Genomic DNA, 57,277 nt, shown 5'->3' on the forward strand with positions numbered 1-57,277 from the left:
GTAACTGTGGTTTCACACATGCATGAAGATGGCGCTTAAACTGTAAAAAATAGAGATTGCATACTTGAGGGGGGCGTTCATGCAGGAACCAATAGAATGCTCAAAGGGAGTTCTTGCATATTCAAGAATGTCCAGATGCAGGAACAACCCGAATTGCGAGCCGCAATCACAAATTTGAGATTTACAGGAATTTACATTGTTGTTAATTAAGTGATCATTTTCGCATGTGTTACATCCACCACCTGCATTTACAATGTTTGTCCATACACAAGGGGCGCTATTGTGTCATGGAACAGTGCCGTTCTCCCCACCCTAACAACATCCGGGTTGTTACCCTACTTAGTGGTGTTTGCGATGGTAGCGTTTTTTTAGTACTGATAGCAATTATTCATGACGAAATGTTCAATACGATCATTTGATTGAATAAAGGGGAAAATAACGTCAAGGAAGAGGCTTTGTGGAAGGGTGAACGACGTGGATATGCTTATTGTGCAGGTATGTCACACGGGTGAAACCCAAGCTGCTGTATCAGTTGACCGCATCACAGATCAGTAGGACAGATAGAACAATGAGACAGATATTTCACCGGATGTACAAATGTGAAGCAACCGCTTAGCGTTATGGTAGTGAGGGGAAGCACAGTGGCAGGTAGTGGAAGAAGATGGAACGAGATGGATTTTGCCCGACATTCTGCTAATTTTCTCATCGATGAAACATTTGATCTCAATACATTTTTCTGTTCCCAAAACTAGAATTTGTTACGAACAGAGTGGACTGCGTTTTGTAGACTTGACCATTTGCCAAAGTAAAAAATAATTGCGTCGTTAAGCAAGATTGCAAAGGCGAATTAAGTTATTGCACACACGCCCTTCGCAGAGTAGGCGGCCCTTAAAGGAAATATGCAAATAGTATCTCGAACGCGCCAATAAGATTTCGCTAGCCTGTGCATGGCTGGGCCCACCTTGCCTGTTCTGCCCACTATTACTAATTTGTTCCCATTTGAAATGACAGGCTGTGGTGTGGCGTGGCGTGGTTTAGTTATACGGATCTTTGCCTCAGTGGCTGATATTGCTAGCTACGCTGAATAGTTTCACATTCATGATTTATTAGGTAGTTAGATGATTCCTGTCTACCTATTATAACAAACACATAATGTCATTGTTACCCACATTACACAGTAGCTGTCTAACTGTTATCCGCTAGCTCCGTCTACAGCGGGGCTGTTCAATTCCGGTCCCGGAGCCAGGGCCGAAACACTTATGGTTTTTGTTTCTACCTGCCTTTTAGTTGATTGCACTTATGATGAACTAGTCCAATATTAGAAGTAGATGATGAAAACCAGAAGTGTTTCTGCCCTCCAGGACCTTAATTGAACAGGGCTGTTAAAGGTCTACAGTTATCAAAAGTTAGCTACTGTAGCTAGATACTTGAGACAGTGTGTGCACTGCCAGGTTCAATGACGCCAATTAACCAGCTTGTCTTCTCTTCTGTCAGATGTTATTGAGACGCCCCAAGTCTAACCACAATGAGTAGCAACAGCCATCCTTTGCGTCCACTGGCCTCCGTGTCAGAGATTGACCACATCCATCTACTCTCCGAGCAGCTGGGTGCTTTGGTTCCAGGTGAAGAGTACAGTGATGTCACCTTCATTGTGGAGGAGAAACGATTTCCGGCCCATAGGGTCATCTTGGCAGCACGCTGTCACTACTTCAGGTACAGCTGTTTTGGGTGGTTGTAAAATCTTTTTGGTATCTCAGATTGTTCTGGCAATTCTCACATAGGGACTGCATTTGGGAGGAAGGATTGTTTGACATGCTTTTTACATTTGTATCACAAACCATTTTTGAGAAAATCATGATGAAAGTGGCCATTTTACATCCTTTTTAGGATTTCTCCTGTAAGACCTTGTGATCGGTGAACCATATATGATACAGACAACATATTGATGTCAATCTACTCTTTATTGGGTGCTTTAACATATGGAGTATGTCTAGATTAGAGGTCGACCGATTAATCGGCATGGTCGATTAATTAGGGCCGATTTCAAGTTTTCATAACAATCGGTAATCTGCATTTTTGGACGCCGATTACATTGCACTCCACGAGGAGACTGCGTGGCAGGCTGACCACCTGTTACGAGTGCAGCAAGGAACCAAGGTAAGTTGCTAGCTAGCATTAAACTTCTCTTTTAAAAAACAATCTTAACATAATCACTAGTTAACTACACATGGTTGATGATATTACTAGTTTAACTAGCTTGTCCTGCGTTGCAAATAATCAATGCGGTGCCTGTTCATTTATCATCGAATCACAGCCTACTTTGACAAACGGGTGATGATTTACCAAGCACATTTGCGAAAAAGCACTGTCGTTGCACCAATATACCTAACCATAAACATCAATGCCTTTCTTAAAATCAACACACAAGTATATTTTTTTTAAACCTGCATATTTAGTTAATTTAGTTAAATTAATGTTAAAAGGCAATATTATCTAGGGAAATTGTGTTACTTCTCTTGCGTTCTGTGCAAGCAGAGTCAGGGTACATGCAGCAGTTTGGGCCGCCTGGGTCGTTGCGAACTGTGTGAAGACCATTTCTTCCTAACAAAGACCGTAATTAATTTGCCAGAAATTTACATAATTATGACAATGTAACAGCAATATTTATTTGCAATGTAACAGCAATATTTAGACTTATGGATGCCACCCGTTCAATAAAATACGGAACAGTTCTGTATTTCACTGAAAGAATAAATGTTTTGTTTCCGGATTTGAACATATTAATGACCTAAAGCTCGTATTTCTGTGTTTATTATATTATAATTAAGTCTATGATTTGATAGATCAGTCTGACTGAGTGGTGGTAGGCAGCAGCAGACTCGTAAGCATTCATTCAAACAGCACTTTCTTGCGTTTGCCAGCATTTCTTCGCAATGCCTGAAGCACAGCGCTGTTTATGACTTCAAGCCCATCAACTCCCGAGATTAGGCTGGCAATACTGTAGTGCGTATAAGAACATCCAATAGTCAAAGGTATATGAAATACATATGGTATAGAGAGAAATAGTCATATAATAACTACAACCTAAAACTTCCTAACTGGGAATATTGAAGACTCCTGTTAAAAGGAACCACCAGCTTTCATATGTTCTCATGTTCTGAGCAAGGAACTTAATCGTTAGCTTTTTTACATGGCACATATTGCACTTTTACTTCTCCAACACTGTTTTTCCATTATTTAAACCAAATTGAACATGTTTCATTATTTGAGACTACATTTATTTGTATTATATTAAGTAAAAATACGTGTTCATTCCGTATTGTTGTAATTGTCATTATTACAAATATATAAAAATCATCCGATTTAATCGGTATCTCCTTTTTTTGGTCCTCCAATAATCGGTATCAGCGTTGAAAAATCATAATCTGTTGACCTCTACATTCTAAAATACAAATGTTGACATTAATTTATTCAACATTATAAATATCTCAACTACCAATTTTTGATTTAGCTTATTTGTAGACATTTTAGATATTCATATTTTTAATCTTGAATAAATTGTGAACATTTGTATTTCAGAATCTTCGCATACTCCATATGAGCACACTAAAAGGAGTAGCTAGGACTAGGTAACAGTTTATGAGATGTGTAATCCTTTTTCCCAGAGCTCTGCTGTATGGCGGGATGAAGGAGTCCCAGCCGCAGGCGGAGGTGACCCTGGAGGAGACGCGAGCCGAGGCCTTCTCCATGCTCCTCAACTACCTTTACACAGGCCGGGCTAGCCTCAGCTCAGCCCGCGAGGAGGTGCTGCTGGACTTCCTGGGTCTGGCCCACCGCTATGGCCTCCAGCCACTAGAGGACTCTACCTCAGAGTTCCTGCGCACCATCCTGCATACACACAATGTGTGTTTGGTGTTTGACGTGGCCAGCCTATACTGTCTGAGTGCGCTCAGTGCAGCGTGCTGCGCCTTCATGGACCGTCGCGCCCCGGAGGTCCTGGCCTCAGACGGCTTCCTCACATTGTCCAAGGTGAGTGAGAGTTGGCAGGGTCTTGTTCATTAGGCAACAAACATGGAAGAACATGGACCAAAACAGGAAGGGAACTACCTGGACTAATAAGAAATGCATTTAAAAAATATTTTAAAAATTGCTAAATGTTTTCAAACGATTTTCATTGTGTGCCCTAATGAACAAGATCCAGATCCAGTAAATATGACTGAATCCAATTTGATAGAAGTAGTATTAACTGAATATCTTTTTATCCTCTCTCTCTCTGTGCAGACTGCTCTGCTGACCGTGTTACGGAGGGACTCATTTGCAGCGAGCGAGAAGGAGATCTTCCAGGCGCTGTGTCATTGGAGCCGGCAGAACGGCGAGGGAAGCGCCACGCAGGATGTGATGGCAGCTGTGCGGCTGCCGCTCATGAGCCTGACGGAGATGCTAAACGTGGTGCGTCCCTCGGGACTGCTCAACCCGGACGACCTGCTGGATGCCATCAAGACCCGCTCAGAGAGTCGTGACATGGATCTCAACTACCGCGGCATGCTCAGTGAGTCTGTCGCTTCCGGTCCTGTTCTAGTAGTCGGCAACTAATAGCTTAAATTGTCAATGGGAGTCTGTGTATTCTGTTTGCGTGTGAATTCTGTATGTGTCTCTTTGTATTCCGTGTGTGTGAGCGATATGTATTTAATATTATGTATTCAATGTGATGCCTTTGTGTCTTACAGTCCCAGAGGAGAACATTGCCACCATGAAGTACGGGGCCCAGGTGGTGAAGGGAGAGCTGAAGTCAGCTCTGCTGGACGGAGACACCCAGAACTACGACCTGGACCACGGCTTCTCCAGACACCCCATAGAGGAGGACGGCCGTGCTGGCCTTCAGATCAAACTGGGCCAGGCCTCTATCATCAACCACATCCGTATCCTGCTCTGGGACCGGGACAGCCGGTGAGTGAGACATCCAGCATGTTTTAAGGTATCAGTTTAAGCAAGGCACGATCTCTAATCTTGATCACATAATGAGTAATTATTTGGGATGCAAGGTGATATGCCAATCAGTGATTCTGCTAAGTCTAACTGCGTTGTAGGCTATCAAACACGCATTAATTCCTCTCTGAAGGTTTTGCTCAACTGATGAGCAATGTTTTTATATACAGTACATGTCAAGTATGGACACACCTACTCATTCTAGGGTTTTTCTTTATTTTCTACATTGTATAATAATAGTGAAGACATCAAACCTATGAAATAACACATATGGAATCGTGTAGTAACCAAAAAAGTGTTAAACAAATCAAAATATATTTGAGATTCTTCAAAGTAGCCATCCTTTGCCTTGATGACAGCTTTGCACACTCTAGGCATTCTGTCAACCAGCTTCATCACCTGGAATGCATTTCAATTAACATGTGTGCCTTAAGTTAATTTGTGCAATGTCTTTCCTCAATGTGTTTTCAATTGTGCTGTGACAGGTAGGGGTGGTATACAGAAGAGCCCTATTTGGTAAAAGACCAAGTCTATATTATGGCAAGAACAGCTCAAATAAGCAAAGAGAAATGAGTCCATTATTACTTTAAGACATGAAGGTCAGTCAATACACAATATTTCAAGAACTTTGAAAGTTTCTTCAAGTGCAATCGCAAAAACCATCAAGCGCTAAGATGGCACCGAAGAGGATGGTTGATGTTTTAAATGCTCCTAACCAACTGCTATTTTAATTTTTTTCATTGTTTTTAACTTACTCTAACTTATTTTGTACATAATGTTGCTGCTACCATCTCTTATGACCAAAAATAACTTCTGGACATCAGAACAGCGACTACTCACCGCGAAATGGAAGAAGCCTTTTCCTTTAACAAGTCCGACGAGAAGGATATACTACTTTCCCGGGAACAGGCCCAAATCCCTGTCATTTGCGTGAAGAAAAGGCAGAGGAAAAGGGGGCACAGATCGGGCTGCCTTCTGAGAATCCATAGGCAAAACATGTAAACTCTCACAACCATCCGTCCTACTGTCCAACGTGCAATCATTGGAAAATAAAATTGATGACCTATGATGAAGATTATCCTACCAACGGGACATTAAAAACTGTAATATCTTATGTTTCGCCGAGTCGTGGCTGAACGATGACATGGATAATATAGAGCTGGCGGGATTTTCCATGCACCTGCAGGAGAGAGAAGCTACGTCTGGTAAGACAAGGGGTGGGGGTTGTCTATTTGTCAATAACAACTGGTGCGCAATGTCTAATATTAAAGGAGTCTCGAGGTATTGCTCGCCTGAGGTAGAGTACCTTATGATAAGCTGTAGACCACACTATCTACCAAGAGTTCTAATCTATATTATTCTTAGCCATCTATTTACCACCACAAACCGATGCTGGCACTAAGACTGCACTCAACCAACTCTATAAGGCCATAAGCAAACAAGAAAATGCTTATCCAGAAGCGGTGATTCTAGTGTCTGGGGACTTTAATGCAGGAAAACTTAAATCGGTTTTACCAAATTTTTACCAGCATGTCACACGTGCAACCAGAGGGGAAAAGAATTCTAGACCACCTTTTCTCCACACACAGAAATGCATACAAAGCTCTCCTCTGCCCTCCATTTGGCAAATCTGACCATAATTCTATCCTCCTGATCCTCCACTAAAGCACTTGCTCAATACGGAAGTGGTCAGATGACACGGATGTTACGCTACAGGACTGTTTTGCTAGCGCAGACTGGAATATGTTCCGGGATTCATCCAATGGAATTGAGGAGTATACCACCTCAGTCATCTGCTTCATCAATAAGTGCATCGACGACATCATCCCCACAGTGACCGTACGTACATACCCCAACCAGAAGCCATGGATTACAGGCAACTTCCGCACTGAGCTAAAGGCTAGAGCTGCCGCTTTCAAGGAGTGTGACACTAATCTGGATGCTTATAAGAAATCCTGCTATGCCCTCAGACGAACCATCAAACAAGCAAAGCATCAATACAGGATTAAGATTGAATCCTACTACAATGGCTCTGACGCTCGTCGAATGTGGCAGGGCTTAAACTATTATGGACTACAAAGGGAAACCTAGACACGAGTTGCCCAGTGACGCAAGCCTACCAGACGAGCTAAATGCCTTTTATGCACGCTTCAAGCAACACTGAAACATGCACGTGAGCACCAGCTGTTCTGGATGACTGTTGTAATGCTCTCGGTAGCCGATGTGAGCAAGACCTTTAAACAGGTCAACATTCACAAAGCTTCCTGCCATTCAGGACCTATATAATTGGCGGTGTCAGAGGAAAGCCCGTAAAATTATCAGTCCAGTCACCCAAGTCATAAACTGTTTTCTCTGCTACCGCACGGCAAGCAATACCGGAGCCATAAGACTCCTGAACAATTAATCAAATGACCACCGGGCTTTTCACCCCCCATTTTGTTTTCACTGCTGCTACTCGCTGTTATCTATGCATAGTCACTTCACCCCTACCTACATGTACAAACTACCTCAACTAACCTGTACCCCCGCACACTGACTTGGTACCAGTACCCCCTGGATATCGCCTCGTTATTTTGTTTGTATTTTTTACTTTAGTTTATTTGGTAAATATTTTCTTAATTCTTCTTGAAGTGCACTGTTGGTTAAGGGCTTGTAAGTAAGCATTTCACGGTAAGGTCTACACTCGTTGCATTCGGCACGTGTCAAAGTTTGATTTTAAACTTTTAGGACTGCCACAGGAAAGGAAGACCCATCGTTCCCTCTGCTGCAGAGGATAAGATCATTAGTTATCAGCCTCAGAAATTGCAGCCCAAATAAATGCTTCACTGTAGGGATGCACGATATGTCGATGAGCATATTGGAATCGGCCGATATGTGCTAAGAATGCCAACATAGACATTGGCCCAATGTCTGTCTAGTTTAACGGCGATGTGCAAAACCGATGTCAAAGCTGACGTGCATACCTATATGATGTAATGACGCGACGGAAAATTCAGCGCTACACAGAACAAAAAAAAAAGTTGAGCAGTCATTTTAAAGAGTAAGCATTTCAGCAAGACGACTCAAAGGTCGGAATCCATTAACGCCAAGATAATATCATTATTTGCCCTTGACAATCAATCTCTGTCGTGGATGATGTTGGCTTTCGCCGACTGGTCGAGCCCCAGTGCACACTTTTTCAGATGTTACCCTACCGGAGTTAGTGTTGTTGAAACGTACGTCTTTGAGCTACTTGCTATGAGTGTCACTGCTATTAGCTTCACGACTGACATTTGGACCAACGATGTCAGCCCCATGATCATGCAGAGTCTGAAAGCACAGTGGGTCAACGAGGATTTCGATGCAGACCTGAAAACGGGGAAACAGACAGTAACAGTGCGCACCGAGGAAGAGGCCATGGACTGACAGCTGAAACTTCACTGCTTGAAATGTATGATGAAATCCTGGTTGAGAATGAAACGACTGAACAAATGAACAACAAAACAGCACAGCAAGTAAGTGAAATAGGTTTTGATGATCTTTTACTGGTAATGGGGACATACGTAAATGCCAACAAAGTAACTTTTTGGTGTGTATGACCTTTTTTATTTATCTAGGCAAGTCGGTTAAGAACAAATTCTTATTTACAATGATGGCCTACCCTGGACGACGCTGGGCCAATTATGTGCCGCCCTATGTGACTCCCAATCACGAACGGAAGTGAATACGCCTGATTCGAACCAGGGACTGTAGTGATTCCTCTTGAACTGAGATGCAGTGCCTTAGACCGCTGCGTGTGTGTGTGTTAACTATTTAACTGTATGGTCGAATTGCTGCAAGAAACCACTACTAAAGGACACCAATAAGAAGAAGAGGTGGACATTAGACAGGTAGAAATCTTTGGTCTGATGAGTCCAAATTTGAGATTTTTGGTTCCAACCACAGAGTAGGTGAACAGATGACCTCTGCATGTATAGTTCCCACCGTGAAGCATGGAGGAGATGTGATGGTGTCGGGGTGTTTTGCTGGTGACACGGTCAATGTTTTATTTAGAATTCAAGGCATGACTACCACAGCATTCTGCAGCGATATGCCATCCCATCTGGATTGCACTTAGTGGGACTATAATTTGTTTTTCGACAGGATGACCCAATGACCCAACACACCTCCAGGCTGTATAAGGGCTATTTGACTAAGGAGAGTGATGAAGCGTTGCCTCATGTGACCTGGCCTACACAATCACCCGACCTCAACCCAATTGAGATGGTTTGGGATGAGTTGGACCGCAGAGTGAAGGAAAAGCAGCCAACAATTGCTCATCATATGTGGGAACTCCTCCAAGACTGTTGGAAAAGCATTCCAGGTGAAGCTGGATGAGAGAAAAGCCAAGTGTGCGCAAAGCTGTCAAGGCAAGCGGTGGCTACTTTGAAGGATCTCAAATATAAAATATCTTTTGATTTGTTGTAACCAAAAAAAGTGTTAAACATGATTCCATATGTGTTATTTCATAGTTTTGATCTCTTCACTATTATTCTACAATGTAGAAAATGGTAAAAATATAGAAAATACCCTTGAATGAGTAGGTGTGTCTGAACTTTTGACTGGTACTGTATACATTGCAGTAATGTTACGATCATGCTGATATTCGAGATACTCATCAGCTATGCTTTGGTAACTGGGTTTTGTATGGTCTATCTGTTTTGGTGTAGGTCTTACTCCTACTATATTGAAGTGTCCATGGATGAGCTGGATTGGGTGCGGGTTGTGGACCATTCCAAGTACCTGTGTCGCTCTTGGCAGAACCTCTTCTTTACACCACGTGTAGCCAGGTAAAGCCTCACCCTTTGCATCTCTACCTGTGGTTTCCTATGGTTGGTACCAATTTTGACTTTTGGTTCTACAACAGTGGGTGTGATTTTTATTTGTTCCCTTGTGTCCCAGGTATGTGCGCATTGTGGGGACGCATAACACTGTCAACAAGGTCTTTCATCTGGTGGCTTTCGAGTGCATGTTCACACACCGCTCCTTCACTCTGGAAAAGGGTATTCTCGGTAAGGCAGGAATATCAATCGTTATACTAGTGTTACATATGATTCTTAAGATGCCAGGTCGGATCAACATAAACATATCTTACTCCTCTCTCCAATCCTCTTCTTTATTCCCAATCCTCTCTCTCTCCTACTGGTTTTTGCCTCTGCTTTTATTCATCCTTCATATCTGCAGTCCCAAATGAGAATGTGGCTACCATCGCTGCCTGTTCCAGTGTCATCGAGGGTGTTAGTCGGAGCAGAAACGCTCTGCTCAACGGGGACACGCACAACTACGACTGGGACTCGGGCTACACCTGTCACCAGCTGGGCTCTGGGGCCATTGTCATTCAACTGGCTCAACCCTACACTATTGGCTCCTTAAGGTAGGGATGTGTGTGTGTTCACTCATGTTGAGTCTTGTAGGTTTTGTATCCGTCTGCACATTTGATTAAAAAGATTATGCTAATGATTTAGTTATTTTCTATTTCTATCTGGACAGACTGCTACTGTGGGATTGTGATGAGCGATCCTACAGTTACTACATTGAGATCTCCACCAATCAGCAGCAGTGGACAAAGGTGGTGGACCGCACCAAGGTGCCATGTCGGTAAGACTCCCAGTCTGTCTTCAAGTCTCCCTTTCCCATACTCTTTTCAGATTATCTTTTTATAATACTGTCCATCTGAATAATACTGTCCATCTGAGATCTTTTAACAGTTTTGTTTTTCTTCAACAGATCGTGGCAGACGCTCAAATTCGACAAGCAGCCTGCCTCTTTTATTCGCATCGTGGGAACTAACAACACTGCAAATGAGGTGAGAGGATTACGCATAAACAGTAATAAAAAAATAATATTTTGTCTGGATTTTTCATTTACAGGGCTCCATACTGCAACCATTTAGTCACATTTTGCAACCCTTTGACTTGGCTGTGTAAGTAAAATGTTGTATTGGTCGCATCCAGAATATATCTGGAATATAGAAATAGATATGTACGGTGCCTTCGGAAAGTATTCAGACCCCTTGACTTTGTCACATTTGGTTAGGTTACAGCCTTATTCTAAAATAGATTTTCCCACAAAGCAACATTTTTTTCTTTTTGCTCATTACAAATAAAAAAACAAGTGTTCAGACCCTTTTCTCAGTACTTTGTTGAAGCACCTTTGGCAGCGATTACAGCCTGGCCGCTACAGCCGCTACAAGCTTGGCACACCCTTATATGGGGAGTTTCTCACATTCTTCTCTGCAGATACACTCAAGCTCTGTCAGGTTGAATGGGGAGCATTGCTGCACAGCTATTTTCAGGTCTCACCAGAGATGTTCGATCAGCTCCGGACTCTGGCCAGGCCACTCAAGGACATTCAGTGACTTGTCCCGAAGCCACTCCTACATTGTCTTGGCTGTGAGCTTAGGGTCATTGTCTTGTTGGAAGGTGAACCTTCGCCCCAGTCTGAGGTCTTGAGAGCTCTGCAGCAGGTTTTCATCAAAGATCTCTCTGTACTTTGCTCCGTTCACCTTTGCCTCGATCCTGACTAGTCTCCCAGTCCCTGCCGCTGAAAAACATCCCCACAGCATGATGCTGCCACCACCATGCTTCACCATAGGGATGATGCAAGATTTCCTTCAGACTTGACATTCAGGCCAAAGAGAATGCTTGGCATTCAGGCCAAAGAGTTCTGTCTTGGTTTCATCAGACCAGAGAATCTTGTTTCTCATAGCCTCTAGGTGCCTTTTGGCAAACTCCAAGCGGGCTGTCATGTGCCTTTTACTGAAGAGTTGCTTCCGTCTGGCCACTCTACCATAAAGGCTTGATTGGTGGAGTGCTGCGGAGATAGTTGTCCTTCTGGAAGGTTCTCACATCTCCACAGAGGAACTCAAGAGCTCTCTGAGTGACCATCGGGTTCTTGGTCGCCTCCCTGACCAAGGCCCTTTTCCTCCGATTGCTCAGTTTGGCATGACAGCCAGCTTTAGGAAGAGTTTCGACGGTTCCAAACTTCTTCCATTTAAGAAAGATTAAGACCACTTTGTTCTTGGGGACCTTCAATGCGGCTGACATTTTTTGCTACCCTTCCCCAGATCTGTGCCTCGACACAATCCTGTTTCGGAGCTCGACGGACAATTCCTTCAACCTCATGGCTTGGTTTTTGCTCTGACATGCACTGTCAACTGTGGGACCTTATATAGACAGGTGTGTGCCTTTCCAAATCACGTCCAATAAAGTTCTAGAAACATCTCAAAGATGATCAATGAAAACAGGATGCACCTGAGCTCAATGTCAAGTCTCATAGCAAAGGGTCTGAATGCTTATCTAAATAAGGTATTTCTGGTTTTTATATTTCAATTTGGAAACATTTCTAAAAACCTGTTTTTGCTTCGTCATTATGGGGTATTGTATGTAGATTGAGTTATTTTCTATTTAAATCCATTTTAGAATAAGCCGGTAACGTAACAAAATGTGGAAAAAGTTAAGGAGTCTGAATACTTTCTGAAGCCACTGTATATGATGGTGTGTATGGACAGTATATGAATAGAAAATGTGTGTACAGCAGTAGTTATATAGGATGAGCCTTGACCAGAATACAATTGAAGTCGGAAGTTTACATACACATAGGTTGGAGTCATTAAAACTCGTTTTTCAACCACTCCACAAATTTCTTGTTAACATACTATAGTTTTGGCAAGTCGGTTAGTAATTTTTCCAACAATTGTTTACAGACTTCAATTGTTTACAGATTTCACTTATAATTCACTGCATCACAATTCCAGTGGGTCAGAAGTTTACATACACTAAGTTGACTGGGAAAATTCTAGAAAATGATGTCATGGCTTTAGAAGCTTCTTATAGGCTAATTGACATAATTTGAGTCAATTGGAGGTGTATCTGTGGATGTATTTCAAGGCCTACCTTCAAACTAAGTGCCTCTGCTTGACATCATGGGAAAATCCAAATAAATCAGCCAAGACCTCAGAAAAAAATTGTAGACAACAAGTCTGGTTCATCCTTGGGAGCAATTTCCAAACGCCTGAAGGTACAACATTCATCTGTACAAACAATAGTACGCAAGTGTAAACACCATGGGACCATGCAGCTGTCATACCGCTCAGAAAGGAGACGCGTTCTGTCTCCTAGAGATGAACGTACTTTGGTGTGAAAAGTGTAAATCAATCCCAGAACAACAGCAAAGGACCTTGTGAAGATGCTGGAGGAAACCGGTACAAAAGTATGTATATACACAGTAAAACGAGTCCTATATCGTCATAACCTGAAAGGCCGCCCAGCAAAGAAGAATCCACTGCTCCAAACCGCCATAAAAAAGCCAGACTATGGTTTGCAACTGAACGTGGGGACAAAGATCGTACTTTTTGGAGAAATGTCCTCTGGTTTGATGAAAGAAAAATAGAACGGTTTGGCCATAATGACCATTATGTTTGGAGTGAAAACGGTGAGGCTTGCAAACCGAAGAACACCATCCCAGCCGTGAAGAACGGGGATGGCAGCATAATGTTGTGGGGGTGCTTTGTTGCAGGAGGGACTGGTGCATTTCACAAAATAGATGGCATTGTGAGGTAGGGAAATATGTGGATATATTGAAGCAACATCTCAAGACATCAGTCAGGAAGTTAATGATTTGTCTCAAATGGGTCTTCCAAATGGACAATGACCCCAAGCATACTTCCAAAGTTCCGATCAAAATGGCTTAAGGACAAGAAGGTCAAGGTATTGGAGTGGCCATCACAAAGCCCTGAACTCATACCTATATCCCTGACCCCAATCCGTTTGTTCCAAGATGGCGTAGCAGTGCAGACGTTGTTTGTCATTCTCCCGTGTACATTTCTTGTTTTTTTTTCTTATATTCTCGATCGCTTTTTCCATTTTTCTTAATTAAATATACCTTCCGGCAACCCGCCTCACCCAATGTGATACAGATCTGCTATTTTTAGACCTTATTTTTAGACCTTAGCCTGAACCTCCATCAGAAGCTAGCCATCAGCAACTAACCAGCTAATTGGCTACTAGCTATTTAGTCATTGTCAATCACTGCTAGCGGCCTTTACCTTTAGCACAGACAACAGCCGCTTTTAGCCTGGATAATACTTGCCAGCCTGCCAGTCTTCACAGCGCGTTATCAACTCTGAGCATATCGGACTGTTTTTCTCCACGACAACACCGGATTCCTGCCATAAGCCCTGAACCATTTACTCCAGATCATCGCAGCTAGCTAGCTGCCACCAAGTGGCCCAGCCCCGATGCCAGGCCCATCTCCCGGCCTGCTCAGTGGCCTGCTCGGCTACACAGCTGATGCCTCCCGGGCTCTTCAATAACACGACTAGAATCCTCTACACCACCAGATTCTTGCAGTAAGCACTGGACCTCTGCATCGGATCATCGCTGCTACCGAGTGGCTATTGTGGCTAACGCCCTTGTCCCAAAGCTAGCACCAGTTAGCCGTGAGCCAGGTGCATCTCCCGGCTAGCGAACTAAATTACTCCAGCTACAATACCTCTTTTTCTAACTGGCCTGGACCCTTTGTCAACACGGAGCCCTGCTGTTCCGTCACGACTGATCTGCCAACGTAATTCCATCCGCTGTGCCCTCAACCGGCCTAGCCCCGGCCTGCTAACTTTTTTGGAATGCCGTGTCTCCTGCTTGCTAGCGTAGTAACGACTACCTAGCGGCTTCCCTGTTTAATCTATTGCTGTTCACTGGACCCTATGATCACTTGGCTACATAGCTGATGTCTGCTGGACTGTTCATTAATCACGGTACTCCATTTTGTTTATCTGTCCGCCCCAGCCTCGACTCAGGCCTTGTGTACAGTTAAATGACCCTCTCTGCCCAATCATCACAATTTTACCTGTTGTCTTACCCGTTTTCTTAGCTAGCTCTTCTCCCAATCAGAACCTGGGATTGTTTTATACCTTGCTTTATGTCTCTCTTTAATGTCAATATGCCTTGTATACTGTTGTTTAGGATAGTTATCATTGTTTTAGTTCACTGCGGAGCCCCTAGTCCCACTCAACATGCCTCAGATACCTATTTTGTCCCACCTCGCACACATGCGATGAACTCACCCAGCATAACTAGTGCGTCCAGAGATGCAACCTCTCTTATCGTCACTCAATGCCTAGGTTTACCTCCACTGTACCCGCACCCTACCATACCCCTGTCTGGACATTATGCCCTGAATTTATCCTACCACGCCCAGAAATCTTCTCCTTTTATTCTCTGTCCCCAAAACACTAGATGATCAGTTTTGATAGCCTTTAGCTGTACCCTCATCCTACTCCTCCTCTGTTTCTTGGGTGATGTGGAGGTTAACCCAGGCCCTGTGTGTCTCCAGGCGCTCTCATTTGTTGACTTCTGTAACCGTAAAAGCCTTGGTTTCATGCATGTTAACATCAGAAGCCTCCTCCCTAAGTTTGTTTTACTCACTGCTTTAGCACACTTCGCCAACCCTGGTGTCCTTGACGTGTCTGAATCCTGAATTAAGAAGGCCACCAAAAATTTCCATCCCCAACTATAACATTTTCCATCGACACAGAACTGCCAAAGGGGGAGGAGTTAGCCTGCAAAGTTCTGTCATACTTTCCAGGTCTATGCCCAAACAGTTTGAGCTTATAATCTTACAAATGAATCTCTCCAGAAATAAGTCTCTCACTGTTGTCGCCTGTTGTAGACTCCCCTCAGCTCCCAGCTGTGCCCTGGACACCATATGTGAATTGATTGCCCCCCATCTATCTTCAGAGTTTGTTCTGTTAGGTGACCTAAACTGGGATATGCTTAACACCCCAGCAGTCCTACAATCTAAGGTAGATGCCCTCAATCTCACACAAATGATCAAGGAACCCACCAGGTACAACTCTAAATCCGTAAACATGGGCACCCTCAGATATTATCCTGACCAACTTGCCCTCCAAATACACCTCTGGTTTTCAATCAGGATCTCAGCGATCACTGCCTCATTGCCTGAATCCGTTATGGGTCCGCGGTCAAACGGCCACCCCTCATCACTGTCAAACGCTTCCTAAAACACTTCTGCGAGCAGGCCTTTCTAATCGACCTGGCCCAAGTATCCTGGAAGGATATTGACCTCATCCCATCAGTAGAGGATGCCTGGTTGTTCTTTTAAAAGTAATTTCCTCACCATCTTAAATAAGCATGCCCCTTTCAAAAAATGTAGAACTAAGAACAGATATAGCCCTTGGTTCACTCCAGACCTGACTGCCCTCGACCAGCACGAAAACATCCTGTGGCGGACTGCACTAGCATCGAATAGTCCCCGCGATATGCAACTTTTCAGGGAAGTCAGGAACCAATACACACAGTCAGTTAGGAAAGCAAAGGCTAGCTTTTTGAAACAGAAATTTGCATCCTGTAGCTCTAACTCCAAAAAGTTTTGGGACTCTGTAAAGTCCATGGCGAATAAGAGCACCTCCTCCCAGCTGCCCTCTGCACTGAGGCTAGGAAACACTGTCGACACCGATAAATATACGATAATTGAGAATTTCAATAACCATTTTTCTACGGCCGGCCATGCTTTCCACCTGGCTGCCCCTACCCCGGCCAACAGCTCTGCACCCCCCACAGCAACCTACCCAAGCCCCCCTCCGCTTCTCCTTGCCCAAATCAAGATAGCGGATGTTCTGAAAGAGCTGCAAATCTGGACCCCTACAAATCTGCTGGGATAGACAATCTGGACTCTTTCTCTCTAAAATTATCCGCTGCCATTGTTGCAACCAACATTACTAGCCTGTTCAACCTCTTTCGTATCGTCTGAGATCCCTAAAGATTGGAAAGCTGCCGCGGTCATCCCCCCTCTTCAAAGGGGGAGACACTCTAGACCCAAACTGTTACAGACCTATATCTATCCTACCCTGTCTTTATAAAGTCTTCGAAAAGCCAAGTTAACAAACAGATCACCGACCTTTTCGAATCCCACCGTACCTTCTCTGCTATGCAATCTGGTTTCCGAGCTAGTCAAGGGTGCACCTCAGCCACGCTCAAGGTCCTAAATGATATCATAACCTCCATAGAGAAGACAGTACTGTGCAGCTGTCTTCATCGACCTGGCCAAGGCTTTTGACTCTGTCAATCACTGCATTCTTATCGGCAGACTCAATAGCCTTTGTTTCTCAAATGACTGCCTCGCCTGGTTCACCAGCTACTTCTCAGACAGAGTTCAGTGTGTCAAATCGAAGGGCCTGTTGTCCAGATCTCTGGCAGTCTCTATGGGGATGCCACAGGGTTCAATTACTGGAATTATTTGCAAAAATCGCTGAAGTTGGAGACTTATTTCCCTCACTAACTTTAAGAAACTGCTATCTGAGCAGCTTACCGATCGCTGCAGCTGTACACAGCCCATCTGTAAATAGCCCACTCAACTACCTCATCCCCATATTATTTTTTATTGTTGCTCTTTTCCACCCCAGTATCTCTACTTGCACTATCACTCCAGTTTTAATGCTAAATTTTAATTATTCCGCCACTATGGCCTATTTATTGCCTTACATCCCTAATCTTTCTACATTTGCACACACTGTATATAGATTTGTCTATTGTTATTGACTGTACGTTTGTCTATCCGATGTGTAACTCTGTTTTTTGTCGCACTGCTTTGCTTCACCTTGGCCAGGTCGCAGTTGTAAATGAGAACTTGTTCTCAACTGGCATAGCTGGTTAAATAAAGGTGAAACAAAATAAAAAACTGCTTGCCATCCAGGACATCTACAGCACCCGGTGTCACAGGAAGGCCAAGAAAATCATCAAGGATCTCAGCCACGGCCTGTTCACCCTACTAATTTCTAGAAGGTGGAGACAGTACAGGTGCATCAAAGCTGGGCCCGAGAGACTGAAAAACAGCTTTTATCGCCATGTTAAAAAGTCACCACCAGCCAGCCTCCGCCCAGTACCCTGCCCTGAACTTAGTCACTGTTACTCGCCAGCTACTACCCGTTACTCTACCCTGTACCAAAGAGACTGCTGCCCTATGTACATTGTCATTGAACACTGGTCAATGAAATTATGTTTACATACGATTTTAGTCAATTCATATGTACAGTTCAAGTCAGAAGTTTACATACACCATAGCCAAATACATTTAAACTCAGTTTTTCACAATTCCTGACATTTAATCCTTGTAAAAATTCCCTGTCTTAGGTCAGTTAGAATCACCACTTTATTTTAAGAATGTGAAATGTCAGAATAATAGTAGAGTATGATTTCAGCTTTTATTTCTTTCATCACATTCCCAGTGGGTCAGAAGTTTACATGCACTCAATTAGTATTTAGTAGCATTGCCTTTAAATTGTTTAACTTGGGTCAAATGTTTTGGGTAGCCTTCCTCAAGCTTCCCAGAATGTGGGTGAATTTTAGCCCATTCCTCCTGACAGAGCTGGTGTAACTGAGTCAGGTTTGTAGGCCTCTGTGCTCGCACACTTTTTTTTTCAGTTCTGCCCACAAATGTTCAATTTATTTAACCTTTATTTAACAAGGTAGGCCACTTGAGAACAAGTTCTCATTTACATCTGTGACCTGGCCAAGATAAAGCAAAGCAGTGCTACACAAACAACAACAACAGAGTTACACATGGAATAAACAAATGTACAATCAATAACACAATAGAAAAAGTCTATATACAGTGTATCTAGATGGCGGGAGGAGGTAAGGTAATAAATAGGCCATAGTAGTGAAGTAATTACAATTTATAGCAAGTTAACCCTGGAGTGATATATGTGCAAATTATGATGTGCAAGTAGAAATACTGGTGTGTAAAAACAATATGGGGATGAGGTAGGTAGATTGGATGGGCTATTTACAGATGGGTGATGTACAGCTGCAGCGATCGGTAAGGAGGTGTTGGCTTTGGGGATGACCAGTGAGCGATACCTGCTGGACCAAAGACTTGATGACCTGGAGCCAGTGGGTCTGGTGATTAATATGTAGCGAGGGCCAGCCGACGAGAGCATACAGATTGCAGTGGTGGGTGGTATATGGGGCTTTGGTGACAAAGCAAAGGGCACTGTGATGGATGCAGTGGCTCTGAAGATCGATGGAGGGCAATCAATTCACATATGGTGTCCAGGGCACAGCTGGGGGCTGAGGGGGGTCTATAACCAGTGGCAACGGTGAGAGACTTATTTCTGGAAAGGTGGATTTTTAAAAGTAGAAGCTCGAACTGTTTGGGCACAGACCTGGATAGTAAAACAGGACTCTGCATGCTATCGCTGCAGTAGATTGCAACTCCGCCCCCTTTGGCAGTTCTGTCTTGATGGAAAAATGTTGGGGATGGAGATTTCTGGATTTTTGGTGGCCTTCTTGAGCCATGATTCAGACAAGGCTAGGACATCAGGGTTGTCAGAGTGTGCTAAATCAAATCCAATTTTATTTGTCACACATGCACATGGTTAGCAGATGTTAATGCGAGCGTAGCGAAATGCTTGTGCTTCTAGTTCCGACAATGCAGTAATAATCCAACAAGTAATCTAACTAACAATTCCAACAACAAAAAACTACTGTCTTATACACAGTGTAAGGGGATAAAGAATATGTACATAAAGATATATGAATGAGTGATGGTACAGAGCAGCTTAGGCAAGATACAGTAGATGGTATCGAGTACAGTATATACATATGAGATGAGTATGTAAACAAAGTGGCATAGTTAAAGTGGCTAGTGATACATGTATTACATAAGGATGCAGTAGATGATATAGAGTAAAGTATATACGTATACATATGAGATGAATGTAGGGTATGTAAACATATTAGGTAGCATTGTTTAAAGTGGCTAGTGATGTATTTTACATCATTTCCCATCAATTCCCATTATTAAAGTGGCTGGAGTTGAGTCAGTATGTTGGCAGCAGCCACTCAATGTTAGTGGTGGCTGTTTAACAGTCTGATGGCCTTGAGATAGAAGCTGTTTTTCAGTCTCTCGGTCCCAGCTTTGATGCACCTGTACTGACCTCGCCTTCTGGATGATAGCGGGGTGAACAGGCAGTGGCTCGGGTGGTTGTTGTCCTTGATGATCTTTATGGCCTTCCTGTAACATCGGGTGGTGTAGGTGTCCTGGAGGGCAGGTAGTTTGCCCTGGTGATGCGTTGTGCAGACCTCACTACCCTCTGGAGAACCTTACGGTTGTGGGCGGAGCAGTTGCCGTACCAGGCGGTGATACAGCCCGCCAGGATGCTCTCGATTGTGCATCTGTAGAAGTTTGTGTGCTTTTGGTGACAAGCCAAATTTCTTCAGCCTCCTGAGGTTGAAGAGGCGCTGCTGCGCCTTCTTCACGATGCTGTCTGTGTGAGTGGACCAATTCAGTTTGTCTGTGATGTGTATGCTGAGGAATTTGAAACTTACTACCCTCTCCACTACTGTTCCATCGATGTGGATAGGGGGGAGTTCCCTCTGCTGTTTCCTGAAGTCCACAATCATCTCCTTAGTTTTGTTGACGTTGAGTGTGAGGTTATTTTCCTGACACCACACTCTGAGGGCCCTCACCTCCTCCCTGTAGGCCGTCTCGTAGTTGTTGGTAATCAAGCCTACCACTGTTGTGTCGTCTGCAAACTTGATGATTGAGTTGGAGGCGTGCGTGGCCACGCAGTCGTGGGTGAACAGGGAGTACAGGAGAGGGCTCAGAACGCACCCTTGTGGGGCCCCAGTGTTGAGGATCAGCGGGATGGAGATGTTGTTGCCTACCCTCACCACCTGGGGGCGGCCCGTCAGGAAGTCCAGTACCCAGTTGCACAGGGCGGGGTCGAGACCCAGGGTCTCGAGCTTGATGACAAGCTTGGAGGGTACTATGGTGTTGAAAGCAGTGAATAAAACAAACTTGGGGAGGAGGCTTCTGATAGTAACATGCATGAAACTAAGACATTTTTACAGTTACAGAAGTCAACAAATGAGAGCGCCTGGGGAATAGGTGTAGAACTGGGGGCTACAGGGCCTGGGTTAAACTCTACATCAGAGGAGGAGTAGGATGAGGGTACGGCTAAAGGCTATAAAAACTGGTTGTCTCGTGCGTTGGGAACAGAGAATGAAAGGAGCAGATTTCTGGGCGTGGTAGAATAGATTCAGGGCATAATGTACAGATGGGTGTGGTAGGATGTAAGTACAGTGGAGGTAAACCTAGGCGTTGAGTGGCAATGAGAAAGGTTGTGTGTCTGGAGGCACAATGTTAAGCCAGGTGAGGTCTCTGCATGCGTGGGGAGGTGGGACAAAAGAGCTTCTCAGGCATGTTGAGCAGGACTGGGGGCTCTACAATGAAATAAAAAAATAACTAACCGAAACAGCAGTAGACAAGGTATATTGACGTTGGAGATCACGGGTGTTGGAGCTAAGACAGCAACGGGTAAATGGCGATGAGAGGGTCGGATGGGTACACACCGGATCTGAGTTTGAGGCTGGGGCTGACGGATAAACAAAATGAGGTACAGTGTTAATGAAAAGACCAGCAGGTATCAGCTGTGTAGCCGAGTGATCATAGGGTTCAATGAGCAGCAATAGGTGAGTCAGGGAGCCGTTCGGTAGTTGCTACTATGCTAGGCGAGCGGGAGACACGGCGTTCAGAAAGCTAGCGGGTTGGGGATAGCAGATGGGTCTTCGGCGACATCGCAACAGAGAAGCCTGTTGAAACCACCTCGGACGATTACATCGGCAGACCAGTCATGATGGATCGGCGGGGCTCCGTGTCGACAATAAAGGGTCCAGGCCAATTGGTAAAAGAGGTATTTGTAGACCAAGAATTAGCTGGTAAACTCTGTCGACTTGCCGGGAGATGGGCCATGCTCAATATTGAGATGAGGCTAGCTCAGGGCTAACTGGTGCTTGCATTTGGACAGAGGCGTTAGCCAACATTAGCCACTCGTTTGCAGCTAGTTAGCTGTGATGATCCGGTGTAATGGTCCAGTGCTTGCGGCAGGAATCTGGTGATGTAGTGGAGAAAACCAGTCTGATATGTTCTGGGTTGATATCATGCTGTTCAGATTGGCAGGTAATTGTCCGAGCTAAAGCTGGCTAGTGTCGCTAGCAGTTGCAAACAATGACGAGTAGCTAGTTTGCTGGTTAGCTTCTGATGGAGGTTCCAGTTATAATGTATAAAAAATAGCAGATCCGTACCACATTGGGTGAGGCTGGTTGCAGGAAAGTATGTTTAGTAGATGGAAATTGAGATTAAAAAATATATGGGGAAAAAAGGAAAACCAGACTAATTACAGACTAATTAACACAGGACGGGACAAGACAAACACAAGTTTGACTGCTACGCATTTTGGATTAACAATGTGCCCCCAGTGTTGTGTTCGGCTGACCTCACAACCCTCTGGAGAGCCCTGAGGTTGCGGACGGTGCAATTTCCATGCCAGTTGGTGATACAACCCAACAGAATGCTCTCAATGGTGCATCTGTAGACGTTTGTGATGGTCTTAGTGGCCAAGCCAAATTTATTCAACCTCCTGAGGTTGAAGAGGCGCTGTTATGCCTTCTTCACCACACTGTATGTTGGACCATTTTAGGTTGTCAGTGATGTGGACTCGGAGGAACAAAGCTTTTCACCCTCTACTACTGCCACGTGGATGGGGATGTGCTCTCTCTCTGCTGTCTCCTGAAGTCAATGATCAGCTCTTTCATTTCTTTTTATGTTGAGGGAGAGGTTATTTGCCTGGCACCAATCTGCCAGGGCCCTCACCACCTCCCTGTAAGCTGTCTCGTCGTTGTTGATAATCAGACCTACCACTTGTCGTCTGCAAAATTGAAGATTGAGTTGGAGACATGCTTGGCCACGTAGTCATGGCTGAACAGGGAGTACAGGAGGGGGATGAGCACGCACCTTTGTGGGGCCCCCGTGTTGAGAATCAGTGTAGTGGAGGTGTTGTTGCCTACCTTCACCAACAGGGGTGAGCCAGTCAGGAGGTCCAGGACCCAGTTGCACAGGGTGGGGTTCAGACCTAGTGCCCTGAGCTTAGTGATGAGCTTGGAGGGTACTGTGGTGTTGAAGACTGAGCTGTCGTTGATGAACTGCATTCTTACATAGGTATTCCTCTTGTCCAGATGGGATAGGGCAGTGTGATGGTGATTGGTTCACCCATGGATCTGTTGGGGTGTATGCAAATTGTTGTGGGTCTAGGGTGTCTGGTAAGGTGGAGGTGATATGATCGTTAACTAGCCTCTCAAAGCACTTCATGATGACAGAAGTGAGTGCTACGGGGGCGATAGTCATTTATTTCAGTTACTTTCACTTTCTTGAGTACAGGAGCAAAGGTGGACATCTTAAAGCATTTCAAAATCCAATTGCGGGGAAAACACAGCTATCCTGTGTAATACTAATATCACTGATTTTTAAAGGGAGGACAGGTGGTTCTCAGCTTTCTGGTGGTATAACAAAAAAATTCTCAACTCTCCATATTGAGCTTAATAGCAACTATTTTACAACCAAGATTTTTGATATGGCTTTGAGATCATGTGTGCGAAATGCGCATTGACCACTGCGATTGCATAGGCCTCATTGGTAGGCTATGCCTGCAAAGTTTTTTAGGACATTACATTTACTGTTAGATTAATACATGGCTACTAGCAGTGGGTATTATATTTAAGCAATAAGGGCTGAGGGTGTTTGGTGTATGGCCAATATACCACAGCTATTTTCTATTATTATAAACTGGTTACCAATGTAATTAGAGCAGTAAAAATAAATATTTTGTCATACCCATGGTATACGGTCTGATATACGACGGCTCAGCATTCAGGGCTCAAACCACCCAATTCATAATTAGAGTTGGTGATCTAGCTAACTAGATCTCCACTTACTCAGGTGGGAAATTAGTCCTAAATAAATGTGCCTATTATATTAGTGCACATAAAGATCTCTAAACATCTGGAGATCTCTGGAGCCCTATTTTAATAGTAAAATATAATGACAATGGTCTAATTGTCAACCCAATATTCATGACTATCACTGGATTTGGTTGTGCATATTTTTAATCACAAAATGTAAGAGGAATGAAAATATTTCTATCTCACTTCTTAATAAAGCTCTTTAATTATTTGATAATTACATATGTTTTTCTATTGCATGACTGTGCGGGGGAACACATGATGCAACCAAATCATGGGCTGGTGCCACCATCTGGAAAAACGTAGTGGCACCAGGGGAAAATGTTGTATATCCGTTCCTCATTCCCTGTTTCTCTCTCTCTCTTTCAGGTGTTCCATTGTGTCCACTTTGAGTGTCCGACCCAGTTGGACACGGAGGTGAAAGAGGGTAGTCTTGGGCAGGCATCACCTTTTGAGTCCAGTTCCACATCCCAGAACCCTAGACCCATGCAGCCATCCTGCACCCACAGCCTTCTCCCCTCCCAGCCCTCCTCATCCTCATCCTCCACTTCCTCACAACCCCACCTCTGAGAGAAAAGGAAAAACCCCAAGAAAACAATTTTGCACAACCTTTATCTATCACACAAGATGCACTGCTAAAATGCTGCTAAGCATACAATTCATTTTGATAACAAAAATAAGCCTCTAACACGTTAACAGAATCTTACATCAATTTCAGGTTTTTAGGGTGCTCATACAGTCCTCCCTGTCTGAAATGATAGACAATGGTGGGAAAAAGGCTATGGATTAAATTGGTCCATACATTTCCTGTGAAGGTATTAGCCCACATTTGCTGCCGGTTTAAGGGTACTCAGTTGGCACTCTTCAAAGCCTAGTCAGGCCAGGTGCTATCCAGCCAGTGGAGACGCAATCAGTACTGCTCATCCAAAGATTAACCAATGCAATACCACTATCAATGATTTTCTACTCATGTTGAAGAAAAATCATAGGTGAACATGGTCATATTCACCTATGCTCAAGGTTTATATCCTGGAAATGAATTTGATTCACCCCCCCATTTGGACTTAAAGACTAATATTGCAGTCTTGGCTGAGCGGGAACTTCAATGTTTGGTAAATTCATCAGCACTTTGTGGAAATCGGAGGGAGAATCTATGAGCAGCTGATATTTGGCACTTTATTGTTCCCCATATTTACTGTAAGAAAGATATTACCTAGGTCTATTAAGCACTGGGGAAATGTGCAGTGCTGGTAATAGCTATTTCTGTCTATAGATTTGTTTTTGTCATTTTATTGTTGTCCTCACCTTTGAGGACAACTTTAATTGCTGCTTGTGCTTACTGCTAAATGTAGATATGATATGTATATTGTCAATTATTTTGTTTGTGGTTTGATTTGTTAAGTTGTGTGTTGGCTCTACGGTTTATTTCTCAGTGCCGTGCTTCCTATTATCTCTCACCTCTTCCCTCTTTCTTTGTTTTTTGGCTCTTAATATTGCTCTCTACTTTTTCATATCTCCTTTGTTATTTTACAAGCTTTCAAGTAGATTTGAGCAATCCTTTAGATACTTTCACATTGCTGCTATTGCATGAGGGCTGAACATTGACTTAAAGTAAAATTAAGTAGAAAGCAGATTATCCTTCTCATATCTATATGTTTTGATTGCAATTTGTTCTATCATCTTAGTACAATATCATTACTGTACTATATCACCATTGCTTGGGATGACTTTTATCTGTTTTTCTATATCACTGCCATTAACATACGTTGGGATATATTTTCAGAAGAGGTCTCTTTTGTAGATGTTGATAGAGATTCAGCAGAAAAGTCTCTCAACCTCTTGGTGTTCAAAACATATTGATTGATTTCTAAAGTCAAGTAGGTTTTGCATTAGTGAGTGCCAAAGGCTTCTTCAGACTGGTGATCTCTGCTTATGGCCAATGTTAGTGGGCCAATACATGTACATTTTATTGCAGGCAGTGGCTGCAGGAAACGGTATTAAATGTTGTCGGACTCATTTTGCAGTACTTATTGTTAGCAACCCTCATCAAACTTGAAAGACCAAATGTTTTTTTTTTAACATTGCTGATTTAATACAGGTTTTAAATGCACCCTTGTCCATCCATCCTCATGATACCCTACCAGCTGGCAATCAAGCTTTTAAACAATACTGTATTAAAGATGTGGAACAAAACATGTACAACTTGTGTGTCATGAAGACCCATGTATGTCAGTATGTATTTGACATGTTTTACACCACTGTAAATTTACCAATTAATACTGTGAAAGATTTAAAACGCTCTATGGGAGTGCGAGACGATAGATTGCAAACCAATTTTATCTCAAGAATGCTTGTCGTTCATGCTTCAAGCACTCCAATTGCACATTTTCGCTGAGCAATATGTTTGATCCATATATTTAGATAGCTAAGTGACTTCGAATAAGATGTGTTGTGCAAATGGCTACTCTGACGTGAAATATATTTTGTGATCCTCCTGCTTCACAGCTGATTCATGTTTTGGTTTGTCCCAAAAAGACCAATGGGTTGGGACGTATTCATTATCGCGTTTTGGTAATAGTAATTTTCAACGATTCAAACCGTGAAATAAGGAAATAAACGTTTTTTATATTGCTTCCGTTTAAAATATATGAATCCAAATAGTTGCTTGTGTGTGTGTGAGTTTACATTGGCTAGTGGGAATTGCGTTCAATGAACGCCATTTTGATTCTGTTGATACGGCACAGTACGTTTTATTCTAAATGAAGGTCTAGGTACCGGTAGTTTCCTGAACAGCTTACTTCGTACAGTTCGGCCCACTGAAGATTGGGGGACGCAGCACATGGTGTAAGTGGAATGATATTCGATGTGACTGCTGCTTACTCTGTGTCGAATACTCGTGATTAATATTGAGATTGTTGGAAATATTTGTTGTTGTGGTGTTTATGTTTTGTGTTGTATCTTTCATGTTACAGGTTGGACAAAGCGTTAACACCCCCCCTGTGGCTGTTAGTAGTAGCCGAGCTCCAGCTGATTGCTTTGAGTCCAGTGAGGACACTTGGATGATCAATTAATCCAAACTGAGCTGTTTAGGACTATTCGGATCCCTGTGGCCGCTCGTGTCGGCAAAGCCATCCACCTTCGTTGTCCAATTTGACCACCGAGGACTATTTATAGAAGCGGATATTTGCTACTTGAGTTGGCTGAAGATCCTTTACAACGACAAGGCCCCTGTCTCATCCCCAGCCTTGCGTACCCTTGATCATTTTGTTGAAGTCATGGGGGATACTGGTAGTGAGCGCAGCAAACCCTTACCACCTCGGTGTCCATGTGGATTTTGGGGGTAAGATGTCGCACATTATGTATTGTGGAGATGGTTTATTGTAGTGATAATGAGGATGGATATTAATGTCGTCTAGGTTAAAGCCATTGTTATGTTGGGCATACCGGGTGGGGGTTGGGGCAAATGTTTGAGTTACAAAACTGATTCCTATCTGAATGTTTTGAGGTTTGCTGAACGTTTGGGCTTGTTTTCATTCTCTATCCATGAGTGTAGATATATCAAAGCGTCGAATCATGTTCTGTGGTTCTGAACGCGTTATGTTAAAATGTCTGGTTATAATCTGATCATCATTTGCTCTAGTTAGGCTCTGTGTCCTTAAATGGAAATGTATCCATTCTAAAGAAATTATATCCTAACTAAAGATTAAACGTTAACACTTTGTGTCCAATATTCTCCAGACTGTCATTGCCTTGTAACCACATTAGTTATCAAGTTACAGCACGTTCATCCCTCACATTCCAGTCAAGTTGTGATTACATACCGGAAATGTTTATTTAATGTTATTTAATCGAGCCCATTTAGGCAGTACATTAAACCATCTTTAGTGAAATAGAGGGTATGGCCTACAAAGGGTATGGCCTACTTATAATAAAAATGGGGCCTTTGTTTGAGCTGGACAGTTCTTCCTGTATGGTCAGCTATTGCCACGTTCAAAACAACGGGGAACTTGGAAATATCCGACTTTAGTGCGTTCAAGACAACTAGGAACTCTGAAAAAAACGAGCTCTGACGGGGGAAATTGTTTACGACTTCAAATTCCAAGTCGGAAACTCTGGCATCTGTCTAGAGCTCAGAACTAAAGATCACTGACGTCATGAATTGACATCGCTTTTCCTCCAGTTGTCTTGAAAGCACCATTTGTAGCAATGAGATGAGGACTCTGGGATATAACTCCCTGGATGATTTTTATGTACTAAAACCCTGCCCTCCTTTCTTGTGCCATGCTCTCTAACTAGTCACGCTGATCTTTAGGGTGTGTTATATGTGAGCGAACTGAGAATTACTTACACCTCTCAATGTCAGGTGACACAATCAGAAGCATGTTTACGGCTCTTGCGGTCAACACCTGGTTCGAGGCGTCTAAAGCTTGTCACAGTTATCCACTTTGAAGCCCTCCGGCTTTCTTTGTAGCCCTTCCCTGCTGTGTTCAAACTATCAGGCTTTCTGAGTATGCCTGATTACAGCTAGAGCCAGGAACAAACATCCTCTTCAGTTTGAGATATCTCATTAAACATTGGGAGGGGAGTCTGTATCGCGAGACTGCAGGATATAGGCTTCGCCTTTAGAAGTGGGCTAGTTTTAAAAAATCTGGGCTGAATTTCCAGCTTTCCTGTTTTTAGGTCAGTTGGTTCTTCTCTGGTAAAATGGAGCCTGTGCATATCAATTTGACCGAATTCAAAGGACATTCTTTTGATAGGGACAAACCATTATAGACTGATACTCTGTTTTGACGAACATGTTAGCTCAGTTGAAGCCCTTATCGAGATGGGGAGTGAAGGAGGACATTAGGTTATAATGCGTTAGCTGAAAGTGGGTAGGCAAACACATCTTCAATGTCGTGCAAAGATTAGGCTAGCATGGGGCTTGTCAGAACTCTCATCTAGGTATACTGCAAATCCTCTTCTCGGTTGAGGTCTAGTTACTCTACCACTGAATGACACACGTGCTGTTGGGAGGAAAAGTCCAATTGCAGTTAAGGTCATGGTAGGATGAGTACTAAATGTATCCCAGGGTCAATTGGAACAGTCCATTGGCCACATTCCCTCCTGAGGGCACAATGGGCTGAATACCCTATGGAGTTCCAACCTTTTACTGTATTGACAGAGCTCACACAGCCCAGAACAGAAACATCCCAGCATTATGCATTGTGCCTTCCTATTAAAGTGAGTGTCAGAGGTCCAGAATGAGAACAACCATTAGTCTACCACTGGAAATGTAATGTCATTGAGGAAAGGATTCAAAGGAAAGCCTGAGAAAATGGTGCATGTTTTGGTGGGTGATTTCAGTTGAACAGATTTGAGGCTATGTGGAAGGGTTTGGGTTGTGTTCCTGGAGTTGGGTCTGCTGTCGTGAGTTAGCCTATTACACATTAGGATTGTGAGGGAAGTAAACCTGATTTTAGATTTTTTTTAAATTCTATTTATGCCTATTTTTTTCTAGGCTATTTCTGACCACAACATTTAGTGTAATGTATACGTAGGGTAAAAATGTGATAGAGTTTATGTAGCAGTTGTTATCAATGTTGAGTTGACTACCCTACTTCAGTCAGTAATGAACCCTTGAACCCTCAGGCCAATGTCAATGGTGGTCAAAAGCCCCTGTCAGGTTAGGCTTCTTGGCACAATTGATTATCCTGGACTGATTAGCTTGTTAACCGGTGAGAGATGGTATCAAATGAGTGCAATGGTGTACCTGTCATTTGCTGCTGTAAAAATATTGACTTTTGCTACCTTATCCTCCTTCCCTTTTCAACTGTTTGCAACAACCTCTACCCCACCCCCACCTTTGTTTGTTTCCCCCTTCTCTTCCCTGCCATGACTTTCTGTGATCTGTCACCCCTGCCATCCATTTGTTTTCACTCACTCTCCGTAGCTATGGCAACCTCAGAGCCGTCTGACTGTCTGGGTACAAAAAAAAAAATGGGTCAGGTTTGAGTGTCCCAAGAGCCATTGAAATGCATTATTTTTTTTAAGTGTGATTTTTGTTGCAAGTAAGAGGGCCATATTGCATTGACTGACGTGTGTCTAGTGAGCCTTTATCCTATTTGGCCATCTCCACCTTGGTACCATTCCTTTGTGGGACTGACTTTTATTTTTGTTTTTTCTCTCCCCAGGTCCAGTAAAACCATGAACCTCTGCTCAAAATGTTTTGCTGGTAAGTCTTGCTGTTCCTTGCGCAAGACAACTAAATTCCCATAAAGGTGGAAGACAATAGGTTTCTGTTATGTGGTAGAGCCCTGTGTGTACCTGAGACATCAGAAGGGGGTGTGCAGATTACTGCCTGTCATGTTATGCCTCTGCTGTATGGAAATGGCAGGGTTTTTTTTACACCTTGATTAGGTTACGTATATTGGTTTGTTAAATATGTTTTGTAGAAGTAATGCAAGTACCTTTTTTGTATAAAAATATCCCTGTGAAATATTCCAAAGGCATGCAGTAAAAATACAAGGCTATTTTCAGAGTCCAAAAAGTCAATTTTCAGATTAACTTCTCATTGACATAATAGCTATCTCAAGAATAAAACTGGTGTCAGGAAAAATATGTTCTCAGGTCTGATATCTTGCTTTGCTGTATGTTGGGGTGTTGGCTCTCAATACTCCTGTGGATAAAGATTGCAGCTCTAAAATGGAGCTTATGACTGAAGTTTTGAGATGGGCTTCTGTAGGCCTTTTCAGCAGCAACATTGCCTAGAATAGATTCAATACACAAGAGCACCACGACAGCAGAAATGGGTTCTATAGAGGATTAAGATAAGGCCCAGCTGCCTTTTGACCTTGTGCAGCCCTCTGGGTTTTGGGAGTTGATGGATAGACTCCCTGGTAGCCTAAACTGGGGTCATGCTTAGGGCTGTTGCAGTGACCGTATTACCGCCACACCGGTGTCCACGAGTCATGAAGGCAGTCAAATATCACGTGACCGTTTAGTCACGGTAATTAGGCTTCTCCAAGCTCTGATGCGGCTCATGGTGATTAGTAGCCTACCAAACTTGCTAACTCCCTGGTACTCAGCACTCTATTGTCCCTCTAATCACTCTGGCATCAATACAAATGTAATCGAAAATGGAATCGAACGCTTCATGAGGGCCCATGAGCTCATGTTGCGCAACTTTTCTATAGGCTATGCAATGGCGTGATAAAGCAGAGGGGTGGCTTTTACTAAATAGAGGATCCCATCCGCTTTGTCTATTTATTTGTCACCTTCCCTAATATTAAGCACATTGCTGTTCTTTAGAATAGGAGTATAGCCTTCCTGGTTGGCATGAAAATGAATCACAGGAAAGCATTCCCCATCTGCTATTTAAATGCATAGATGACATGTATTTTTTTCTGCTGCTCCTGTTTCAAGACTGGTGCATGATAATGGTCCGTTCTAAATCAAAACAAATGTCACACATATTATTTAGTATGTGTAAAGACAAGATTAAATCAAGAATAGTCTGATGGGTGAATATATTAGCCTATCACTTGTGAATGATATATTGTCACTTGTGAATGATGCCCAGCGTAAGGCAAGAAACAAAGCTGTTTTTTGTGACTCTTTCGAATCATAGTTGAACACCTCGTGTAGCCTAGCCCATAGGCCTATGTGTTTTGATAAGGTTTGTATCACAACTAAAGTGGCCAAATAACTTCTTTAAAATGAAGCACATTAATCAACTTTACAAGGGGGTTTAGAGTCTAACTGGGATACATAAGCTGCGAGTGAGTTTCAAGTTTGGGGAAGATCATTTTCACCATAAAAATGCACCTTTATAATAAAAGCATTACATGCATAATCACATTTGCGGTCACTTTTGATAATGGTGTTTTCCCGCTAATGAAACATTCACGCTTATAGCCCACTGCCGTGTGCGTGTTGCTGCGCTTATAATGTGAAGAAATAGCTTAATAGTTTATCAAAATTTAAAGATAAATGTTCTGATCTGTTGTCAGCTACATTGATTTAAATGTTGTTTTTTAATGCTTGTGGTTGTATTAATTTAGGATCTGTTGCATCCCACAACTGTCCCATGTTTGGAATAGTTATTTCTCGCACAGAATAGAATAGGTCGACTTTTGTACTGTGGGGGATAGCAAAAGCACTAGCCTGTGTCAATCTACTATCTGTTAGGCCTACTCATCTTGTTGGCTGGCGGAAAGTAAATGTGGACAGTCTTCAATATCTTCAATATGCACCTCAGAATTGGATAAGGATGCGCGCAGTTGCGTCCCCTGTGTCTGTCTTCACTTGTAGCCTGTGAGAAAGACCCGATCACGTGATGGAGAGCGCACAGCACTCAGTGAGTGCTTTGGAACAGGCACTCTGGGAGAAGGGCACAACAAAGGCATGGATTTTTTTTAGGGTGTATTAAAGGCACAAAGGGGATGCTGTCTTGCTTGTCAAATTGTGAATGAGAGACTAATGAAGTGTGTACAGCCTGCGCAAAAAACAAAGCAGAGCTCATGCCTTTTCAAGCAACTTTTTAAAATCATCATTAGTCGCATCATGCAGCCTTAAAATGTATTAAAAATCAAAACACTGCCAAAAGTTTGTAGTACAACTGGAATTAGTTATTAAAGTGAAGCATATAGGAGTACCTATTGCTTTGTTAACTGCTCAACACAGGTTAGATTTGCTTAGTGTGCGCACTCCCGCAAATCGTTTGGATAGTTTTTATTTATAGTTTATTCAGCTTTGTTCAGTTTTCTTCATACTGTAAAATAATGCCATGGAATTCTAAGCAAATCTTGTCTGCTAAATTACCTAGTGTAGCTCACAGCCATTTGGCATAGCCACATCAGGACCTAACATAAGGACATCTCGGAGAATGCTATTCTGTTCTCCTAAAATAGACTACATTTTCTTCATATCATGCTTCTTTAGCCCTGTCTAAAATAAATAATGGATTTATTTTGAAGGTGTAGGTTATATTACATGGATTTATTATACTTTTTAAAATGTAATGTTCCAATGGTCTGCATAAGTGGCTTGTGGAAGCCAGGAGATGCTAAATGTGTTTAGGTTAATTTATTTGCAATTACTGTTAGACTGACAGTTATTTGCTTGACAATCACCGGCTGACACAATTTTTGTGACCGCCACAGCCATAATCATGCTAAAGGGTCATTCTGAGGTATTGACATCCTCTCAGGTCGGGCCATCTGCGATTCTGTATGATGTTTTGGGGAGAGGGAATGGTGACTCATGCCCCCACATGTATGTTTGTGTGTACTAATGCTCTGAAGCTGCTGGTCCATTAAGAGCCAACGTACAGTATGTGGTGCTGGGGTCACTAAATACCATTATTTTGTCTGTCTTTCAGATATCGAGCAAAAGCAGACAGACGAGGACTGTACATCAAAGCCCAGCCCAAGCACTGGCAGTAGCCAATTGTCTGTCTTCAGTGGCGAGACGAGCAGCAACAGTAGCCAATCCCTATCGTCGTCACCACCCACTAGCTCCGAGCAGCCATCGGTGTCAACCGAAGACCCTGTCCCCACATTAACAACTACACAGGAGGGTAAGATGGAGGGTCCACAACTTTAGAATTTTGTGATGACGCACATTCTGAAACCTTTGAATGAATTACCATAGCTGAGATCATTGTCAGTCATACAATCATACCAAGTTCTAACTAAATCTCATATCAGACTGGACCCTCACTCTTCAGCATTTTCAATCTATATGGTTTATACAGTGCAGTATTCCAACCCCTTCCCTTTTTTCAGTTTGACGTTACAGCATTATTCTAAAATGTATTACATCTAAAAATAAAAATAAATCCTCATCAATCTACACACCCCATTATGAGGAACTTATTATGTTGCTAAAAAACTTTAATGAGCATGCCTTCCTTCATGACCTGGCCTCTGTAAAATGGTATAGAATCAGCTTGATCCTCTCTGAAGATGCTTGGACCTTTTTGATATTTTCAGTGGTATTGTTAACAAACCTGCCCGCATAAAGAAAATGAGAATTAAAAACATGTTCAGACCCTGGTTCGACCGTGATCTTGCAGAGATACCCTCGGCACACGCATACTCAGGCTGACTGGCTCTCGGTCAGGCAAATGAGAAATAAGTGCGCTCAGGCTATCCGGAAGACCAAAGTTAGTTACTTTAAGGAGCAGTTCTCTCTGTGGATCTAACCCCAGGAAGTTCTAGAAAACAGTTAAAGACCTGGAGAATTAACCCTCCTCCTCGCAGCTGCCCATGTCCCTTAATGGTGATGATATGGTTGTTACTGAGTCAAAAAAAAAACATCTGGGTCAGATGGTTTAGACCTTTTCTTCTTTAAGGTTGCTGCCCCTATCATCGCCAAGCCTATCTCTGACCTTTTAAACCTGTCTCGCCTCTCTGGGGAGGTTCCCATTGCTTGGAAGGCAGCCATGACGCGTCCTTTATTTAAGTGGGGAGATCAAGCTGATCCTAACTGTTATAGGCCTATTTCTATTTTGCCCTGTTTTATCAAAAGTGTTGGAAAAACTTGTAAATAATCAACTGACTGGCTTTTTAAAATTCTATAGTATTCTCTCTGGTATGTGATCTTGTTTCTGCTCAGGTTATGGATGTGTCACTGCAACCTTAAAGGTCCTCAATGATGTCACCATTGCCCTTGTTTCTAAGCAATGTTGTGCTGCTATTTTTATTGACTTGGCCAAAGCTTTTGATACGGTAGAGTCTACCGGGTAGACCATTCCATTCTTGTGGGCCGGCTAAATAGTATTGGTGTCTCTGAGGGGTCTTTGGCCTGGTTTGCTAATTACCTCAGAGTGTAGTGTATAAAGTCAGAACATATGCTGTCTCAGACACTGCCTGTCACCAAGGCTCGATCCTAGGCCCCACACTCTTCTCAATATAGATCAACAACATAGCTCAGGCAGTAGGAAGCTCTCTCATCCATTTATATGTGGATGATAGTCTTATACTCAGCTGGCCCTTCCCTGGATTTTGTGTTAAATGCTCTACAACAAGCTTTCTCTGCCCTTAACATTCTTCTGAACATTTCCAAAACAAAGGTCATGCGGTTTGGTAAGAAGAATGCCCTTCTCCCCACAGGTGTGATTACTACCTCTGAGGGTTTAGAGCTTGAGGTAGTGTACTTGGGAGTACACTGTCCTTCTCTCGGCATATATCAAAGCTGCAGGCTAAAGTTAAATCTAGACTTGGTTTCCTCTATCGTAATCGTTCCTCTTTAACCCCAGCTACCAAACTAACCCTGATTCAGATGACCATCCTACCCATGTTTGATTACGGAGATGTAATTTATAGATCGTCAGGTAAGGGTGCTCTCGAGCGGCTAGATGTTCTTTACCATTCGGCCATCAGGTTTGCCACCAATGCTCCTTATAGGACACATCACTGCACTCTATACTCCACTGTAAACTGGTCATCTCTGTATACCCGTCGCAAGACCCACTTATTTACAAAACCCTCTTAGGCCTCACTCCCCCTATCTGAGATATCTACTGCAACCCTCATCCTCCACATACAACACCCGTTCTGCCAGTCACATCCTGTTAAAGGTCCCCAAAGAACACACATCCCTTGGTCGCTCCTATTTTCAGTTCGCTGCAGCTAGCGACTGGAACGAGCTGCAACAAACACTCAAACTGGACAGTTCTTCATTCAAAGACTCAATCATGGACACTCTTACTGACAGTTGTGGCTGCTTTGCTTGATGTATTGTTGTCTATACTTTTCTTGCCCTTTTTCGCTGTTGTCTGTGCCCAATAATATTTGTACCATGTTGTGCTGCTGCCATGTTGTGTTGCTAACTTGCTACCATGCTGTGTTGCTTCCATGCTATGTTGTCTTAAGTCTCTTTATGTAGTGTTGTCTCCTGTCGTGATGTGTGTTTTATCATTTAAAAAAAAAAGTGTTTCCCAGCAGGAGGCCTTTTGCTTTTGTAAATAAGAATTTGTTCCTAACTGACTTGCCTAGTTAAATCAAATTAAAATGAGAAAGCGAAAATGGGTTTTTAGCAGATAAAAACGGATACCTTATTTACGTAAGTATTCAGACCCTTTGCTATGAGACTTGAAATTGGGCTCTGGTGCATCCTGTTTCCATTGATCATCCTTGATGTTTCTACAATTTGATTGTAGTCCACCTGTGGTAAATTCAATTGATTAGACATGATTAGGAAAGGCACACACCTGTCTATATAAGGTCCCACATTTGACAGTGCATGTCAGGGCAAAAACCAAGCCATAAGGTTGAAGGAATTGTCTGTAGCGCTCCGAGACAGAATTGTGTCGAAGCACAGATCTGCGGAAGGGTACCAAAAAATGTCTGCAGAATTGAAGATCCCCAAGAAAACAGTGGCCTCCATCATTCTTAAATGGAAAAAGTTTGGAACCACCAAGACTCTTCCTTGAGCTGGCCGCTCGGCCAAACTGTGCAATTGGGGGAGAAGGGCCTTGGTCAGGGAGGTGACCAAGAAGCCAATGGTCACTGACAGAGCTCTAGAGGTCCTCTATTGAGATGGGAGAACCTTCCAGAAGGACAACCATCTCTGCAGCACTCCACCAATCAAGTCTTTATTGGTAGTGGCCAGAGTTTGCCAAAGGGGACCTACAGGACTCTCAGACCATGAGAAACAAGATTTTCTGGTCTGACGAAACCAAGATTGAACTCTTTGGCCTGAATGCCAAGCGTCACGTCTGGAAAATACCTGGCACCATCCCCACGGTGAATCATGTTGGTGGCAGAATCATGCTGTGGGGATGTTTTTCAGCGGCAGGGACTGGGGAGACTAGTCAGGATCTAGGGAAAGATGAACGGAGCAAAGTACTGAGACATCCTTGATGAAAACCTGCTCAGGACCTCAGACTGGGGTGACGGTTCACCTTCCAACAGGACAACAACCCTAAGCACACAGCCAAGACCGTGTAGGAGTGGTTTCAGGACAAGACTGAGTGGCCCAGCCAGACCCCGGACTTGAACCCGATCAAACATCCTGAGAGACCTTACAATAGCTGTGCAGCGACGCTCCCCATCCATCCTGAGAGAGCTTGAGAGGATCTGCAGAGAAGAATGTGAGAATAAATGGCACACCTAAATACAGGTGTGCCAAGCTTTTAGCATTATTCCCAAGAAGACAAGGCTGTAATCGCTGCCAAATGTGCTTTAACAAAGTTCTGAGTAAAGGGTCTGAATACTTATGTAGATGTGATATTTCAGTTTTTAGTAATAGATTTCAAAAAGTCTCTGAACCTGTTTTGCTTTGTCTTTTTATGGGGTATTGTATGTAGATTGTTGAGTGGGGGGGGAACAATTTAATCCATTTTAGAATAAAGTTGTAACGTAACAATGTGGAAAAGGTCAAGGGATCTGAATACCTTCCGAATGCACTGTTATATACATCTTCAATCTGGACAAACACTACATCTCTTAGTATTAGATGTCACTGAGGAAGAGGAGTGCACACTTTAGTCCACATACACTCCCCTCTGTATTTCAATGGACAGTGAAGCTATAATGTTAAAATTTGCTTCTGTACTCCAGCATTTTGGATTTGAGATCAAATGTTAAATATGAGGCGACAGTATAGAATGTCCGTTTTGGGGGGGTCTGTTTTTACCGTTTTTAAATTGAAAAAACTATGTATCTAGTCCCGCTATTTGGAGAATGCAATACTATTTGAACAAATTCACTGATGGTGTATTGAAGTAGTACAAATTTAGTGTTTGGTCCCAAATCACTAGCACACAATGCAGGGATTTTCAGCTGGTTGGTCGAGACATTTTATTATTTTTTACTCACTCTTGCCACCCTTTCTAAACCTCCAGCAACCCACCAGTTGATTTTGAATTGGTTGTGAGTGCATATTTAAATGAAACTCTCCAGTCTGAACTTAAATGACTAAAACCAGATGTGATTAATCTTTTTTAAGAAATATAAGCTCTGCTATTTTTCTTCCATCACAGTTTGTTCAATATAGTTATTAGCAGTCCTATTTAACATATTTGGTGGATCTTGTTGTGACACCAGTGAGCTTAACATTCTTCAAGAATATGGGCAAAATTGAATTACTGACAATGAAAAAGGTGGGACTGTTGTGTTTCGGGTTATGTTTTGGCCAATAGGAACTAAATAGTGAATAATGCGTTGTCATTTATTAGCCTATTTGAGTGTAAATAAGAATAAAATGTTTCTGAACACTTCTACATAAATGTGGATGCTAACGTGATAACGGATAATCATGAATGAATCATGAATAATGATGAATCATACCCACTCAAATACTGATATCATATGAATTTAAATGTGTTTTTTTTAGCACAATATTCCAAATGCCTTTATCACAAGAATCAAGGTTTTTGTCCGCTCGTTCTCATGTTGACTTTTTGGTCTCGTGTCACTAGCTCCATTCTGTGCTGTGTGCACCTTCTCATATACTATACCTATAGGCTATACCGACACGCCCGGTGCCCATATTGATGACGCATGTCGTGCAGTGAGAGTCGAGTGAAGGCTAATGGATTTTGTTCAGTCAGTTGCCCTTCCCAGCTAGCTAGTTTGTGCTTGTAGCTAGAAACTTATACAAGTTATTTATCCCTCGCCCATCGAAATAAACAACTTTCTTTTCCAAGTTTTACCTCATGTCATGCTGCTGATGCCAGTTTGAACTAGTTCGCTGGGAAGGACTCATCAGGATGACCTGGGTGAACTAAATCCATTCCTCTCGACTCTCAGCTGCGCGACATGCATCATCAGACGTGTCTGTATAGCCTTTCCCCATTTACTCACACACACACACACACACACACACACACACCAAGCCCCTCCCTCTGTCACTTACAACATCGAAGATGAGCGATCACTTCTCTCACAAGCGGTTTTAACTTGCTATTTACTTTTGCGGTTTAGTCCAACCGACTCAGTCATATTTTCACAAAGACATTTAGACATTACTGTAATAGAGTAGTTAACCTTTCTAGCGATACCCTTTTTTTATGTCTCAACTCCTCAGATTGTGCCAGGGGCAGACACTACTGAAACAGGAGTATCAATTAACATTGATTCTAGAGAATTAATGCTCAAGTTTGTCGCGCCCAGTATTGTACCGCTAGCAGCATTTTATCTAAAGACTTGTACTAGCTGTCTAGTCTGTTTTTATAAATGTACAATAAGCATAAAACACAATTATGTAAGGAGTTGGCAACTCGTTCTCCTTCTGAGAAATAAGATGGGCCGCTTGATTTCAACATCTAAACGAAGTGGACAGGCTAGCATGCTGTTCAAACAGTTGGAGATGAACAGAAGGGTGTGTTCATAATTTAACTGTTCTGCCTTGTTAGCTAGCAAGTAGTTCCAAGTTGGCTAAACTTGAAATATAAAGATTAGCTGAATACTCACTTGCACGTGGGCTTGTGCTTGTGGGATCGTTTGAGACCTGTGTTCATTTTCTATTATGCCTGCTACAAGATATGTGTCATTATTAGTGAATGAATGTGCATTATGGTTCTGGTTAAATTTGTAACAAAAATGCCATTTTCATAGACATGAAAGCCAGAGATCAGTGATTTAAAAATATATATATAATTATTATTTGCAAAAAAAAGCAGATTAAACTATTTTGATTAAGTTAATTGATTATTGGGTCTTATGGTTGTGGAATAGGCATATTTAGCCCTGAATTAGATTTGACTTATTTAGCCTAAGAAATCATATATATTGTGAATCACCCTAACCGAAAATCATTTCCAGCATTTTCATAAATTTGTGCATTTCCTGCATTCGAGATAATTCCCACACTCCCGCGTAGGGCTGCACAATATGGGCGAAAAATCAAGGCCTTATTTTTAACCAAATGTTGCAATTGCGATTTGACTTCCGAATTAGATCAAAACACAGTGAACTGTTGGAATCATGGAAATAAATTATTGTTCTAATTCTATAGTTAGAATATAATAGTGGGCACTTTAAATATAGTATTTGACATGGCAATGAATGAAAATGCCAGGGAGGAGTTATTGTGGCAGGAACCAAAGTGTTTTTGTCAGCATTTCCTAGGCGACCCTATAATCTTTCACTGGAAATGTTTTCATGTAGCCAACATTCATGCTTCGCCTATTCCTCTGATTTAGAATATACTGTTGCACAAACATGTAGATTTAGGCCTACACCATCACTATTATCAGGCTGTGTAAGCTAGCTACTTTTTGCTCTGACTCTTACATTTTATTAGCTAACTAACTAGCGATTTAGCATTAGCGTATAACACGATTTAAGGAAAACTTGCTAAGAAAAGACAAACTAGCTTTTTGCAGATGTACGAAAGTAATGGTTCCATTCATAGAATGCTTGTGGATTTATATTAAGAAGCAAAGTGAAAATAACATTGTTGTCATCAACATTGTTGCATGTGCTGCATTAACCGTGCAGACTGAACGGAAGCATCTCGTGGTCAAGCAACATGCACTCCTTGAGTGACGGGGCTAGGATTGTGTGGAAAGTGGCATGGAGAGAGCGGAGAGGGTTGACTCAAGTAGCTGTGTGCACTATACAAATTTACGTTACACACGGCATATCACATTTTAACAAACCAAACATTCCAATACCCAAACCGTACATCTGTGTGTAGTAAAATACAGTATACTGACCAGCACTAATGGAAATATCCTCAAATAAAAGGTGACATTCCATACTGTCACTTTGTGAAACATTTGATCTCAAATCGAAAATGCTGGAGTATAGACACAATTTGAAACATTTTTTGCTCCGTCAAATAAGATACGGAGGGAAGTGTGTATATACGTATGCATTTCATGAAGTCTCTGTTGGCAGAGGTCTGTAAGGTTGGACTGATATGGTGACAGCCTGCTTCTATTTCTGCCTTAGGAGGAGTGGTGGTTGTGTGTGTGTCTCACTCCGTTGGCAATACATGTACTAAGCCTGGCCCAGATAGGAATCATACTGGGGCAGTATGGTCACGTTGACCATCTTTTAAGACCTGCTTGGTTCTCCCAGGATTTCACTTAAGATTTCCGGTTTTCAACCAAGCAGTTTCTTGTTGCATTTGGTGTTTTTTTAGGGGTGTAACCATTCACCAATGCGCATCGGTTCCCGATTCAAATGTTGAAGATGTAAGTGCATTGGTCCGTGGACCCAAAACCGATCCAAATGTAGCATGCATCAGTCAGAAAGAGTATTCAAGCATTACAAATTGCTGGTTCACTAAAATGTTTGGCTCATTCCATTCTGTCTACCTTCAGAAAATAACTCCTATTTTATAACAACTGAAGTCCTCTCCTTCAGTGTCAAACTGCATGTAACTGTGTTGACAGTCATTTTGCGTGCTGAACAACCCCAGGCAATATCGGTACTGGTTAAACTGCACACACTGCCCGGCCTGTTCCTGATCTTGCACATCTGTGCAGCACTTTCGGCATGCAAATGCTCTGGAGCAGGTTGTCATCAAGGATGTCTCTGTACTTTGCTACGATCATCTTTGCCTCGATCCTGACTAGTCTCCCAGTCTCTGCCGCTGAAAAACATTCCCACAGCCGAATGCGGCCACCACCGTGCTTCGCCGTAGGGATGGTGCCAGGTTTCTTTCAGATGTTGACGCTTGGCATTCAGGCCAAAGAGTTCAATCTTGGTTTCTTCAGACCAGAGAATCTTGTTTCTCATGGTCTGAGAGTCTTTAGGTGCCTTTTGGCAAACTCCAAGCTGGCTGTCATGTGCCTTTTACTGAGGAGTGACTTCCGTCTGGTCACTCTACCATAAAGGCCTGATTGGTGGAGTGCTGCAGAGATGGTTCTGGGAGGTTCTCCCATCACCACAGAGGAACTCTAGAGCTCTGCCAGAGTGACCATCGGGTTCTTGGTCACCTCCCTGACCAAGACCCTTTTCCCCCGATTGCTTAGTTTGGCTGGGCGGCCAGCTCTAGGAAGAGTCTTGGTGGTTCCAAACTTCTTCCATTTATGAATGATGGAGGCCACTTTGTTCTTGGGGACCTTCAATGCTGCAGACATTTTTTGCCACCCTTTCCCAGATCTGTGCCTCGACACAATGGGTTCTCGGAGCTCTACGGACAATTCCTTTGACCTCATGGCTTGGTTTTTGCTCTGACTTGTACTGTCAACTGTGGGACCTTTTTTTTTTTTATATAGACAGGTGTGTGCCTTTCCAAATCATGTCCAATCACTTGAATTTACCACAGGTGGACTCCAATCACGTTGTAGAAACATCTCAAGGATGATCAATGGAAACAGGATGCACCTGAGCTCAATTTCGAGTCCCATAGCAAAGGGTCTGAATACTTATGTAAATAAGGTATTTCTGTTTTTATTTGCAAAAATGTCTAAACCTGTTTTCGCTTCTTCATTATGCGGTAGTGTGTGTGTGTGTGTGTGTGTGGATAGCTTAGGAAAAAAGTATATTTCATTCATTTTAGAATAAGGCTGTAACGTAACAAAATGTGGAAAAAGTCTAGGTCTGAATACTTTCCGAAGGCAATGTATGAGCTGTTAATGGTGTTTTACTGGAGTAGTAGTAATAATCTATCAGAAACACAACTCTCATCTGGCTATACTTGCAGAATTGGTTTTTCCAATATTTTATTTAGATTTTTCAGGTTCACCTGAGTTTGGGTAGTTTAGCAATAGTTTGGGTAGTTTTACTTTAAACAATCAGTGCATATATATATATATCTTTTTTTGATGTACAGGGTAAAGTTGATAATTTACTAACGAGGACAGCAATCACTTTTGCGAGGTGCACTGCGTGGCCGACGCGAGAGGTGAACTTCCAAGCGGTCAAAACCATTTGATTTTTAGATGGGGGGTGAAATCCAAATTGTGCTATTGTAACGGATGTGAAACGGCTAGCTTAGTTAGCGGTGGTGCGCACTAAATAGCGTTTCAATCGGTGACGTCGCTTGCTCTGAGACCTTGAAGTAGTGGTTCCCCTTGCTCTGCAAGGGCCGCGGCTTTTGTGGAGCATTTGTGGAGCGATGGGTAACGATGCTTCGTGGGTGACTTGTTGTTGATGTGTGCATAGGGTCCCTGGTTCGAGGCCGGGTATGGGCGAGGGGACGGTCTAAAGTTATACTGTTACACTATATTCATTGTCCACGTCATAGCTAATTTGTATACGATAAATATTGATACATTACTAGCTCAAGCACTTAATCTGCAAAAATGACATGTTAATTAGTGGGTGATGGTGATTTTAGAACCAAAGAAAGAAACCCCCAAAAAAGGCTACATTGCCGCCCCTCCCCCCTACATAGAGCATACAGCATTTACATACCTCTTGTATAAAGCCTTGTTTTTGTGTTACTCTTGCCTTTAGCAAATATTTGTCTTACTTTTTAACACTGCACTGTTGGGAATGGGCTCGTAAGTAAGGATTTCACTGTAAAGTCTACACCTGTTGTTGTATCCGGTGCATGTGACCAATAAAATGTTATTTGATTTAAACAGGCACGCCAGCTCAGACAGATCCAGCACAGAGAGACCCAGCTCAGACAGATCCAGCACAGAGAGGCCCAGCTCATGAGCTCCATCAGCAGCAGATTTTAATTTAGAATAAAGAAATGTTATGCAACAAATGTTAGTGCACTGAATCGATTTGTTCTCTAACTAACCGAATTGCACAAACTCGTTTCAAACTAAAACGTATCGTTCCTGGATCGTATCGGAGCCAATGTATCTAGATACACGTCGAATCATCTTGAAAGGGAAAGATGAACATCCCTAGTATTTTTAACCTTCATGTTAAGAATGTAAGTCGAGCGATATGTTGACGTAAATAGACTTGGCATGTCAGGATTTGAGCTTATCTGGTTGCATGGCCACGAGGTCTTAAATCCTTCAAGGTTCTGATATTGTCTTTCTGGCTCCAAAACATCTTGTTCTAGGTGACACACATTTGGGCTCTTGATCAATGAAGAATGATTCCCTTGTCTTGCTCTTCTTTTTGTTCCACAGGAGTATCGTCATGCACAGAAACAGCCCAAGGCACCCTCTGTACACCCACAAAACGTCCTTGCGAATCAGGTACAGCCATGCTCCTGCTCTCTGTGTATATTTCTGTGCAATATTGAACATCCCACGGTTACTCTGTAACCGTGTAACCTCCTGTTCTTTCAGCTTCAGGGTCGGAGAGCGAGGCGTCACCAGAGAAACGGGCACGGCGGGACTTGGAGGGGGAGGCGGCGAGCGAGGAGCCTAGCCGAGGACCCAAGCAGAAAAACCGCCGGCGCTGCTATCGCTGCCAAACCAAACTGGAGCTGGTACAGCAGGAACTGGGATCCTGTCGCTGCGGTCAGTACTACATAGGAACAGCGCAAACACATCTGAACACGTCTGCCCTTGGTTTCCGTGTCTCCTCACCCCGTGTCTCCTCACCTTGACACAGATTTTTATTCTCTCTTTTTCTGTCTCGTTCTCTTTCTCGTTTTCGCCTCCCCTCTTTCTCTCATTGTTTCCCTCCCTATTTTGTTTTGTCTTCTAGGCTACGTGTTCTGCATGCTCCACCGTCTACCTGAGCAGCACGACTGCCTGTTCGACCACCTGGGACGTGGGCGCGAGGAGGCTGTCCTCAAGATGGTGAAGCTGGACCGCAAGGTGGGCCGCTCGTGCCAACGCATCGGAGAAGAGTGTTCTTGAGTTGCCCCCGCTGCCTGCCCGTCACCACCCATCCACACAACAGAGAAGCGGCACTTAAATAGAGAGGGGGATGTAAGAGAGAGCAAGGAAGAGAGGGGGGGGGAGAGGAGAGAGCATGGTTGTAATAGATCCACACTTACCCCACCATTCTGGAGCTGAGGGTTGTTGACCCACTCCTGTTAGTCTTGACCCCTCCAGAGGGGAACAGTTTGGACACTGCCTTGGACACGGTCACCATGGCAACCTCTGGAGCCACACTGTCACTATCGCACGTTCGTTTTCACACAGCCTTAACTTGTCAGAGGGATATACTACAAAGCAGGATCAATTGGTTAGCCAGCTATCTTTGATGAACAAACAATTAACTATTGATTTTCAGGTTCAATTAAGAAAGCTCAACTTAGCTATGTGTTTTTGGTTGAGTAAATTGGACCATGCCCATTTCAAGCTTATCTTTCTAAAGAATTAAGTTATTTCACAATATTTACACGTTAGCTGGCAAACTATTTTTTTTCTTTTTAATCACACAGCAGCGCCATCGCTCAACAACAATCTTACCCCTCAGTCTTTGTTTCACTGATCACAAAAGATTAGTCTGCACCAGTACTTTCTAAATGAAACTGACCTCTTTCTCGGCTCCTTGGTCATCTTGGTAAGCAGGTTTTCAGTACATCATTGGTGACAGATAAACAGAACATAGCCCTGTCTGTCCCTTGACCACTCCTCAGGTTGTAGGGTGGAATGTTGACCTTTACCCCCCTCTTCCTTTTCTGCTCCCTCCTCACCCAATGGCTCCTGCATGGCATTGGATTGAAATAGCGTGTGTTAAGGACGTCGTCGTCCCCGGACATGGGTCAGTTGTTGTGTGGCCATGTTTGTTCTTATGAGACTGCTAGACTGGTTTGACTACAAACCGGACCACAAACCCTTGTACTGCAGCCTACTCCTCCGCTTCTCTCAGCTGGATTAGAGTCTGAACAAATGGACTAGAGTCACACACACAGAACCTCTGAAGCAGAAGCCCTTCTCTGCCTGCTGCTCTTTGAATAAGTGATGCTGTTGCTGTTAATGCTCTCCTTCTGTTTTGTAACACCCCATGCACTCTTACTCCCTTTATTTTTACATACACACTACACAATCCCTGACTCACTGGACTGTCAAACTATGGCTCTATTTGTATGGCCATACAAGCAGACCACTTAAAAAGCATGCATAATACATTGCTTCATTTTTTTTTTTTTGTAGTATGCTAGTCTGTTCCATATTTTACTCCTACCCCAGTCACACTACTTGAGTGTGCTGGTCCCAATGCTCATCTCATTCTTCTTCCTCACTTCCCTCTCTGCTTCCTTCTCTTACTGGCCCCCTTCCTCCAGTGCGAGGAATGACTGAAGGATGGCAGGAGCGACGTGTAGAGTGGCATAGTGGGTGGTTTCATTTTGGTATTTCTGCGACCCGTCATCTCTCGAGTGCCGATGGGGAAAATTTAAGAAATGTTATCTTTCTGTATCTTAAAAGAAATTTTATTTAACCATATATTATTTTGATTTACTTACACATTAGCATAGAGCTGCATATTTAGTTAAATGTATAAAACCAGAACAATTGTTTTATGTTCTCCTTTTATTTGATTATTTTTCCCCTTTTTGCTGAGGATGAATAAACTGGATTAGAGGAATTGGGTGGCCTGTGTGATCTTTAAAACATTTTAATTATTTCATTAAAATAAGGGTAAACATTTTGCATTATTTTCTACAGAAACTTAAAGCAGTTCATCAAAACAAGTGATAATGGAAAGTGTGAACCTGATTCTATGGAAAATTTTGCAAATGTCTGTAATGAAAAATAAAAAGCTCTCTAAAATAGACCACGAACATGACCCTTTGTGTTTTGTCAGCCTTCAGGGGTCAAATTTGCCAACATTCTAAGGCCGTGGCCACATTCAGATTTTCTATTTAAAAAATCCAGATGGGGCCAACGGTTGCCGAATGAATGACAATGGATGTGATTTTTCTGCCTAAAATGCCACATTCTCTTTTTCCGTATTGACATGAGTTGTACTTTTGACACGGACAATGAATTTCATCTGCGTGCCCGTACCATTATGCTTTGAGGTGGCTGCCTAATCTAGCTCTTGTTTTGAGGATTTAGTCCTGCCCAATAATACCCTTCCCCCATATTAGTGTCCTATATTGACCAGAGAAGTGATGCAATACAAGAGGTAAAGTTCATTTCATATGATCAATTTCTTTATTATAATCCATCACCTGGAGGCCTGACAAATAAAAAAACAGTAGCTTTAACTCAACCCCTATTTAGTTTTCCAGGCTCTCACGATTTCATTTTGTTCCAATAGCTGAGTGATGAATGAGGATTGGAAGGATGGCATCGCAAGACTATGCAACCCAAAAAGAAAACACAGCACTGACCAATCCTAATACAGAACTTAACCACAATATTGTCAACAATGCCGGTTCATTTTTTTTTTGTCACATTTACACAATGTTGTCTTTTGATAATTGTTACACAATTGTCAGCATTTGGAGGTTGATCACAGGTTCTATAGTCTAGGCGTGCTGTCGTTCCATTGGCAGACATGAGGCTTCAGTACACACATGCATTTGTCATTGGGATCAAAGTGAGGGTTGACATCAGTTTTATAATGTGCAAACAGTCAACTAAAATCACTATCAAATCTAATATTTGTTAATAAAAGCAAATGGAAACTGGGTTTAATGACAATATTCAGAAAGATTATTTCCTCAAATCAATTTTCACACCCATTCTCACTAAAACTTAAATAATATTTCATCCTAAACAAGCATCTCTCACGCAACAGTGGTTTTATCATACACAGCTGTATCACTGACAAAGGCATTAGCATCTGTCCATGCTCTCCACTTTGGGTCATTAAGTTACTCCCCCCACCACAACCCCTACTCTTCAGGCAGTTGTAGTCCAATGTCTACACATGTATCGTGCAGAATCTAATGCATGTACATTATACGCATTATAAGCACTATAGCCTGTGAGCGAGTGCATTCTCAAATGTTGTGTACAATATGTGTGAGGGGCGAACATAATTACAGGCTTGACACAATTCTTGCTGGTGGGAAGCTGATACACAGGTAGTTGCCTATAAGGAGAGGAGTGTAGGGGACACTGGGGATTGGGAGAGATGTTGGGTGCACAAGGCAGAAAGGGGGGACGGGGGACTCAGGAGTTATCAGAGGGCACATGCTCCTCGAAGCCCTCGCTCTCCCTTACTAGCGCCCTTTCGAGGATGACGCGGCCTTCCTTGTAGCGCTGACTGTCTTCTGTGGCAAACTCGTAGATCCAGCCCAGCTTGCTGTTGCAGTTCTTGCAGCTGACGTCTCGCACCATGTGTCTGCCCGTCAGCATCACACGATCCTGCACCTCGCTGTACTGCAGGTTCACCACCTGTGGGTGACAAACATATAAAGTATCTGAACCTGCAAGAGGGACTAGCAGCGTGTCCCATAGAAGTATGCCCTATCAATGAGTTTGGAACAGCACATTCAGTATGGGATGAGGCTAGAGAATAATGACATGGTGTCATGTGTTATTTTTTATCTCAAATAATTTCTGGGTAACAAGTATCTTACTGTGAAACAAAAATAGTTTATTAGCAAAGAGCAATTTTTCAAGCAAGAATTTAGCTAGGAATGCCAGAGGGGGAGGGGAACATTTAAAACTAGCTATTGGCTGAGAGGTTTGGAACCAACGTATTGGTCTCATAACTAATTTACCACCTGGTAATGTCACCAGGCAGGCCAAAACTCCATCCAATCAAAACAGGCATACATTTCAGGTGATCTTTTCAAACAGCTCTTACACTAAAAGGGTTCATCATAAATTTCAAAATGTCACAGTATTATTCCAACCTCAGTGTGAGAAATGTATATAAAACACAGCGAAATCACATTTTTGACTGCACTGGGCCTTTAAGAGTAGTCAACCCTCACCAGCCTCACCTTGTTGAAGAGGAAGGCTCGGCCCGTGGCGCCAGTGAAGCGCGTGGAGATGAGCTCAGAGCGGTTGGTCAGGATGGTGTCACAGTTGGCGCAGGAGAAGAGGCGGGTCCCGCCGATGTGGTCCAGGAAGATCCGGCCCATAGTGCTGTTGTCAGCAGAGACCGACCTTTAGGAAGGGCAAGTAAGTCATGTAAGACACTAACTCATTCACAGACAGCAGCTGAAAGAAAGGAGAGCGGGGAGGCACAGAGTGAAACAGGTGCACATAAGACAACTACTCACAAAGACACATACTGGGTTTGAGACTGCATACTGCCCAGTTAGAGAGTTTTGTGTTATAGTGCGAGCCTATTGAGATCAATATGGATTCCAACTAGTTTAGGTGAACACATCATAGCAAAGATGCCTAGAATTAACAAGTGTATCTTCTATTCGGTTTCATAGTGAACGGTTGTCTTCATTGGCTGATGTAGACAAATCATTGGGGGTGAGTAACGATGCTGCTACATCTACCTTCTACATAGAAACAAGGGCAGTTGAATTGTGACTGCGTCAGAGATCCGCTGCGGTTGCCATTTCCATTCCATTTGCCATTTTCACTGGATTGGAAAATATTCCAAACTAAAACGACGTTTGATTGAACAACATGTAATCGAGAAGTTAAACAAGACCTGCGCGCATATTAAAATGTAAACAGCTGTCATAAGACTATGGCAGCGGTCAGTCCTTTTTTTCTCGAAATAGTAGCTTTTTGGGAACCAAATGCCAATCAATCAGTCTTGATCGATGTGTGAAGCGATTCATTAAAATTGTCAACAATACCATGACCTCATTCAGATTTACAACAAAACTAGAAGTTTATCAACCGTTGTCTCTTATAAAACACATGGACAGCATAGCATTTCACGGCTAGCTAGTACAATCAAATGGGGTTTGATAATGATGATAGCTAGCTAAAGTAGCAAATATGACGTCAGTACACAAAGCCAATGTTGTCGACGAAACATCGCGTGCCCAACTTTCTCTTACCTTGAATCTGTAATTTTCAGAGTTCTGTCGACACGAATGTTAATAACCTGTTTTCTTGACCACTTCTATAGTCTTTATCAACCTCGAATCCAGTTTTGTTGTTGTATTTTCACCTTCTTTTCGTCCTTCTCGTCGAATTCTGTAGCTAGAAGTGGCGTCAGCTTTGTTGTTCTCTCACAGCTGTTCCGCAGACTGTATCAACATCCGGTAGATGTGGTCCCGCCCCTACTGGGTAGGGGAGTTCTTAGACAGACCCCAAGGAGGCAGCAGAGACCAAATTGAGTAAAAGCCAAAGTGTTTGAAATTAAACTGATGCAATGACAAAAAAAAATTAGGAAGCAGACTGAAATGATGAAGCTCAGCTCAGGCTTCATTGTACATTGTGGTGTGGTGGATTTCAGGCAGCTGATATGAGAAACTCCTGGATCAAAATCCAGGTAGGCTGTCTAATAATGAACATAGCCTTCTGACAGTCAGGTAGAAAAGTTTGCATCAGAATACTTCCTGTGCTGGAACAATGCAGTGCAATAACTGGACATGCACTCACATGAAAGAACACAGCAGGAAGAGCACAAAGAATATCACAAAAATGTTCATCTCATTCCCAGACACTTCCGCCCAAGGAAAGTCTGGTGGAGCAACAAGTCAAACTTGGCCTTTGTTAACCCAAGTACAGAACATCTTTGGGCACGAGGTTACAAATAGATTTACCTGGCATCTTGAGCTGCACAAACTGTTCAGCTGTAGACTTAAGATAAGCAGCACTCCTGAAGATAGATGGAGCATTGTCATGCTTGAGTGTCCTTGGGAGACAGATAAGAGTCTTGTGTAAAGACTAATCTCTGCAGTTATCACAATTGAAGTGAGCATGTGATTATTGTATCAGATTAGGAGTGCTGATCTAGGATCAGTCCCCCCCGCCCGTGTCGTCTTAATCATTTAGATCTAAACATTAAATCCACTCTCCTAACTTCAACTCAGATCCATTATCATAAAGTCTATTAGCACAAACATGATTTCAGATGTACATTACATTTACAGTACGGCAAATCAAGAAACATAATTGACTGTCCTGCTAGAGCTGACCCGGTCAACTGTAAGTGCATAGTGCCAACTGTAAAGTTTGTTGGAGGAGGAATAAAGTTATGGGACTGTTTTTCATTCTTCAGAATAGGCCCCTTAGTTCCAGTTAAGGGAAATCTTAACGCTACAGCATACAATGACATTCTGTGTTTGTGGCAACAGTTTGGGGAGGCCCTTTGCTGTTTCAGGGTGATAATTCCCCCTTGCACAAAGCAAAGGTACATACAGAAATGGTTTGTTGGGATCGGTGTGGAAGAACTTGACTGGCCTGCACAGAACCTTGACCTCAACCCCATCGAATACCTTTGGGATGAATTGGAACACCGACTGCGAGCCAGGCCTAATCGCCCAACATCAGTGCCCGACCTCAGTAATGCTCTTGTGGCTGAATGGAAGCAAGTTCCCGCAGCAGTGTTCGAACATCTAGTGGAAAGCCTTCCCAGAAGAGGGGAGGTTGTTATTGCAGGAAAGGGGAACCAACTCCATAATAATGCCCATGATTTTGGAATAAGATGTTCGAACAGGTATCCATATACTTTTGGTAATGTAGTGAACATCGTGTAATCAACTATATTTCTCCCTCACCTTTCAATCTGGCAGTCCCTCTCCTCTGTAATCATTACAGATAGATAATGAACAGAGACTGATAATCATAAGTGATGATCAATCAATTTAACTTCACTCTTATGAAACACGTGCCTATGTTGCTGACCAAGAGATTGGCCCTGACAATCTATAAAGAAATCAAGTGTGTACGTCCATATCAATTTATGATGAAACCATGAAAGACAACTGCTCTTAATTGTTATATGCATGATACTTATTCCATCAACCAACTGCCCCATGCCTATACCCATAATTAATACTAATTAAAATTCTTATTTATTTTCATACGGTTTGAAATTAAGTGTTTTGTAACAGGGAGTCATTAGCTGCCTGTCTGTGTAGCAGGAAGTCTTTAACATCAAGGATATAAGGTATTTAAAAATATCTCTTATGTCACCGTCTGTCAATATCGTCGTAAGAACATTCGGACCAAAGCACAGCGTGATATGGGTTCCACATATTTATTGAAGTGAAACGCATAAAACAATAAAGAACAAATGAAACGTGATGTCAATGAAGTGCTCACAGGCATCTACACAAACAAGATCCCACAAAACAAAGTGGGGAAATGGCTGCCTAAATATGATCCCCAATCAGAGACAACGATAAACAGCTGCCTCTGATTGGGAACCATACCAGGCCAACATAGAAATAAACAACCTAGATTACCCACCCTAGTCACACCCCGACCTAACCAAAATAGAGAATTAAAAGGCTCTCTTTGGTCAGGGCGTGACACTGTCAATCTATTACCAAGGAGACTTAGCCATCCATCAACTCACTGACGGTCTCTGACTCTTTCCGTTCACTCTCCTCCAATTTCTCCCTCTTCTCCCAGACTGGCTCTGGTTCACTCCTCGGCTCCGCCGACCACCCCGTGTGCCCCCCCCCCCAAAAAAAATCTTTGGGGCTGTTTTTTGGGCTTTCGTTGTGGCCGCAAACCCCAGCGTTGTCGCTGACCTCCCTTTATCTCCTTGTCTGCTTCCAAGGAAGGCTTTCGTATTCTCCCATGATTTCCTCCCAAGTCCAGGATCCCTTCCCCTCCTTGATCTCCTCCCAAGTCCAGGATACTCTCTCCTCCTGGGCATGCTGCTTGGTCCTGGTTTGGTGGGATCTTCTGTCAATATTGTCGTAAGAACATTCGGACCAAAGCGCAGCGTGATATGGGTTCCACATATTTGTTGAAGTGAAACGCACAAAACAATAAAGAACAACCGAAACGTGATGTCAATGAAGTGCTCACAGGCAACTACACATAAACAAGATCCCACAAAACACAGAGGGGAAATGGCTGCCTAAATATGATCCTCAATCAGAGACAACGATAAACAGCTGCCTCTGATTGGGAACCATACCAGGCCAACATAGAAATAAACAACCTAGATTACCCACCCTAGTCACACCCTGACCTAACCAAAATAGAGAATAAAAAGGCTCTCTATGGTCAGGGCGTGACACTGTCAATCTATTACCAAGGAGGCTTAGCCATTTTAAGGACATTTCCCCACGAGATTGCATGTTAGAATGTTACACAACGTATAGTCTAATAAAGGATTGTGATTTGCATCTATGGAATACAACCATTGCCAGAAGCAGAACAGATAATAAGGTACAAGTTTATAATAACACCATGTAATAAAGGATTAGAAAATAGTTTATTCATCATCATTTAATTCATCATTAAGGCTATGTGTCACACTCCAATAGGGTATTTTTTTCCTCTTAATCACATCACAAGGAACTTATATCAGTTAAATAAAAACACCAATATAATACTTTTTTTGTATTACAACTTTTTAAAAATGTTTTATAAAAAACATGCTAATTAGGCAATGTCTCATTAAATATGTGAATATTTGCATATACCTGCAAATGTTTTTTGCTGTATATGCAAGGCTACATATTTAGGTTGAACAAGTAGAGCAGGTTATGGATACACACTTTTTTCATCTTTCTATCTGTGAAATAATTGTTGGTGCATATTTCCAAATAAAATGCTATTCAGAATCTAGATTTGGCAACAAATCAACAATTCTTTCTTTGCAAGTCTGGAGAATCTATCTAAGGACAACCACAAAACATGTGTTGAATGCAGATGCTTCTGAAGCTGATAAAATGTTGTTGGTGTGTGGGAAGAGTCTTACTTTTGGGAAACGGCAATTAAAGAGAAGTACAAAGAATGTAGCCTACCAATTGCCAAGTTCCTATTTGCAGTGCCTTCAGAAAGTATTGATACCCATTGACTTATTCCACATTTTGTTGTGTTACAGACTAAATTCAAAAAGGATTAAATATATTATTTTTCTCACCATTCTCAAATAAAGTAAAATGTTATTGGTTGCCTTAATATACAGTATTTAGCAGATGTTATTGCTGATCTAGTGAAATGCTTATTATGCTTGCTCCAACAGTAAAGTAATATATAACAATACATGCATAACAATACACAGACAGTGTGGTGAAGAAGGTGCAACAATGCCTCTTCAAACTCAGGAGGCTGAAGAAATTTGTCTTGTCACCTAAAAACCTGACAAACTTTTACAGATGCACAATTGAGAGCGTCCTTTCGGGCTGTATCACCGCCTGGTACGACAACTGCACCGCCCTCAACCACAAGGCTCTCCAGAGGGTGGTGCAGTCTGTACAACGCATCACCGGGGGCAAACTATCTGTCCTCCAGGACACCTACAGCACTCGATGTCACAGGAAGGCCAAAAAGATCATCGAGGACAACAACCACCCGAGCCACTGCCTGTTCACCCCGCTACCATCCAGAAGACAAGGTCAGAACAGGTGACTGAGAGACTGAAAAACAGCTTCTATCTCAAGGCCATCAGACTGTTAACTTTAAACAGCAATCATTAACTCAGAGAGGCTGCTGCATACATACAGACTCAAATCATTGGCCACTTTAATAAATGGATCACTAGTCACTTTAAATATTGGAACTTTAACAATGTTGTGCAAATTAATTAAAAATCATACAATGTGATTTCCTGGATTTTTGTTTTAGATTCCGTCTTTCACAGTTGAAGTGTACCTATGATAAAAATTACAGACCTCTACATGCTTTATAAGTAGGAAAACCTGCAGAATCGGCAGTGTATCAAATACTTGTTCTCCCCACTGTAATTACTCCTGTCTAAATAAAATAATTTAAAATCTTCACCAGGGAGCATGACTTAGCCACAGGGTATCATTAGCTTCTTAATTTTTATTTCTGTGGATTATTTTAAATCACAAGTGTTTTTGGGAAGCCCAAAATTTGGGTATTGCCTGTGGCAATATGTCTAGCTGACTGAGTTGCAGCTGTCAGTGAAAGCGTCTAAAATATGTGTGAAGGAGCAATGTTGCAAAGATATTGTGCATCTCTCTCCAGAATGCATACATATGTAGGAAGGTGCCCATTTGGCAGTCTTTTTTCTGATTGTCTAACTCACCACAAATGTTTTCTTTGCCTCACACAAGTCAACAAAGTATGTTTAAATAACATCTATTGTGAATGATAGTTCAGTCCTCAGTAGTCCTCAGATAGTCCTCAGTATTCAAAAAATCTTTCCAACACACCCGGCCTCGATATTCACCAAACCTCAGTGTGAAAGATCAAAATATCATGATCTGATGATCCCATATATGCAGTGGAAACGTCATAAAAGACTGTCCGGAGTTCATTGGCGCAGGAAATTTGAGGTCCCGGAATAGGCTAGTTGATACAATATTGCAAGTTCATTAGCGACAACTTCCGGCCGGACCCTGTGACAATTTGATATGATGTTGAACTTCGCTAGCAATAACTCAAGTCAAGACACATATAAATGGAGGCATACAGGCGGAGAAAAGAGATTTATGTGATTGAAAGAACCAGAATTTTCATCAGTTTACTTTCTACTGTTTTTATTTGTCGGCTTTAGGCCTATGTATGTTACTTAGTTGATGATGGAAGTTATAGGCCTACTGCTGCATTGGACTATAGGTTATCGCTGAGTTCTATGCTCTCATTTCTTTAGCCACCATGGATCACAGTGTATTAATGTGTCCATATGGCAGATGTTCAGTGGTGACCCGTCATTCCATCAGGTGGGGCAGAGCAATGTAAAACAAATGTTATTATATATATATATATGTAAATGTCATTGAGTTAATAAAACCGCATACAAACATGTTCTATTTATTGTTTTCTTGAGTAAGGCAGCTCCAAAATGCAGGTGTTTCAGCCTAGCTCAGTGCTTTCTGTGGTGATGGGGCAAGCCAGCAGAATATACGGAGCGTTGCGCCGTGATTGGCTCAGTGTTCTGTCACTCATGTGGACGCTGAATCACCCCCAAGTCTCATGCCCCGTGTACACTAGCACGTGGTGCCGCGTGGTGAAACACCTCTTCCCATTAATTTTCAATGGAAGGAAAGCGGTGAGAAGCAGAGAGGGCGGTGGATCAATGGGCGGCACGAACGTGGTGTGGGAGAGGGTGAAAAGTTCAACATTTCGCAACTTTATGCAAATCACCAGCGGCGACCGCTGGGCGAGGACCAATCATATCAAATTTGATGCTATGCAACCCAAGGCTGGAGACTTTCTTCAGAAAAGATGGCTGACAAAAATACTAGGATGGAAGCAAATGTAAGTAATTATAACGAATCATGCAATAAATGTAAAGTTGAGAGGAATATGTTAATGTAGTGACAAACGATTATGCATATGTTAATTGACAAAAATCGCTATTTACGAAGCTAGCTGACTAGCTAAAATGAATCTGCTAGCTTTATGGGTGTTGTGACATGCATATGAAATTGAAATTCTGTTTTTTCATGTTTTAGGGACTCCTGAAACAATCAGCAAACCAGGACGTCATCTTGTGAAACAGTGGATGTAAAGAATCTAGCTAGCTAAGCATTTACTGTAAATTGAACGTACAATTTTGTAAGCTTGCCTTGCTGATATTTGCCATGCAATGCAGAAGAAGTAACGTAGCTAGCTAGCTATTTTCTTGCTTATTGTGCAGTGGCGGATAAAAATACCTGTATGCCTATAGATGTGTAGCTAGCTATGTAGCCAATCTGTGTATGGACCCTAAAATGTTTAGTATACATATTAGTTCAGAACCTAGCTATTCATCTCAGTTATCATAGCCTGTTGTATCAACTTCAAAACAGTCTGAATGACATTAATGAAGACTATGGATTAAGTAGAATATAATATAACTTTGTGCCAAGGATTGTATATACATGTAGTATATGTATATACATGTAGTTATTACCATGCATGTAATAACATTGTAGCCTGTACATTTAATATATTCACTGATCATGTATTCTACCTTGGAAAATAAAGATGCAGTTCAGGTATGAATGACTTTTCAGATTATTCTTCAGTCAAATCCTGTCACGCCCCGATCTGTTTCACCTCATCCTGTGATTGGCTCCACCCCCTGCAGGCATTGCTTATTTTCCCCAGTGTATTTATCCCTGTGTTTCCTGGCTCTCTGTGCCAGTTCGTCTTGTATGTTAGTCAAGTCGACCAGCGTGTTTTTCCCATTCTCCTTTTGCATTTCTCTTTTTGATAGTCTTCCCAGTTTTGACCCCTGTCTGTCTCTGGACTACTTTCCCGCCTGCCTGATCATCCTGCCTGTTCTGACCTTGAGCCTGCCCTTCGGTACCTTTTGGACTCTGAACTGGTTTTGACCCTTTTGCCTGTCCATGACCATTCTCCATGACCATTCTCCTTACTCTATTGAATTAATAAATACCAACCAAAACATAGAAACATACAAAGCAAACTATGGTCAGGGTGTGACAAGAGAATTATTTATTTCAGCTTTTCTTTCATCACATTCCCAGTGGGTCAGAAGTTTACATACACTCAATTCGTATTTGGTAGCATTAACTTTAAATTGTTTAACTTGGGTGAAACGCTTTGGGTAGCCTTCCACAAGCTTCCCACAATAAGTTGGGTGAATTTTGGCCCATTCCTCCTGACAGAGCTGGTGTAACTGAGTCAGGTTTGTAGGCCCTCTGGCTCGCACACACTTTTTCAGTTCTGCCCACAAATCTTCTATGGGAATAAGGTCAGGGCTTTGTGGTGGCCA

At 42.6% G+C, this 57,277-nt stretch overlaps 3 protein-coding genes across 6 annotated transcripts; 2 read left to right on the forward strand and 1 right to left on the reverse strand.

Annotated features, from left to right (window-relative positions):
* The first annotated feature begins 305 nt into the window (after window positions 1–305).
* On the forward strand, window positions 306–26,453 carry LOC112250501 (BTB/POZ domain-containing protein 9-like). Of its 3 annotated transcripts, none has more exons than XM_024420697.2 (11): window positions 306–495; window positions 1,495–1,713; window positions 3,666–4,029; window positions 4,282–4,549; window positions 4,728–4,947; window positions 9,675–9,794; window positions 9,907–10,016; window positions 10,189–10,378; window positions 10,495–10,602; window positions 10,732–10,810; window positions 24,192–26,453. In XM_024420697.2, the coding sequence occupies exons 2-11, from the start codon at window positions 1,526–1,528 to the stop codon at window positions 24,390–24,392; spliced, it is 1,848 nt and encodes a 615-aa protein (XP_024276465.1). In that variant the 5' UTR covers window positions 306–495; window positions 1,495–1,525; the 3' UTR covers window positions 24,393–26,453. The 3 variants fall into 3 exon arrangements, with proteins under 3 accessions (XP_024276465.1, XP_024276466.1, XP_024276467.1); XM_024420698.2 differs by lacking the exon at window positions 306–495 and adding an exon at window positions 670–1,110; XM_024420699.2 differs by lacking the exons at window positions 306–495; window positions 1,495–1,713 and adding an exon at window positions 2,095–2,157.
* A 68-nt stretch (window positions 26,454–26,521) lies between these two features.
* Window positions 26,522–46,351, forward strand: LOC112250502 (AN1-type zinc finger protein 3-like). The gene is made up of 7 exons (XM_024420700.2): window positions 26,522–26,666; window positions 26,795–27,162; window positions 29,996–30,036; window positions 33,184–33,381; window positions 43,804–43,872; window positions 43,966–44,139; window positions 44,330–46,351. The coding sequence occupies exons 2-7, from the start codon at window positions 27,098–27,100 to the stop codon at window positions 44,482–44,484; spliced, it is 702 nt and encodes a 233-aa protein (XP_024276468.1). The 5' UTR covers window positions 26,522–26,666; window positions 26,795–27,097; the 3' UTR covers window positions 44,485–46,351.
* A 360-nt stretch (window positions 46,352–46,711) lies between these two features.
* On the reverse strand, window positions 46,712–49,717 carry LOC112250503 (protein yippee-like 5). 2 transcript variants are annotated; one of them, XM_024420702.2, is made up of 3 exons: window positions 49,509–49,717; window positions 48,480–48,699; window positions 46,712–47,925 (listed from the first exon to the last, which is right to left on the reverse strand). In XM_024420702.2, the coding sequence occupies exons 2-3, from the start codon at window positions 48,618–48,620 to the stop codon at window positions 47,701–47,703; spliced, it is 366 nt and encodes a 121-aa protein (XP_024276470.1). In that variant the 5' UTR covers window positions 48,621–48,699; window positions 49,509–49,717; the 3' UTR covers window positions 46,712–47,700. The 2 variants fall into 2 exon arrangements, with proteins under 2 accessions (XP_024276470.1, XP_024276469.1); XM_024420701.2 differs by having other exon boundaries at window positions 48,480–48,645; window positions 49,509–49,716.
* Window positions 49,718–57,277: the final 7,560 nt, after the last annotated feature.

This window comes from Oncorhynchus tshawytscha, linkage group LG05, assembly GCF_018296145.1.
Source record: "Oncorhynchus tshawytscha isolate Ot180627B linkage group LG05, Otsh_v2.0, whole genome shotgun sequence".
Lineage (NCBI taxonomy): Eukaryota > Metazoa > Chordata > Actinopteri > Salmoniformes > Salmonidae > Oncorhynchus > Oncorhynchus tshawytscha.

What these genes read in the sequence shown, in the direction of transcription:
- LOC112250501 (XM_024420697.2), top strand. Translation starts at nt 1,526, where the DNA reads ATGAGTAGCAACAGCCATCCTTTGCGTCCACTGGCCTCCGTGTCAGAG. An exon ending in GCACGCTGTCACTACTTCAG is followed by an intron (nt 1,714 to 3,665) that starts GTACAGCTGTTT and finishes CCTTTTTCCCAG; the next exon opens with AGCTCTGCTGTATGGCGGGA. An exon ending in TACACTATTGGCTCCTTAAG is followed by an intron (nt 10,379 to 10,494) that starts GTAGGGATGTGT and finishes CTATCTGGACAG; the next exon opens with ACTGCTACTGTGGGATTGTG.
- LOC112250503 (XM_024420702.2), bottom strand. Translation starts at nt 48,620, where the DNA reads ATGGGCCGGATCTTCCTGGACCACATCGGCGGGACCCGCCTCTTCTCC. An exon ending in GAGCCTTCCTCTTCAACAAG is followed by an intron (nt 47,926 to 48,479) that starts GTGAGGCTGGTG and finishes TGTCACCCACAG; the next exon opens with GTGGTGAACCTGCAGTACAG.
- LOC112250502 (XM_024420700.2), top strand. Translation starts at nt 27,098, where the DNA reads ATGGGGGATACTGGTAGTGAGCGCAGCAAACCCTTACCACCTCGGTGT. An exon ending in AAAACGTCCTTGCGAATCAG is followed by an intron (nt 43,873 to 43,965) that starts GTACAGCCATGC and finishes CTGTTCTTTCAG; the next exon opens with CTTCAGGGTCGGAGAGCGAG. An exon ending in ACTGGGATCCTGTCGCTGCG is followed by an intron (nt 44,140 to 44,329) that starts GTCAGTACTACA and finishes TTTGTCTTCTAG; the next exon opens with GCTACGTGTTCTGCATGCTC.